The sequence below is a fragment of the Carettochelys insculpta genome, chromosome 10 (assembly GCF_033958435.1).
Source record: "Carettochelys insculpta isolate YL-2023 chromosome 10, ASM3395843v1, whole genome shotgun sequence".
In the NCBI taxonomy this organism is placed as follows: domain Eukaryota; kingdom Metazoa; phylum Chordata; order Testudines; family Carettochelyidae; genus Carettochelys; species Carettochelys insculpta.
In genome coordinates this window covers 45,961,197-46,027,968 of record NC_134146.1, presented here as the reverse complement: position 1 = coordinate 46,027,968, position 66,772 = coordinate 45,961,197, and the positions used below count along the sequence as shown (strand labels likewise).

Genomic DNA, 66,772 nt, shown 5'->3' with positions numbered 1-66,772 from the left:
GGGTGTATGGTGAGGGGCTGGGCTGGGGCAGAGGCCCATGGAAATCTTTGGGACTTGGGTGCCTAAGTCCCTTGGACAATCTGGGCCAGAGACATAGGGAGGTGGGGGAGAGGGTCTTTGCAGCCCCTCTCCCTGCTGCTGGCAGGACTGCCTAGGGCGCCAGGAGTCAGGCTTCTAGCCCAGGCTCTGACACCAGCCCAGCGTGGCCCTGCAAAGCAGGAGAGGCCAGGGCCACCCAGGCTGGGCTCAGGGCCAATGAACCACTGCTGACTGAATTAACCCAGCCACCTTCCACAGATGGGGAAGGCTCAGCCACGAGCCCCAAGCAGCAGCCCCTATGAGGGCGACTCCTTCCTTAGTCAGGGCGGGGCCCCGTGTGCTTTATTCGCACAGGCAGAGCTGCCTTGCCGCAGGAACACCGGTGCACAGCCCTCAGACAGGCCCAGCGCTCCGCAGAACCCGGCCCTGTGCTCCAGTACAGCCCAGTGTGTGGCTGAGATCTGCCACAAGGCCCCAGCTGCAGCACTCCTGGGTCACTGGCATCAAGGTCATCCTGGGGGGGGGGTGGAGCCTGGGGCAACCCCCCGCCTGCTGTGCTGCAGGCCTCACCCCTGCTCCACCTGCCACCAGGATGGGAGGGTTACAGGTGCCTCCCCTTCAGCACAAAGGAAACATGGAGAGCTCCGCCTCACACCTCCTACAGCTGGAAGGGACCTCAGGAGGTCACCCAGTCCAGCCCCCTGCCCTCGCAGCAGGAGCTACCACCATCCCTGGCAGAGATGTTTAATTTAACCTGCCAGAGAACCTTGAAAGGCCCCCTCAAGGATGGAGCTCACAACCCTGGGTTTATAAGGCCAATGCTCTAACCACTGAGCCACCCCCCCACTGGTGCAGGACCCCAGAGGCGCAGTGCCCAGGGTGGATGGGAGAGCTCTGTCTGTCATGTATGGGGCTTACCCTTTGGTTCAGTGACTCTCAGTCCAGCCTCCCACTCCCACTACTCGGCTCCGGGCCCGCTGGGGAACACATCGAATGACCGGCTGTGTCCCCGGAGGCTGGGAACTACGCTGAGCAGGGGCTGCGGGCGGCCACCGGAGGCTCACAGCCCCTCAGTGGCAGCTCGCTTGCTGCTGGGGTGGGGATGAATTTCCTTTCCTAGCGAGGGTGAAATAAAGGATGAGTTAAAGTGAGGAGGGTTGCGAGTTGTGTTTTATACAGCAGTGCCTGGCTCCCGGCTAGCACGTTTCCTCTGTCAATCCAAACCCCGCACAGAGCACAGCAGCCTCCTTACCCTGGTTTCCTGAATGGGGAAACTGAGGCACAGGCAGAGCCGGGCTTAGAAAGCAGCCCAGTTCTCTAACCACTAGGCAACGCTGCTCTCCTCAGCAGCTGTTGCTCCTAAATACCAGTTCTGTCTCTGTTGGCAGTGGCTTTACCCCAGGCTGCAGGCGTGCATAGCTTCTCCTCATGACTTCAGCCGCAGCCAAGGTGAGGGGGGTTTGGAGGGGTGATTTATGGCCAGTTGAATGCAATGCACTTTGCTCAGTGGTACCATGCCAAAAGAAAGGCGCAGACACACAAACATGCCAGCCAGCTGCACCATGTAGCTAGGGGAACGCCACGCAGCCGAGGGAGAGGGGCTTTTCAATAGCAAAGGGATAGCAATGTGTGTGCTGAGGGTGCCGGATTTCTCTCCCCAGGCCCACGGGGGGCGGGGGGAGTGCAAGGCAGTGCCAAATGTACAGGAGGCTGCTGGGGAGAGCACAGAGCAACCAGGAGTTGCGATGGTCCCAGGTCAGGGTGTTACTGGTGAGCACAGAGCAGCCCTGTAGCTGGGCCAGGCCTGTGCCCTGCTGTTACCGGTGAACATGGACCAGTCCAGTAGCTGCGCCAGCCCCGTGCCCTGGTGTTACTGGCGAGCACAGAGCAGCCCTGTAGCTGGGCCAGCCCTGTGCTTTGACTTTAAGTTTCCTCGAGGCTCATTGTTCAATTGTGTGTGAAATAGTCCCACAGACGGCCTGGATCTCCCTCTTGCCCATAGCGCCCCTTGCTTTGTGCTCCTCCCAAGGCAGAGCCCCAGTCCATGGCCCAACCCGGCTCTTTTCCGACTGTCCGGATCCAGGCCCGGGAGGCAGTGAGGTGCTCCCAAAGCCACGCCCCTGCTCTGGCTGGGCTGTGCGCTGAGCATTCCCCCCAGCCCCTGGGGGAACCCCATGCACCTGCCAGGCTGGGCCACCTCTGAATGCCAATGTTGTCTCTGGAGCTGGGGAAGGGGCCCAAGACCTCCCTGTGCTCTTCATGAGCCTGATGTAAAGAGTGTGGAGGTGAGTTGGCGTCTTTCTGCTGGTGTGGTGCTGGCATTGGCCCTGGCCCCACAGAATGGGGCTCTGGGGGACAGGGGAGGGGGACAGGGCTCGACTGCTGGTATATTAGATTGATCAAACTATCAAAACAGCCCAAGCCAAGGCTCTCGAGGCCCTGCTGACACAAAACGAGATGGGCAGTAGGACGCCCCTCCCTGAGCCCACCCAGTGAGTCTAGTCCTGTCTGCATCAGCTACTTTACTGCTCTCACCAGCAGTGGCATATGCGCCCCGACGGCCTTACGTGAAGCAACCTCGCTAACACCTGTCTTGGGTTGTCCTCTCCCTAGGGCAGAGTTGTGTGGTGTCAGCGGTGGGATTGGGCTTTGAATAGCTGCGCCTGCGTGTGCTGCTTGGGCTGTGTGTCGGAGGAGGCAGGCCGCAGGAACGGACCTTGTCTTTGAGGTGTGGGACGGCCCTTAGCTCTGGGGGTGCTCCGTGGGGGCCATCTCAGCAAATAAGGACGAAACATTAAAAGAGAGGGCTCTGGCTCCCACACAGATAAGCTTCACTCCACAGGGCCTGAGGGACGGAGAGGTCGGCCTTGGTCTTCACTGGAACTTCAGGCTTGCGCTTCCCTGGGTTTGGGGGAAGCCGGCGTGGCGGGCAGAGGACAGCCGGGAGGCCAAGTGATGGAGGCTCTGTGTAATCGGTGTCCTGCATGCAGACGGCTTCTCAGCTGAGTCTGCGGCAGAGCTGGGAGCTAGCCCAGCAGTGACCTGGGCGGGTACAAAGCAGGAAGGTCATGCGCTGGCACGGTGGGACAGCGTGTCCTAGCCTGGCAGAATGCAGAGCCTCTGTCTTTCATGCCCACAGAGGTGCCCTTGGCTGTATCCAGCAGCATCCTCTGCTATTTAGCCCTCCCAGAGCATGCTCTGCTCCTGCCCCCTCTCTGTCTGGTGACCGGAAAGCCAGCTCGCACGCCCTGAAGCTCACAACTGGGGCACAGCAGCAGGGGAGGGCGACTGGCTCTCAAGCAGCACGATCCATCTCCCTGAACGCTTCCAAGTTCAAAGCTCCAGCACCTCCCCTGCAGCACCTCCTGAAGCAGCCAGGCCGCAGGTGCAGGTCCCAGCGGCCTGGGGCTGTGCTACCAGACAGAAGCATCGCTGAGCAGGCAGGTAGTCCCGCTGATGTTTCCAAGGTGACCCAAGGGGCGAGCACATTGCAAGAGGGAACAAGGGCCTGGGTCACGCTAGCCCGGTGTGCAGCTGCAAGGAGGGGTTCGTAGGTGCCCCTGCGGTCCAGCTACCAGAGAACCGAGCGTGTCACTGTCTCCGGGCCAGAGCAGGAACAGGGCTCAGCCCACGCGGCCTGGGAGGAAGCTGGGTCCCACGGACTGTGTGCGGAGATCCTGGCCCGCTGCAGGGACCTCACAGAAGCTGGCCCTAGCCAGCACAGCTCATAGGCCAGAAAGCTCACCAAGCAGTGAGCAGTGCACGGGGGGTGGGGAGGAGGCACCAGTTTGCACCGCTGGGACGACTGTGGCTGGGAGTAGAGACAGCTCCATGGCCCATGCTTTAAAACAGGCCAGGGCTGTGTTCGCAGCCCCGCTTGGGTGCCTCCTTCGTGCCCATCGCTGGAGCACAAGAGAGGTGGGTCTTCTGCCCTGTCCATGGTTGCCACCACGTAGGATAGGTGCCAGCGTACGGGTTACAGGCCGCCAATCCTTGCCCTGCGTGCCTGGCCCCAGGGCTGCTCACGCACACGCTGCTCCGCATGCTGCAGAGAGCTGGGGGACCACATTGCTCTATGGCTCCTCGGTGATGGGGGCAGCTGCCCCACAGCGCGGCACCAGGGATGGGGGCTCTGCAGCCTCCTGATGAGGGGAGTGGAGGATGTGGGCTCGACAACCTCCCAGGGAAAGAAGGGGCTGCCCCATGGCTGAGCTCACGGGCAGTAGGGGCTGGTGAGGTGGGGCGGCAGGGAATGGGGCAGCCACCCAGGGGAGGGGGTCCCTGGCAGTGGGGGACTGCTGCCTTGAGACACTTCATGCCAGGGAACAGGAGTCCTGCAAAATACAGGACGATTTGAGAACGCTCGTGAGAGCTTAAACAAGGGACTGTCCTGGGAAAAACGAGATGCACGGTCACTCTGCGGAGAACTCCCCAGGCAAGACAAGCCTGCTGCTAACACTGCAACCACAAAGCCACGGGGCTGCTGGGTACGCGGACCAAAGCTCCCCGCCTCAACGCTGCATTGCTGCGGGCTCCCTCGGCACAGGGGTCAGGGCGTCCTGGTGCTCTCCCGCCGGGGGAGCTCCACTCAGCTCTGCACAGAACTCCAGCTTCTGGGATCCCTGGCTTCTCTCTGGGCCTCTCTGCCTGAACCTGCCAGGAGCACTGCAGGGCAGGGACGGGCCCTCGCGCCAGGATCTGTGCACAGGGAACCGCCCATAAGAGAACTCTGCCTGGCCCGGCTGGCGCTGCCAGCTCCTTGCTGTGCTGTGGGCCGACCCCCTGGCTGGCAAGGAGTTGCCCAAAGCTGCGAGGCCTTTGGAAGATTCAGTTCCAGCTGCTTTGGTGACTCACCGGGGGGCAGGAGAGGGGAGAAAGAGCCAACCTCCCCCAAGCCTTGTGACGACCAGAACGCCTTCCCATGACTAATCCCCCTCGGCAGCCCCTCCAGTGGAGCTGTGCTGGGCTGGCTGCCGGCGCTTCGCTCTGGCTAAGGCCTTTGGGCCCCGGGGAATGACTTTTCGTAATCTGCGGAAAGATCTCATAATTCACGTTAGACACAGGGATTACGAATATTCCGGCATTATTTGCACAACTGGCTCTGGGCGCTCGCCCAGCCGAGCCAGGGGGAAGGGGGGCAGGCTCTCAGGTACAGCCTGGGCCATGCAAGCGGGGAGCAGCTGCCTTTTGTCTCCAACACATGGACTTTATTATTTTCTCATGTCTGCTCTGGAGCAGCCCCGGCTGGCGAGCCGCGCTGGCTTCATGGCTGCTTGTGCGGAACCGAAGGCTGGGGGCCGTTGGACAGAGCCGGCTGCAGGGCTCCCAGGGCTGGGAAGTGGGACGGGGAGCCAGGACGCAGGCATGCCAGGGCGCCCAGAGACACGCTCGGGGCTTGTGTCAAGTCTGAGCAACAGGATGCAGGAGAGGCCAAGAAACCTACTGGCTGTCAGCCTGTCTGGCCTGTGCCAGCAGTAGCCGTGGGCATACAAGGCACATGGAGGTTGTCTCTGTCTGTCTGTCTGTCACGTGTGGATTATGGAGAGAGGGGCGAGTGGGGCTGCCACCCCAGATGTGGGGCGTGGGAGTCCCCAGCTGCTGACCGGAGCCCGTGGGCCGGAGGAGAGTCTGGGCCACAGAGGCATGTTCTGCTCCTGCATCCCAGCCAGGAGGAAGTGGTTTCTGTGATGGGGTTCAGGGGTCCCCCTGCACTGCACCCCGTCCGCTGGCAGGAGTGACTCTCACTCAGCAGGTACAACAGGAGGTTTATTAGGCAACAGATGCCCAGTTTCTCACAGAAGCGTCGGTGCAGCAGTCAGAGACAGTCATTCCAACCCGTCCTGGGGAGAGGAGCCCGAGGGGTGCCCCTCTGGGGTGTAGCTTCCCCCTCCTCAGGCTGGCTGCCTTCCAGCTCCCTCTCCCCCAGCTTCTAACTGCTGCCCCTGATTCAAAACCAGCTTGGCTCCACCCCACTCTTTGTTCAGGGCAAAGGTGTTACCTGCCAGCCTAGGTTATAGCCCCAGGGTCATCCTTAGCTGCTGGGAGCTGCTCTGCTTGTCTCACACACACCCAGCCTGACTCACACATGCACTCCCCCCACTCCATCACATCTCTCCTCCCTTCCAGACTGAACTGAGCGGGGTCACTTAGCCAGTGACCTGGGGAAGTTCGGGGCCCTCCCTGTGTGACAGGGCATCGGCTATGGTGTTGTTGTTCCCCTTGACATGGACCACCTCCATGTCGTAGTCCTGCAGGAGCAGACTCCACCGCAGGAGCTTGGCGTTGGCCCCTTTCGTGTGATGCAGCCAGGTCAGGGGTGAGTGATCGGAGTACATGGTGAAACGCCGTCTAAACAGGTACAGCTGCAGCTTCCCCAGCGCCCACACCATGGCCAGACATTCCTTCTCTATGGCCACGTAGTTCTGCTTCTGGGGCAGCAGCTTCTTACTCACGTACACGATGGGGTGTTTCTCCCCTTTGTCAGTCACCTGCATTAGCACCGCCCCCAGCCCCACGTCTGAGGCATCGGTGAACACCAGGAAGGGCTTGTTGAAGTCTGGATTTGCCAGCACTGGGGCCCTGACCAGAGCCTCCTTCAGCACGCAGAGGGCCTCTTGGCACTGCTCTGTCCAGACCACCTTGTCAGGCTTTCCCTTTTTACACAGCTCCGTGAGGGGGGCTGCGATGGAGCTAAAGTGGGGCACAAACCTCCGGTAGTACCCCGCCATCCCAGTGAAGGCCTCGACCTGTTTCTTAGTCTGGGGTGTGGGCCAATCTCTGACAGCCTCCACTTTAGCTGGCTCTGGCTTTAAGCAGCCGCTGCCCACCTTGTGGCCCAGGTAGGTCACCTCAGTCATCCCCACCTTGCACTTCCCTGCCTTGATAGTCAGCCCGGCCTTCTGGAGTCGGTCCAGCACCTGCTTGACCTGGGACACATGGTCCTCCCACGTCTGGCTGAAGATGCAAACGTCGTCCATGTAAGCCAGGGCAAAGCTCTTCATCCCTTTCAGTGGCTGGTCCACCAGATGCTGGAAGGTAGCGGGTGCCCCCTTGAGGCCGAAGGGCAGGAACAGGAACTCGTAGAGCCCCACAGGGGTGACGAAAGCTGACTTGAGCCGGGCATCTTCGTCTAATGGCACTTGCCAGTACCCCTTGGTGAGGTCTATGGTGGTGAGGTAACGGGCTCCCCCCAGCTTGTCTAAAAGGTCATCAGGCCTGGGCATGGGGTAGGCATCCGATACAGTGATGGCGTTAAGCTTGCGATTGTCCACACAAAACTGGCCAGACCCATCTTTTTTAGGGACTAACACCACGGGAGAGGCCCAGGGGCTGGAGGAGGGTTGGATCACCCCCAGAGCCAGCATGTCTTCAACCTCCCCCTCTATGTCCTGAGCCGTCCTCCCTGTGGCTCTGAATGGCACACACTTGATAGGGGCGTGGGTGCCTGTCTCTATTCGGTGGACAGCCAGGTCAGTGCGTCCGGGTCTGTCAGTGAACAGCTGTTGGTGCGAATGCAGCACCTCCTTGATCTCCGTCTGCTGGGCAGGGGTCAGCTGGTCTGAGAGGGGAATAGACTCCAGCAAGGAGCCGGCTCCAGTCCTTGTGAGTAAATCCACCAAGGGATCATCCCCCTGCCCCTCCCAGTGCCTGCACACGGCCAGCACCAAGTTCTCTCTGTCCTGGTAAGGTTTCACCATGTTCACATGATAGACCCGGTGGCTGTGGGCCCGGTTCGACAGTTCCACCACATAGTTCACCTCATTCAGCTGTTTGACGACCTTGAAGGGCCCATCCCAGGCCGCTTGCAGCTTGTTCTGCCGCACAGGTACAAGAACCATCACTTGGTCCCCGGTGGCATAGGCTCAGGCCCGGGTGTTATGGTCATACCAGACCTTTTGCTTCCTTTGGGCCATGGAGAGGTTCTCCCTGGCCAGGCCCATGAGCTCGGTGAGTTTATCCCGGAAGGTCAGTACTTACTGTACCACTGACTCCCCTTTGGGAGAGGCCGTCCCCTCCCACTCTTCTCTGAGCAAGTCCAAGGGTCCCCGTACCCTCCTTCCATACAGCAGCTCAAACGGGGAGAACCCCGGGGATTCCTGGGGCACCTCCCCGAATGCAAACAGCAGGTGGGGTAAGTACTTGCCCCAGTCATGGGGGTATTGATTCATGAAGGTTCTCAGCATCTGCTTTAGAGTCCCATTGAACCTCTCCACCAGCCCATTGGTCTGTGGGTGGTAGGCTGTGGCCCAGGCGTGCTGGACCCCACACTTGTCCCACAAGCTTTGCAGCAGGGCCGACATGAAGCTGGACCCCTGATCTGTGAGGACCTCCTTGGGGAACCCCACTCTGCTGAAAACGGACAGCAGTGCATCCGCCACGGTGTCAGTGTCGACAGAGGTCAAGGCCACTGCTTCTGGGTATCATGTGGCAAAATCTACCACCACCAAAATATATTTCTTCTCCGAACGCGTTGCCTTGCTGAAGGGTCCCACTATGTCCATAGCCACTTTCTGGAAAGGCTCCTTTACGATGGGCAGTGGCCTCAGGGCAGCTTTCCCCTTGTCTCGGGTCTTCCCCACCCTCTGGCAGGGATCGCAGGACAGGCAATATAGATGGACAGCTGCAAAGATCCCTGGCCAAAAAAAGTTCTGTAACAACCTTTCCCTGGTGCGGTGGATCCCCTGGTGTCCTGCTAGCGGGACATCATGGGCTAGGTACAGCAACCTGCGCCGGTACTTTTGGGGAACCACCAGTTGCCTCTGGACCTTCCATGGCTCCGCTTTGCGTCTGGGAACCCATTCCCGGTACAGGAATCCCTTTTCCCACAGGAATCTCTCCCTGCAGCCCTCCCCCAGCAGTGGAGCTGGGCTGAGACTGGCCAGTTCCCTCAGCTTCTGCAAGGAGGGGTCTCTCTACTGCTCTGCCTGGAACTCTTTGGCTGGGGCAGGGGCGGAAGCCACTTCCCCTTCCCTGTCTGGCTCCAGCACCACTGGCCTATAAGATCTGGTTTTTGGGGGCCCGCTTTCTCTCAGGGTTGGCTCCTGTGGCTTCTGTGGCTTTGGCTGGGCATGTACCCCTGAATCTAGGGAACGCACCCCTCGTTTTCTTTGGCTACTGGTCAAGACCAGGGCACGAGGGCATTTACCTGGCCAGTTCTCCAGGTCACTCCCCATCAGTACATCCGCCAGCAAATGGCTGTGCACGCCCACCTCCTTGGGGCCTTCCTTGTCCCGCCATTTCAGGTGCACTCTCGCCATGGGCACCTTGAAAGGGGTCCCATCAATTCCTGCTACAGTCAGGTGGGAACTGGGTATCATGCGGCCCGGTGCCACCATCCTGGGTCGGGCCAATGTCACGTCAGCACCTGTGTCCCAGAACCCCGTGACCTTTCTCCCGTCTACCTTGAGGGGTGTGAGACACTCGCTCCACAGAGGCATTGCCGCCCCCACTCTGTAAACTGACCTCTGAGCGTTTGGTCCCCCTGAGGAGCTGGTCTGTGGGGCGGACTCGGCCCAATCCGAGTACCCACTGTCAGCACCACCCGCCTTGGCCGCCAGCCCCTCTGGCTTCTGGGACTTCACCCAGTTGACTCCATGACCCCCTGGCCTGCTCAACCTGTCTGGGAGCCTGGGGCACTGGGCTGATCTATGCCCCTTTCGCCCACAGCGATAACAGCCTGGGTCTTGTTGTGTCCCTCGGGCCGGCTGCTCTGTCCAGGCTCTGCTTGGCTCTCTGGGGGGTGGGTGGCTGGCCCCTCTTTCCTGGGCTCGCCCAAGAGGTGGTCCCCTCTGTCATACAGTCAGGAACCGCTCTCTCTGAGATTCTCGGTCTCTCCGGGACTCCCTCTCTTTCCGGGACTCCCTCTCTCTCCAGGACTCCCTCTCTTTGTGGGGCTCACTTTCAAACATGGCCCGGCTGTTTGTGAAGTCATCTGCCAGGTTCCCTGCATTGTGTGAATCCCCAGGCCTCCGGTCCACAAGCCACACCCTCAGGTCAGGTGAGCACATCTCATAGAATCGCTCCACGACCGCCAGCTCCACCAGGTCCTTTACGGACTGGGCTCCCATCCCGAACACCCACTTTTGGTAGTATTGCCTCAGGCGGGAGGCCGCATCTGCATAGGTTTCCTCTGGCCTCTTCTGCGCCTCCTGGAACCTCTTCTTGTACATCTCCGGATTCAGCCCGAACTTATGCAGCAGGGCCTGTTTGACCAGTTCATAGTCCCCAGGCTGCAGCCCCTCCAGCTGGCTGAGCACCGCTGCAGCCTTCTGGCTCAGCAAGGGGGTGTGAGGTGTTGGAGCCATTCGGCTGGGGGAACCTCGTGCAACTCACAGGCTCGCTCAAAGGCGGCAAGGAACTCGTCCATGTCCCCTGGGTCCTGACACTGGGCCAGCACGCGCGTCTCCAAGTGACTGGCCACCCCGAGCTGTCTGGCCCTCTCCCCGCTTATTGCAGCTGGGTCCCCTTGGCGTCTCGCCTCCGCCATGGCCCGCTCATGCTCCCGCTCTCGCTCCCTCTCCTCTCGCGCTCGCTCTCTCTCCTCCCGCTGTCTCTCTTGTAACTGGCGCTCGTGCTCACGCTCTCTTTCCCATTCCTGGTGCTCGTGTTCACACTCTCTGTTCCGTTCCTGGCACTCATGTTCTCTCTGCCGTTCCTGGGCTTCCAGTTCCTTTAATCTCACCTCGAGCTCCAGCCGTCGCAGGTCTGCGGTGGGGGACTCTGCCCGCGATGGACCACCGCTAGCTGAGCGCGACCTGGCGGGCACTGTGTCTGTCTGATGGCGTCGAGCCCCTGCTCCTGTCAGAGAATCCGAAATGCTTCCGGAGGGTGACCGGCCACTTCCTGCTGGGACAGGCTCTGGCCCCCCGGATCGGTCATTCTCTTCCAGCTGGGCAATCAGCTGGGCCTTGGTCGCCTTCCCTGTGGTCAGGCCCCTCTCTCTGCACAGCCCTGCTAGTTCTGCCTTCAGGAGTCGGGTATCATCCATCTCCCTGCTGTCTCCTGGGGTATCCACTCACCAGCAGCAGCTGCAGGAATTGCTCTGTTCCACCTCTGGCTCTTGTGAGGCCCTTTCCTTCTCCTGCGCTCAGTCAGCCACTGCTGGAAGCTCATCCATAGGTGCAGTGCATCCCACTACTGACACCAGTGTGATGGGGTTCAGGGGTCCCCCTGCACTGCACCCCGTCCGCTGGCAGGAGTGACTCTCATTCAGCAGGTACAACAGGAGGTTTATTAGGCAACAGATGCCCAGTTTCTCACAGAAGCGTCAGTACAGCAGTCAGAGACAGTCATTCCAACCCATCCTGGGGAGAGGAGCCCGAGGGGGGCCCCTCTGGGGTGTAGCTTCCCCCTCCTCAGGCTGGCTGCCTTCCAGCTCCCTCTCCCCCTAGCCTCTAGCTGCTGCCCCTGATTCAAAACCAGCTTGGCTCCACCACTCTCTTTGTTCAGGGCTCAGGTGTTACCTGCCAGCCTAGGTTATAGCCCCAGGGTCATCCTTAGCCGCTGGGAGCTGTCTCACACACACCCAGCCTGAGTCTCACACATGCACTCCCCCCACTCCATCACAGTTTCCCCGGCTGTGGGAGCCAGAGCAGAAGGCTCACCCACGTGCAAAAGGAAGAATTGGGCTGGGATGGGGCGGGGGATGCAGGGAGAGACAGCAGCAAGGAGGTTTCCCCATGTAGTGTCGCACCACCAGGTCAGGGGAGGAACCACAAAGGGACCTCAGGGCTTGGCCCCAAACACAGCCTATGACCCTGTCCTGGACGGGGTGTGCCCACCCCGATGGGTGCTGAAAGGGCTGTCTTTTCCCGACACCATGGCAGTGCTTGGTCCGGCTGGGCGTGCCATGGGCTCCTTGCCTGGGCGGGTGGCGGTAGGGCTGTGTGCGCTGTTCTGGGAGCATGGTGGGGGTTGGCAAAGTGGTGGGGGACCACAGGGGAGGGAGAAGTTCTGAGGCCTTTGGTGCTGGAGGGTGCCAAGCCTCTTCCCATTTGTCCTGCTTGGAGGTGCCCCCGGGAGCGTGACCAGGGGAAGGCGCGAATGGCAACACGGCCACTTCGGCCCCGTTTGAGTCGGAACAGTCTCCAAGTTTCTGGGTGCCCTGCCAAGAGCACACAGGTGACAGGTGACAGCTGCCAGGTGGGGCCAGCTCCGTGGTCCCACTCCCCGGCTCCCTAGCCCTGTGCTGCTGGGGAGCTGGCATCACTCTGGACCAGCGTTCATTTGTGCAAAGGCCACAGCGCTTCCAGCTCCCAGGCTGATGGCCCTCAACCACCTTCATCAGAAACGTCATTTCACCCGGCAGCCGGAAAGGTCACCGGATGGGTCCAATTTGGTGCAGAGGGACGTCTCGGCCGCCAGCATTTCCGCGTGTCTCTCCCCAGTCTCACCCAAACCCAGCGTTGGGACCGGCTGGCTGCGTCTGTCACATGGACCCCCACACAGTCCCTGTTCCTGCACAGGCCTCGGTGGAACCCAGGAACAATGGGGAGTGTCAGCTGCTCTCATGGTTAGCGCAAGGCTTCCCTGTGCCCTGCCCAGAGGAGAGCCCCGGGGTGAATGCAGTAACACCTGAGCTTTAGAGAGCTTCTTTCCTTAGCTACACCCCGGGACTGCTGCTTCTGGCACTGGCAGGCAGCCACCTCTGGGGCAGGACGCTGCACCTGTTTCACAGCTCACAGCAATGCTGTCTTCACTCAAATCCCTCCTCAGACAGTTGGGCCCTGCCAATCCTCCGAAGAAAGGAGGCTGACCCACAACACCCACCGCTCCTGACAGCACAGCCCTCTGGTAGAACCCCAGGCTGGTGAAGTGCACCCTGATGGAGTGGCTCGCCCCGTTCTCTGCGGTTGCAGCAGCAGGTCTCCCATGCGGCTCCCTGCTGGGGTGGTGAGGCCGGAGAGATCAAAGCCCGCTGAGTCCCTTTCCTTTCCTGTGCCCAGCAAGGGGCATTCTCCCTGCAGGGGAGGGGCTGGCTCTTGTTTGGAGTCAGGATTAGCAGCATTAGAAAGGGAGGACTTAATGACACCAGTTGTGCTGGGAATTGCATTTGCAGGGGCTGGACAGTGCTGAGTTTCCCCCCCCCCCCGCCCCCCAGCCCTGCCACACAAGTTGAGCCAGGCCGCACAGGCAAATATTTGTGCCCAGACTTCACAGGCTAGTGAGAAGGAATTTCATCCCGCACCCACCTGCTCCTCCCACCGGGCGCCATTAACCCTTAGCAGCCACGCAGGCCAGGCAGGCTTGGCCTAACGCCCACCAGCTCAAGGAGGAGGTCCGGCCTTGCTCCGACTCACAGACAAGGGAGACCCTGGAGTTCCTGCCCTGCAAAGCTCCGGCCTGTAGTCCGGGGCAGGGCTAGGCCAGGGTGCTGGGTGTCCCCCGGCACAGCAAGGCTGGGGGCACAACATGGCTCATTGCAGCCCAGCCTGGTGGTGACGGGTGCCTCTTGCAGGGAGGGGGCAGGTGCCAGCCCAGGAAACATAAGAGGAGCAGAACCCCTCAAAGCACAAGGGCCTCAGCCAAGCTGCCGTGCGGCTGATGGGGCTTGGGCCAGGAGCTGGGCAGCACTTGCGGAACTGCCTCCGAGCCCACCTGACAGTCAGCTCCCGCACCTTCAGTACCAGACGACAGGATGGCGCAGCCGGAGCAAAGGGTGAGACTTGTCAGCAAGTCTAGCCTGGGAGCAGCAGGGCAGGGCCGAGGCGGCTCAGAGAACCCAGCCTGGGCAGGAATATATACACCGCAGGGGCACACCCTTCCCAGCACACACACACTCCTGCACACCCCTCCCCAGGCATTCCTGCTCTGCCCCGGGTAGCTGAGCTGGCCAGGGACCAGGCCAGCCAACGCATCTCTCTATATTAACCACCTCTCCGGCCCACAGCAGCCTCAGCACATCCAGATCCCAGCACTGGACACATTTCCCCAGCTGGCTCCGGCCTGGAAGCCGGGCTGTGATTTCATCTGTGCTTTAAACCGCAGCTTGGTGCCAATCACAGGCACATGGCTGTGCTCAAGAGGCTGCTGGGTGGTGGGGGCTGGACACAACATGACGGACAGCAGAGATCTGCCAGGACGTGGGTTCACGGCAGCTGAGACAGGGAGGAGGCGTCCCAGGCTTGGTTGCCCCACTTATAGTTCTGGGGTCCGGATGGGCATGTTCTAAACAGCAAGAGCCAGAGGTACATTGCCATGGGGCGGGCAAGGGACACAATGCCAGTGAGAGATGGCCCATGGGCTCAGAGCCACGAGCAGAGCCAAACAGGGGAGGCAATGCCCTGTAATCCATTTTGGCCTCCTCCAATGTCCCTCCCAGCCACCCCGTGGTGTAACATTGCCATTCACTAGAGAGCAGGCGCGCTTCATCACAGTCCAACAGAACCAGGGTGGGACGGAGGGCCCTGGCACAGCTGGTGGTGTGACAGAACCGGGGGGGGGACAGAGAGCCCTGGCACAGCTCGTGGTGTGACAGAACCGGGGGGGGGGACAGAGAGCCCTGGCACAGCTCGTGGTGTGACAGAACCGGCGGGGGGATAGAGAGCCCTGGCACAGCTCGTGGTGTGACAGAACCGGGGGGGGGATAGAGAGCCCTGGCACAGCTGGTGGTGTGACAGAACTGGGGGGGGGATAGAGAGCCCTGGCACAGCTGGTGGTGTGACAGAACCGGGGGGGGGGACAGAGAGCCCTGGCACAGCTCGTGGTGTGACAGAACCGGGGGGGGGGACAGAGAGCCCTGGCACAGCTCGTGGTGTGACAGAACTGGGGGGGACAGAGAGCCCTGGCACAGCTGGTGGTGTGACAGAACCGGGGGGGGGATAGAGAGCCCTGGCACAGCTGGTGGTGTGACAGAACCGGGGGGGGGACACAGAGCCCTGGCACAGCTGGTGGTGTGACAGAACCGGGGGAGGAGACAGAGAGCCCTGGCACAGCTGGTGGTGTGACAGAACCGGGGGGGGGGACAGAGAGCCCTGGCACAGCTGGTGGTGTGACAGAACCGGGGGGGGGACAGAGAGCCCTGGCACAGCTGGTGGTGTGACAGAACCCGGGGGGGGACAGAGAGCCCTGGCACAGCTGGTGGTGTGACAGAACCGGGGGGGGGGGGGACAGAGAGCCCTGGCACAGCTGGTGGTGTGACAGAACCGGGGGGGGGACACAGAGCCCTGGCACAGCTGGTGGTGTGACAGAACCGGGGGGGGGGACAGAGAGCCCTGGCACAGCTGGTGGTGTGACAGAACCGGGGGGGGGGACAGAGAGCCCTGGCACAGCTCGTGGTGTGACAGAACTGGGGGGGACAGAGAGCCCTGGCACAGCTGGTGGTGTGACAGAACCGGGGGGGGGACAGAGAGCCCTGGCACAGCTGGTGGTGTGACAGAACCGGGGGGGACAGAGAGCCCTGGCACAGCTGGTGGTGTGACAGACCCGGGGGGGGGACAGAGAGCCCTGGCACAGCTGGTGGTGTGACAGAACTGGGGGGGGGGGGACAGAGAGCCCTGGCACAGCTGGTGGTGTGACAGACCCGGGGGGGGGACAGAGAGCCCTGGCACAGCTGGTGGTGTGACAGAACCGGGGGGGACAGAGAGCCCTGGCACAGCTGGTGGTGTGACAGAACCGGGGGGGGGGATAGAGAGCCCTGGCACAGCTGGTGGTGTGACAGAACCGGGGGGGACAGAGAGCCCTGGCACAGCTCGTGGTGTGACAGAACCGGGGGGGGGATAGAGAGCCCTGGCACAGCTGGTGGTGTGACAGACCTGGGGGGGGGATAGAGAGCCCTGGCACAGCTGGTGGTGTGACAGAACTGGGCGGGGGGGACAGAGAGCCCTGGCACAGCTGGTGGTGTGACAGAACTGGGGGGGGACAGAGAGCCCTGGCACAGCTGGTGGTGTGACAGAACCGGGGGGGACAGAGAGCCCTGGCACAGCTGGTGGTGTGACAGAACTGGGGGGGACAGAGAGCCCTGGCACAGCTGGTGGTGTGACAGAACCGGGGGGGGGATAGAGAGCCCTGGCACAGCTGGTGGTGTGACAGAACCGGGGGGGACAGAGAGCCCTGGCACAGCTGGTGGTGTGACAGAACCGGGGGGGGGATAGAGAGCCCTGGCACAGCTGGTGGTGTGACAGAACCGGGGGGGACAGAGAGCCCTGGCACAGCTCGTGGTGTGACAGAACCGGGGGGGGGATAGAGAGCCCTGGCACAGCTGGTGGTGTGACAGAACCGGGGGGGACAGAGAGCCCTGGCACAGCTCGTGGTGTGACAGAACCGGGGGGGGGATAGAGAGCCCTGGCACAGCTGGTGGTGTGACAGAACCGGGGGGGGGATAGAGAGCCCTGGCACAGCTCGTGGTGTGACAGAACTGGGGGGGGACAGAGAGCCCTGGCACAGCTCGTGGTGTGACAGAACCGGGGGGGGGACAGAGAGCCCTGGCACAGCTGGTGGTGTGACAGAACTGGGGGGGGGATAGAGAGCCCTGGCACAGCTGGTGGTGTGACAGAACCGCGGGGGGGGGACAGAGAGCCCTGGCACAGCTGGTGGTGTGACAGAACCCGGGGGGGGGGGACAGAGAGCCCTGGCACAGCTGGTGGTGTGACAGAACCGCGGGGGGGGGACAGAGAGCCCTGGCACAGCTGGTGGTGTGACAGAACCGGGGGTGGGGGACAGAGAGCCCTGGCACAGCTGGTGGTGTGACAGAACTGGGGGGGGGATAGAGAGCCCTGGCACAGCTGGTAGTGTGACAGAACCGCGGGGGGGGGGACAGAGATCCCTGGCACAGCTGGTGGTGTGACAGAACCGGGGCGGGGGGGACAGAGAGCCCTGGCACAGCTGGTGGTGTGACAGAACTGGGGGGGACAGAGAGCCCTGGCACAGCTGGTGGTGTGACAGAACCGGGGGGGGGACAGAGAGCCCTGGCACAGCTGGTGGTGTGACAGAACCGGGGGGGACAGAGAGCCCTGGCACAGCTGGTGGTGTGACAGAACCGGGGGGGACAGAGAGCCCTGGCACAGCTGGTGGTGTGACAGACCCGGGGGGGGGACAGAGAGCCCTGGCACAGCTGGTGGTGTGACAGAACCGGGGGGGACAGAGAACTCTTCCCCACACAGCAACGAGCAGGCGTAAGCTGTGTCGCTCTCAGTTTCTCCCAGTCAGGCTGGGGAATCCAGCTGCTCCAGTTTTGTTGCTCTGGAGCTGACCTGAGGTCCGCCTGTGGGAGCCAGCTGGGTCCGTGTGGATCAATGTGAGGATGCTTCCACCCAGCCCCAGTTCTGGAGGCAGGGGTTGGGGTGCGAGCTGCCCCAGTGGAGCCAGAATTGCCCTGTGCTCTTTATTCCTTCTCCTTTCCCCGTGCCACGCCGTCCTTCAGCCTTGGCTAACCGCTGGGGAGTCACCCACAGGGCAACAGGTGGGGTACAGCAGTGGCCGACTCAAACCACTTGCCTGGTTGCCTGGTCTCCCTCTAACAGCCCTTGTTTGCTCCGGGCACGGGCAGGAGGTGCTGGAGGCCGTTATAAACCCTGGGGAGCCTGCCCGGTGCAGCCCACCCTGCACTTCCCCCAGTCGCTAGCAGCTAGGGGCTTCCCCTGTGGGACCATGGGTGTGGCCAAGGGGCCCCTAGCTCCTCAACTGCCATGTTGCATGGGCCTGGCCTGCCCCACACAGAGCAGCAGTCCAAGCCCTGAGCACCAGGCCTGGCTCCAGGGAAGCTGTGCTCCGGGTCCTCTCCTGGTAGGAGGTTGCTTTGGAATTTCCCTCCTCCTCCCGCACCCTGGGGGGCTGAGGTTGCTGAGGGGTGTGGGAAGAGGCGTTTGGATGCAAGGGTTGAGGGGGCTAGAGCTGGTCCCCCGGGGAGCCTGTGAGCAGGGGGCAGCTGTGGAGGTCGGGGGGGATGAAGGTCCACAGGAGACTCGAGCTCAGGCCGGGTCCTGGGAGAAGGGAAACAGGGGCAGCTGGCAGGGGCATGTGTGGGGAGGGAGAAGGCAGGAGGGGATTGGAGCTGTGCCCCCTGTGTTGCCTGAGAGAGGCACAGGGACGGGACTGAGGTGCCAGCGGCTGTGTTTATCCTCCAAATGAGTGTTTATTATCAATTTGCAAATGTAAAATGCATGTGAGGAGGTGGCTGCAGCTCATCAGGGCGAGAGCTTGCAGGACCAACGAGGTGCTGATGGGCTTTGGGGCTGTCACCAGCCACAGGGTCCAGCTGAGCTCCCTGCCCAGCTGGGTTCCCCAGGAAGGACGGACCCCCTAGCGGCCCCACTTACAGCACAAGGGCTGCGGAGCTGGAGCAATCGTTTCTCTCCATCGCTTGGCAGAACCGTGTGATGGGAAAGCCAGGCAGCAAGGCCATTACAGGGGTGCCCAGAGTGGCGGTGTCTGCACCCCCTCCCCAGGTTCAAAGGCCTGCCAGCCGCACCCCCGTGTGAACGGCCCCCCAGAGGCACGAAGGAGGAGTGCACCCTGTGCTGGACTCTGCGCCCCGGTGCTCTGAACTCCCTGCCAGCCTCCCGCTGCACGCCTCCCCCACAGCCAGAAGCCCCTTCGCCCAGTTCCCATGCCACCCCCACCCAGCTTCCTCACACTGCCCTCCACCCCGCCCGAGCACAGCTGGCCCAGGAGCAAACAGAGCTGTTTGCTTTGCTGCCAGATTAGCAGCCCCCAGTCAATCCCCTTTGTCTGCTTGACTTTCTCTTTTATGGTGGGATCTTTATGGCTGCAGGGGCTTCAAAGGGCCTGGGGGCTTCCTCTCAACTGCCGCCCCCAGGCACCTGGAAGTGGCCTGGAGTGTCCCAGCTCCCCCTGCAGCTAGTGCTAACATCCTGGCCCTAATGCCAGTGTGGGAATGCACCAGGGCCACAGCCATGGGTGGCCTTCCAGCTGCCTCTGGCAGGGGAGGATGGGGAAGGGCCCAGGGGACATGGCACTTCACTGCATCGGAAGGGGCTTGACTGGCTCTAGAGCCAGCTTTGCACCTCCCTGGGACTGCCAGCCACACCTGTGCAAACTGCGTGCAAATGGCCCCCACGGGGGGGGGGGGGGGGACGTGGAGCATCCCAGCCCGGGAGCAATTGTCACCCACTCTGCCCAGGTGTAAATGACAATATCAGGGGCCAGAGGATGGTGCCCATCCCTATCTCAATGCAGCAGCTGTGCAGCCTGACCCTTCAGCCCACTGCCCCTGGCATTCCATAGGGCCTCTGTTTGCCCTGCTCCCAGCCGCTGGCTCCCCACGCTCCCCGCAGGAGTTCTCCAAGTTCTCTCTGCCACTCACCCAAGGCTTGCTCTGAGCACTCCCCTTGCCTGCAACAATTGGTCCCCATATTCCAGCAGCTGTGACAAGGCAAGTGCTGGGAGGGCTGGGCCTTGGAGCACAAGGATACCCTGAGCTCCATCTTGACAGTAGCTGGGAACTCAGGTTCCAACTGAGAGGCACTCGCCCAGCCCAGGGGTAAGGGGTCCCCAGAGCCCATTTGCTTTTAGGCCTCCGCTAAAGCTTCCAATACCAAGCAGACCATACGTCACTTGTCACCAATGTTCCCTGCAAACTGAGCACTTGCCTGGGCAACCAGCAGAGATTCAGGTGCCGCCCAGCTGGTTAGCAGAGCACCCACAGCTGGCATCATGTTTTTCTACTGGTGGTGCACATCCACCCATGCATTGGTGCACATAACAAAATTTATTCCACCCAATGGATGGGAAAAGTTAGCGGGAACACTGCTTGTCAACCCAGCAAATGGGCAGAGCCCCACTTAACCTATTCATGCAGGTACACCAAAGGGAAGAGTCCTGTTGCAATGCCTACCCAAGAGCTCTTGGTGAGAGATCCCATTCCCTGCCCGCCCTCCAAGCCAGCACTCCCCAGAATGGAAGCAGACTGCAGCATTGGCACCAAGTGAGTTGCTCCTGGAAAAGAACATACAAGTTAACAAGAAGAGGGCCTTTAAATACATTAGGAGCAAGAGATGGAGGAAGGAAAACATGAGTCCTCTACTTAGCGGGGAAAGAGAGCAAATAACCGGTGACATCAAGAAGGCTGTGGTGTTTAATGCCTATTTTACTTCAGTCTTTGTTATAAAGGTTAATGGTGTCCAGACACTCAGCCCAAGAATACCAGCAAGGGGGAAAGAGCACCAGCCAGAAGAGGGGAAGAACAAGTTCAAAAATGTTTTGCTAAGTTAAATGCATTCAAGTCAGGAGGGTCTGATGAAATTCATGGGAGGATACTTAAGGAGCTATCTGGAGTCATCCCAGCTCTGTTAGCAATTATCTTGGAGAAGGCCTGGAGAAGGGCAAATGGAGGCCTGTCATTAACAAGGAGGACCTGGGGAATTCCAGCCCAGCCCAGCCAGCCTCACTTCAAGACCTGGAAAGATACACACTCAATTTGTGAGTACCTTGCGGGTGTCAGGGCGGTAAGCAGGAGCAAACAAGGATGTGTCAAGAACAAGCCAGGCCAATGCAACCTCATTTCCTTCTTCTCCAGGGCTGATGATCCAGCGGCTGGTGAGAAAGCAGCTGACGAGACAGATCTTGATTTGAGCTCCACTTTTCACACGGGCCCACTTGACAGTCTCAGAAACAAGCTAGGCAGCCTGGGAGGAGAAGGGAGCAGAGAGGGAGGTGTGGGAGCCTGAGGTGGAGAGTTGGCAGCATAGATGAGGTCACCCAAGTAAAAGCCGAGAGCTGGGGACTGAGCCCAGTGTCCTCAGGGGCCTGGCAGGGGAGAGATGATGCTGAAAGGGGAGGGGAAGGCTAGAAAGAGCATGGACCCTCAGAGCTCTGAGAGAGGGAGTGCAGAGCAAAGGGCCTTCCTGGGGGAGGAAGTCACTCAGAGCAGGGTGACAAGCCCCAGTCCCCAGTATATAACTCTCTGTTAGGGGCCATGTGATCAGCCACTCCCTGGTGGCTCAGATCTCAATAGAACCCTGAAGTCCCAAAGCAGCCAAGGCACTTTGCCACCCACTCATTTGGACAGCAATTCACCTGCCACTGAGCTGCAGCCTCTCTGAGGGGCACCCCAGCAGCTGCATATTAGCAGCCCAGGCATTGCTTTGGGATAGGCAGGGAAGAACAGTCCCTTTGTAAGGGGGCTGAGCCCTGGGATCAGAAGGGTCTCAGAGAGCTGGAGTTTAGCCAAGATATGGGAGTTAAGTCCCCTTATTCTCAGAAAAGGGGCCCAGAATCATGAAGCACGTTCTGGGAGTACGGGACAGCTTGGTTAATAGGAATCAGTAATTTGGCCTGTCCTGAAAACAGCTCTGGCCTACCACACCTAAGATTAATGCAGCTGTGGGCATGGCCTTTATTTAAATGATCTCACATGCTAATTTGATTGTCTTAATTGGCTTCATTTTATAGTCAATATGCAGTAGCATGGGCAGGAAATGGAGCTGCAAAACGGGCAGCTGTGGCTGGGCAGGAGTGCATCTAGGAGAGGGGTTCTCATACTCTCTGGCCTGTGGCTCACCCTACTCACTGCAAACCTTTCCACAGACCACCACCCATGATGCCAAAATGCCTCTGCTTATCTCAGAATACATTAGCTTTAGCAAAGCTTTTGAAATGGTCTCCCACAATATTCTTGCCCATATGTTCAGGAGGTATGGATTGGATACAAGGACTGTAAGATGGATAGGAAATTGGCTAGATGGTCAGGCTCAACGGGTAGTGATCAATGGCTCAATGTCTGGTTGGTGGTCGGTTTCAGGTGCAGTGCCCCAAGGATTGGTTCTAGGGCTGATATTTTTCAACATCTTTATTAATGATCTGGATGAGAGGGTGGATTGCACCCTCAGCAAGTTTGCGGATGATGCTAAGCTAGAGGGACAGGTTGATACTTTGGAGGGGAGGGATAGGGTCCTGAGTGACCTAGACAAATTGGAGGATTAGGCCAAAGGAAATTTGTTGAGGTTCAACAAGGAGAAGTGCAGAGTCCTGTACTTGGGACGGAAGAACCCCAAGCCTTGTTATAGGCTGGGGACTGGCTGGCTGAGTAGCTGTGCAGCAGAAAAGGACCTGGGGATTACAGTGGCTGAGAGGCTGGAGATGAGTCAGCAGTGTGCCTTTGTGCCAAGGAGGCTAACATCATATTGGGGAGCCTTAGGAGAAGCATTTCCAGCAGATCTAGAGAAGTTATTATTCCCCTGTGTTCGGCACTGGTGAGGCCTCATCTAGAGTGTTGTGTCCAGTTCTGGGCCCCCCAGTATAGAAAGGATGTGGATGTGCTGGAGCAGGTTCAGCAGAAGGCAACAAAAACGATTAGGGGGCTGGAGCACATGACCTATGAGGAGCGGCTGAGGGATCTGGGCTTGTTTAGTTTGCAGAAGAGAAAATAGCAGCCTTCATCTTCCTGAAGGGACATCCTAAAGAGGAGGGAGAGAGGCTGTTCTCGGTGGTGGCAGAACAAAGAGCGATGGTCTGAAGTTGCAGAGGGAGAGGTGTAGGTTGGATATTAGGAAAAACTATTTCACCAGGAGTGTGGTGAAGCTCTGGAATGTGTTACCTGGAGAGGTTGTGGATTCTCCATCCCTAGAAGTTTTTAAGTCCCATCTTGACAAGGTCCTGACTGGGATGACTTAGTTGAGGTTGATCCTGCTTTAGGAAGGGGGCTGGATTAGATGACCTCCTGAGGTCCCTTCCAGCCCTGGGATTCTCTGATTCTAAAAACTAAATTATCCATAGTAGTCCAGTGGAGCAGAAGAAGAGGAGCTGTAACATCAGGATCGGGGCACAGAGCTGGAGGGCCAGGGCAAGAGCCCTGTTACAGGAGGAGGGGCAAGTCCTGAGTCTGTAGCACACCTGCAAGATGGTTGCAGAGCAGAGTTTGAGAGCCCCTGATCTAGGGTGAGTGGAAGCTGGGAAGCCAGGAGCTCTTGGCCGCGTCTACACGTGCACGCTACTTCGAAGTAGCGGTGCCAGCTTCGAAATAGCGCCCGTCACGGCTACACGTGTTGGGCGCTATTTCGAAGTTGAAATCGACGTTAGGCGGCGAGACGTCGAAGTCGCTAACCCCATGAGGGGATGGGAATAGCGCCCTACTTTGAAGTTGAACATCGAAGTAGGGCACGTGTAGACGATCTGCTTCCCGCACCATCGAAATAGCGGGGTCCTCCATGGCGGCCATCAGCTGAGGGGTTGAGAGACGCTCTCTCTCCAGCCCCTGCGGGGCTCTATGGTCATCGTGTGCAGCAGCCCTTAGCCCAGGGCTTCTGGCTGCTGCTGCAGCAGCTGGGGATCCATGCTGCATGCACAGGGTCTGCAACCAGTTGTTGGCTCTGTGGATCTTGTGCTGTTTAGTGCAACTGTGTCTGGGAGGGGCCCTTTAAGGGAGCGGCTTGCTGTTGAGTCCGCCCTGTGACTCTGTCTGCAGCTGTTCCTGCCACCCTTATTTCGATGTGTGCTACTTTGGCGTGTAGATGTTCCCTCGCAGCGCCTATTTCGATGTGGTGCCGCGCAACGTCGAAGTTGAACATCGACGTTGCCAGCCCTGGAGGACGTGTAGACGTTATTCATCGAAATAGACTATTTCGATGTCGCTACATCGAAATAAGCTATTTCGATGTAGCGTGCACGTGTAGACGTAGTCATGGGGTGCTAGTTGGGATCTACCCTCCCACTGCAGGATCCAGCAGGGGAAGCTGCTGGAAGGGAAAGGAAGAACCACCAGGTGCACATCAGGTGATCCCAGCAGCCAGGGGGTGGCAATTATACCTGTGCCAGACATGCACCTCTGCAGCTAATACATTGCTCCCAGCAGGCCTACACACAAGCTGGGGCAGAAAGAACAAGTTTTATAGGTGCATCGGATTCCCATCAGGCCTAGCTTTCTTAAAGAGAGACACACACTAACAGCGTTCTCCTCCAAGTGACAACCCCTGCCTGGTGTGCTTGGCTCATGCTCTCTGAAAGCCCCTCCTTGGCTGGGTCTGGCCATAAGTGAGCAAACCCCTCTGGCTGCCTCTGCCTATGACAGCGTAATGGCACCCCCACGTGCTCTCACTGGCCACCTTGGAGAGCAGGAGGGAAAAGAAGGCAGAAGAAGAAGCGTGCAAGGGTGGGGAGAGACAACCAGAGACGTCCTCCATACCAGCCAGCTCTTCGCCCACTGCCAAGCTCACCCAGCGCCCTATCCTCCCTTGGCTTCCCAGCTCCTTCCCTTCGGGCAGCTCTAGCCACCCCGTGTGGGAAGAATCGGCTCTCCGGGACCCATGAAACGCAGCCCCCCAGCCTAGCAGGGACACGTCAGCACCCAGCCCGCCTGTTTTGATGGGCTTACTGGCTACACGAGTGAGGGAAACGGGCTGCAGCAGAGCGCCCTGGCCCCAGAGCACTCTGCTTTCTGCCGCAGAGGAGAAGCAGGGAGGGGCAGGGCAGAGGGTTTCATGTCTCCATCAACAGGCAGCACCGGCAGCCCCCAGGGCTGTGCTGGGGCATTGGGAGGACTACTCCTGCCGGCTCCCTCGCTCAGCTCCCCAGGGCACTGCCACTGGGAGGGGAGTGCCCTCTCCATGCTGCCGCTCTTGCCAGGGGGCTAGGGCTTTCCTGCGGCTCAGAGGTGGCAGTGCCTGGATGTGCCCCCCTCTTGCAGGGTCGAGGAGGTGGGGCTGGTCGAGCTCCGTCTCCCTCCAGCTGAGGCTGCAGCAGGACACGTATTTCAAGCAGCCGGTCGCTGTGATGGGGAGCCAGGGTTATGCACGGCGGGACTCCAGGCTGGCAGACAGGCCAAGGGGATGCCTAGAACCAGGAGGGATACCCCACCGCCCTGCCTAACCCCTGTCCGTGGTCTCAAGGGAGGCTGCCTACTGCCACCTGGTGGCAAGCTCGTGACACTGCTGGCATAGGTCCTCCCTTTCCTGCCTGGCACAGGGTGGGATGGGCAGGATGATCCCTGGCCTGGGATCTGTGCTGCTTTTGCTGCAAATGCTCCTGCATCAGCCAGGGCCTCCTGCATCGCCCTGTGTGAGCACTTCCCCAACGCCGGGCTAGAGCCAGGCAGGGCACTGCTTGCCGAATGCCGAGTCTGTCCCGCAAGGCTGCACGCCGGGGGTTGGTTTGGGTGCCCCCCGCTGAGTCCAGGCCCTGGGGAGAGGCCTGCGCTGGGCTGGCGTCAGCCCGCAGAGCTGAGACGCGCGCCGAGTGCAGTTTGCTCCCAGTTAAGCGGACGCGGGAGGTGGCAGTGGGGTTCTGACGTCGCATTCTGCAGGAGGTGGCGTGACGGCCCTGGCAGCCGGACAGCCTAACCACCGCTACTCCTGAAGAGCTGCGAACCGCTGTGATGGAGTGGGGGATACCTGTGTGTGTGTGTGGCTCACAGAGGGTGTGGGGCTCCTGCTGAGGGTAACCCTGACGACCAGGTAACACCTTTGTACTGCAGACAAAGGAGGAGGTGGAGCCTGAGGGGTTTGAATTGGAACTGGGATTTGGGAAGCAGTTAGTCGGGGCTGGGAGAGAGAGAGAGACAAAGGAGGGGGCCAGGCCCCAGCTCTGGGGGCCCCTCGGGGCCTCCTCTCCCCAACATGGATTGGACTGGCTGTCTCTGCCTGCTGTACTGACTCCTCTGTACGATGCTGTGTCCTGTCGGCTAATAAACCTGCTGTTTTCCTGCTGAGTGAGAGACTCTCCTGCCTGCGGACAGGGTGCAGAGCTTGGGGGACCCCAGAACCCCATCACAACCGCCGGGCTTCCCGAAGCAGCTCGAGGTGCCAGTTCCCCGAGAGACTCCGCTCAGCCAACACACGCCGGGCGCTGACCCCACCCGGCAGGTGGGAGTCCTCACGTCTGAGTCACAGGCTGGGGCCTCCGCATGGTGCATCCTCACGAACCTCGCTGCTGAGCCCAAGGCGTGGGCTGTTAAGTTGCTCTGGGGCTGCTCAGGAGCCCTGTGTGATGTTACCAGATTTTTACAGTCCATATGAAACCACCGCACTAAGTTTGCACCCAATCTTGTGCCAGGTGGGCCAAGTGAAGGATCCAATGACAGCTGGTGAGTCACTGAATCTGTTTATGCTGCTGGTATATTTGTGCCGTTTTTGTATGTGAGGTTATGGCTATTGGCGCTATACCTGTATCAGAAATGTTTCAGCGCTAGGGATCTCCCCCTGTTGCTCCGATGTGGTCTGTGCTGGTGGGCCCTTGGGACCCTGGCTGCCCCCCATGTCAGCCAGAGCCATACAGCCAACCTCTGCTCCTGGCACTTCACTTTGTCCTTTCAAAGCTTAATTTCTTCTAACGTGCCTTAGCCCTGATTCCCTGTGAGAACCTGCGGCAGGCGTCACCAAGGCCAGCTACAGTTCAGAAATAACGCCCGTGCTCCGCTAACCTCTCCATAAATCTTCAAGGAGTTACTGCACTGAGACGCTATCTCTGCAGCCCTGTCTCCACTCTGCCATCACCAGGTGGCCACCTGCATGCTCTGTGACTGACCATATGGGCAGGCAGATCTTGGAGAAATGCTTACAGTCGGCTGGGATGCAGTTTGTTTTCGACTTGCCGCTAGTGCCTGGTTGTTGTAAGGGCCCAGCCACATAGATCCCATTATGGGACCAGGCACTTGAATCACCTGTTTGGGGCAGAACTCCTGTCTAGAACCTACACCCACAAAACCACAAAAACCCCATAGCGTGGTACTGGAATATTTCCCCGGCTCCCTGAAGGCACTTACCAGATCTTTGAGCAGGGCCTGTGTCGTATTCATGTAGGCAGGCACTCAGCGCACTGTGGGGCGTGGTATAGTAACAGAGAGGGAGCCGTGCTAGTCTATATACTATCAAAACAAAAAAGCAGTCCAGTAGCACTTTAAAGACTAACTTCTTCTTGGTCTGAAGAAGTGGGTCTGTCCCACGAAAGCTCACCTAATAAACTATTTTGTTAGTCTTTAAAGTGGGGCGCTGTGTCAGCCCTCACTGCTGGTGCTGCTGTTCTGGGGAGGGCTCTAAGTGTACCCTCATTTAGTTTCCCTAATTAGAAAGGGAAATGCCACCCTCATGCAAAGTGTCCGCGCTCCACCCTGTGGTGGTCTCAGAAGATTTGGTCCCGGCAGCATGTTGAAAGCTACCTCTTCTGTCCAGTCTCTGCTGGGGCTTTATTCCTTGCTGGCAGCCCAGGGCCAAGTAAGGGGGCAGGAGGGCAGAGGGCAGATGTGTGACCTGCTGCTAAAATCATAAGAACATAAGAAGCTCCAGCTAGTCCAGTGTCCTGTTGTCCAATGGTGGCTGATGCTGGATGCCCCTGAGACAGGGAATAGAACAGGGAATCATTGAGTGATTCCTCTCCTGTCATCCATTTCCAGCCTCTGACACCCAGGCGAGAGACACCGTTCCTGGCCATTAATGGACCTACCCTCCAGGAAGGAACCTTCTTCCTTTTTGAACCCTGATAAAGTCCTGATCTCACGACATCCCCTGGCGAGGAGTTCCACAGGTTGCCCGTGCACTGTGTGAAAAAAGACTTTCCCTTGTTCATTTTAAACCTGCGACCCATTCATTTCATTTGGTGACCCCAAGCGCTTCTCCTATGGCTTGTCCTTATTTATTTTCTCAGCACCAGTCGTGATTTTACAGACCTCTGTCATATCCCCCTTCAGGCTCCTCTTTTCTGAGATGAAAAGCCCCAGTCTTTTTAATGTCTCCTCATATGGCTCCTATGCCAAATCCCTAAACATTTTTGTTGTTCTTTTCTGAACTGTCTGGCTAACTCGCTGTGCAGCAGAAAATGACTTGGGGATTCCAGTGGCTGAGAGGCTGGATATGAATCAGCAGTGTGCCCTTGTAGCCATGAAGGCTAACGGCATATTGGGGTGCATTTGGAGGAGCATTTCCAGCAGAGCTAGAGAAGTTATTAGTCCCCTCTGCTCAGCACTGGTGAAGCCGAATCTGGAGTATTGTGTCCAGTTCTGGGTCCCCCAGTATAGAAAGGATGTGGATGAATTGGGGAGGATTCAGCAGAGGGCAAAGAAAACGGTTAGGGAGCTGGAACACGTGAACCCCAAGGAGGGGCTGAGGGATTTGGGCTTATTTAGTTTGCAGAAGAGAAGACTGAGGGGCGACTTGATAGCAGCCTTCAACTTCCTGACGGGGGCTCTAAAGAGGATGGAGAGAGGCTGTTTTCTGTGGTGACGGGTGGCAGAACGAGGAGCAACGGTCTGAAAACAGCAAGAAGTCTTGGGGCACCTTGTTGTTCTTGAAGCTACAGACTAACGTGGCACCCTCTCTGATACGTGTCACCGTGCAACGGTCTGAAGTCACAGAGTGGGAGGTGTAGGTTGGATATTAGGAAAGTTTTTTGAGCAGGAGGGTGGTGAGGCACTGGAATGTGTTGCCTACAGAGGTGGTGAGATCTCCATCCCTAGAGGTTTCTAAGTCCCGGCTTGACAAGGTCCTGGCTGGGATGATTTAGTTGGGTTGATGCTGCTTTGGGCAGGGGGCTGGACGAGATGACCTCCTGAGGCCCCTTCCAGCCCTAGCATTCTAGGATGCTTTTCCACTGCTGAGATTTTTTTTATGTTGAGATGAGGTGATTCCAGTTTTAACGACGTGGCACTTTGGCATGAAAGCAAGAGAGGAGAAGGCTGGCTCAAGGGTGAGGTCAGACCCTCCCCGTGGTATCTGTGTGCCCTTGGAGGTGGGGTCCAAGGATCTGTGCCCACTTGCAGTTGGCGTGATGGAAATCCAGGGTACAGCCAGCTTTGGGCTGGGGCCCTGTTTCTGTGACCTGCAGAGACCTGGTACTGCTGGTCTTGGCTCAGACTCCCTAATGCCAGGGCACCTGCAGCCTGTCACGTCCACAGCAGGCAAGGAGGCCAGGCCAAGACTCCCACTGCAGCTGTGCTAACATTTGCATTGGGCAAAGCCAGGTGTGTGGGGTGAAGGGGGTGTTTGACCCCGGGGCTCTTCGCTCGCCTGCCGGCCCACTGCAGCAGCTGCTCAGGCCCAGGCTCGAGCTCCTAGTAGCCTGCTCCCAGCCCTCCCACTTCCCCTGCAGACCCCAAACCACCAGCCCAGATCCTCTGCGCCTCTCCAGGTTGGCAGGGCAGGGCCTGAGCTCGGGGAGGGAGGGAAGTTGTGGGAGGGAGGTCATGGGAGAGGAAAGGTGTTTGCTTTTGCCTGGTTGGTCTCACGTGCAACTTCCCAGGGCAGGGTGGGGCGGGGGACTCTGCTGGGAACTATTGTGGCGTAGGCGAGTGAGCATGTGCAGTTGTGTAAGGCCGGGTGTGCGTGACCATGTGTTTGTTGTGTGCATGCGTGGGACGGACTGAGAAGAGAGGAAGGGGAGCTGCCGGACACAGCCCGTGGCTTCCCAGAGCCTTCCAGATGCAGGGCAGCCGGGGCACAGCGGACGTGAGTCAGTGGTTGGGTGCCAGGCCCTTAGCAGATGGTTGTAGCGCTGGCTGCTGCCGTTGGGTGCTTGCCTGGCAAACATCTTCCTGTAGCTCTGAGCACCCGGGGAGGAGCCAGTGTGCACTCACGGCGAAACCCCAAGTGGATGCGTGCCTGGGACTCAGCGTTCCAGCCCAGGGATGGCCTAGCAGGTGCTGGCACCTGTGGGGAGAGGGATGTGCCTGCGGGCAGAGACTTCCAGGTGCGTTTCACCTGAGCCCCTTGGACCGCAGAGTCCGTCGTGTTCTCTGGGGGACAGGCACCCAGCACGATGGGCCCAGACCACGCTCGGGCACCCCCAACGCCAGCACAAGAGGTGGTCCCGGGGAATCTCTGGCAGCTTCCCCCCCTGCAGGGAGCTCCTGAGCAGAGGAAGGCCCGGTGCCCACTCAGAGGGGCGCGGACAGGGTACAGCCAAGGGGTACCAGGCCTGGCAGCACAGCTGTGGGGAGGTTGTTTTCCAGCTGGCTCTACACAATCCTTACCCAGCAGGCAGCTCCCCAGGACAAGTGCAGACCTACAATGGGCTGGGACGCGTGGGCATCGGGGAAGCACCTGGCTAGACATCCCAGCATGAAGGCGTCTTTATGGAGCTGTGAATGCAGAACCTGACCCCATCCCGAGAGGCCCCGGCAGCCTCCAGCAGGCTGGAGTGCGCACCAGGGCCCTTCTGGGGGACTTAGGCGCACGGCTAGTTTGCCCACGCAGGTGCAGCTCCTGCCTGGGGTCGACGTGCTGTGGAGTCTGCTCACCCCTTGCTGCGCTGGCGCCTTGGCACTCACCAGTCAGAACTTTGGGGGGTGGGGGTTACTGGACCCCAACCTGCGCAGGGCAGCCTGCCTCTTTCAGAGCTGTCCGGCTTGGGGCTTCCACAGCTAAACACCCCCCCACCTCCACCCATGTTCATTAACAATTAACACTGAGCAAATAGCTCCAGAGTCCCTTCCCTGCAGAGCTCCTGCCTGACTCCAAGGGCTGTCCCTTTCCCAGGCCTAGGCCCCTGCCTGCGCTCCCTGGGCTGCCCCTTCCCTGCAGAGCCTCTGGCTGGCTGCCCAGCTGCCCCTTCCCCAAGCCTGGGTCCCTGCCCAGTTCCCACAGCTGCAGCTCACGGATGGGACTCCTGCTCTGCCCCCACAGATGGGCCTTCCTGGGAGCCATGAGGATTCCACCAGCTGCCCCTTGGGCCTGGGACCCTGTACCTGTTCCACTTCTTCTCCCACCCCTGACCAGCAACCTGCTCTGCGCTCCCAGCCCCAGATCCTGCACCCAAATCTCACACTCCCAGCCCAGCCTCAGGGCCCCACCCCAACCCCCCACTTGGCTGTGGCTTGGCTGGAGGAGAATTTTCCGGTGACCACTTGCAAAGGGGGGTCCTCAGGGACTGGCTAGTGTGGGCAGGGCACAGGGTCATGCAGTATCAGCTGGGTTCTCTGGCTGGCTGAGCACAGAGCTCCGGCATCTAGAATTAGATTCCTTCCCATGAACCTTCTCAGCTCTGCCCCTCCCCGCATTGGGGCAGATGACAGCCCCCAGGGTGCCGCTGGCCCCAGTGCAGAGGCCAGCTTGGAGGCGTGTGATGGTGCTCAGGGCAGGGCTACGGGGACAGGAGGAGCTGGCTGGGTGATGGAGTGCAGGGACGAGGCTGAGGGTAGCTCTGGACGTGCTTAGAAGTCGAGCTGCCCATCCTTTGCTTTAGTGTGACCTCGAGGTTGCTGGCTCAGCTGACACAGGGACAGGAAGGTAACAGGCCCCTTACAAACTTCCAGGGCAGATGCATGCATGTTCCTCTGGATGGGGGATGCTGCAGGGCCTGGACCGTGATCATCTGTCTCTCAGGATCTGGGGGGAGCACAGGGGGAGCCGGGAGCTGGAATTTCCCTCCCGCGCTCACTAGCTGCACCGTCTCCATTCCAGGTCGTGCCAAGAGCAGCCCCTGAGCCCTGACTTCCTGACTGGTGCACTGGGGCTTTCTGGGGGCCCCACCAGCTGAGCAGCCCAGCGCAGACCACCGTCCAGGCCTCCAGCTGTGGGGAGCCAGTGCCAGGCCCCCCCAGCTTGCATGGTTTGGAGCACTGAAGTTTCCAGCTTTCCTGCTGCCCCTGAGCTAGAGACACAGCCCCAGCCAGAACTGGGGCTTGCCTGGCCCCTGGTCCAGCTGGTGAGGGGGTTGCCTAGCACCAGCCGTATCGTACCCCAGTGGGTGAGCGCAGCAAAGCGACTGTCTCCAAGATCGCCGCCAGCGTGCGTGGCTCCGGTGCTGCAGGCCAAGGAGGAAGCAGGAAACGTCCCGCGGGCTGTCGCTCTGCCCCAGGGCTGCTCCTCCAAGGTCAAGCAGCACAACAGGAAGCCTGGCTCTGGTCACTCGGCAGCGGGCCCGAGCCTAAGAGCCGCACGGCGTCACTCAGGGGCTCTCCTGTCTCCTGCTGTGCGGTCTGGTCCTTGTGCCCTGCCAGGAGCCTGGGCTAACGTTGCCCTCAATGGAAGCCGGTCAGGAGCAGGGGAGCAGCCACGGGCCCCAGGGCAGAAGATGCAGTTCAGAGACGGCCAGCTTAGCATGGAGCTGAACAGTGAGTGCTGGGCCTGGGGGGACGTGTGTCGGGGGGAGAGATGGAGTCTCAGTCCTGGGCAGGGAGCCGGGTAGAGACCCAGCTCTGGGGGTGGGAGGGCTGCTGGGTCGAGGGCAGGACTGGTCCCAGCAGCCTCACCTCCTGGGCAGCGTCCGTGGCTGCTAGGACGAGGCAGAGCCCTGGCTCCTCTCTCCCCTTTGGGGACCCGGGGCTCTGAGCTGGCCAAGCCCCTCCCTGGCCTATCATGTCAGTGACTTTGCTGGCACAAGATGTCGCAAGTTCTCCCGGTCTCAGAGCACAACCCATGGGGCAGGGCGTTAAGCAGCATGCCCCCGGGTGCCAGCCTGTCCCCAGCCCCAGCCTCATCCCCTCCTCTCACGGCCTGGCACCTGGGGGGATGCTCAGTCCTTCAGGGGAGGGAACCCCAGGCCCACCCGCCCACGCCCAAAACAAGGCCAGCACCTGCGCAGGCCCTGCTCAGTTCCCGGCACATGGACCAGCCGTGAGGCCAGTGGGATCGACCTGTCCATGTGGCAGAGGGTTTCGTGCTCCGGGGAGCTGGGGATGGAGGCCGGGACTGGCAGGGCTGACGGGGACAGGGGAAGAGGCCTGGGCTGATCGGCTGGAGGGGCAGGGACCATGTGGAGCTGGTGGCAATGGAGGGGCAGTGGCCAGGTGGGGATGACGGGGGCAGAGGGGCAAGTCAGGGCTGGATGGGGGGATGCGGTGGGGGGTAGGGCTGGCAGGGGTGAAGGGGGCTGAGAGGCAGGGCAGCGCCAGTGGGGATCAGAAACTGGAGTGGTGCCAACTCCCCCACAGGCCCGCTGGAATGAGTACGTCTCTGGTAGAGACCCAGGGCTCCGAGTGCGAGAAACCGGCTGCCAGCAGAGCAGTGCCAGTGGCATCGCTGTAAGGAAAGGTGCTGCCTCAGGGGGTGTGCAGGGCACTGGGCCTGCCTGGGTGAACCCTGCAGTAGGAGCTGCCTGAGGTGGGGCGAGAATTACCAGGAGGCTGTGCACTCCCCATGATGTGCTCAGCTGCATGGGTCACCACCCTCCCCACAGAGCCCAGCAGCACCGGCCCAGAGGCCACTCAAGAGGAGCCTGAATCCTGAGTCACTTCTGGTACAAACAGCCGGACGTGAGGGTGACGCACATGGCCAGCAAAGGAAGCTGTCTGTCCTCCCCTGTTGCTGCCCCACGTCCGGGGGACGGAGCCCAGCAGGAAGCGCAGCGGTGCTAGAAGGCAGCCACCTGAGAACGCCATCTCCCATCCCAGAGTCAGCAGGAGCCCAGGCGTACCGCTGCTTGAATGCCAATGCGCAGGGATACCTGCGGTCCTAGCCCTGAGAGAGGCAGGGTCTCACCCCCAGCCCACCCCCCTGCTCAGCACTCTCTGGTGCCACAGGCCTCCCTCCATCTGCGCCCCTCCCTGCGGAGTGGGGCATTCAGCTCCTGGCCCCATTTCACCTCTGCAGCGTACACCCGCCGTTCTCCAGCCAGGGCTCTGCCAAGTAGCTTGCGTCCAACGTTTGCAGGTGTAGATCCCCTCCCACTAGCAGGAGCCGGCAGCCAATAATTGCAGGAAGGCCTTGTCTGCCATGCTTTAACTATTCCTGAGGAAAGTTGCCATGCTTGGGGTCTGCCTGAGGCTGCATCTTTTGGGAAAGTTTCAGTTCAAATGATGCACCTTTAGCTTAGGGGAAATACATCGCACCTGTTAAAGAAATGCACACAATGATTTGCTCCAAAGCTGCAGCGCCCCCAGGCGTTGGAGAAAGGCCTTGAGCTTTGGCAGAGGGGTTGCCCTGGTGGGACTGACGTGCCTTTTGCTAACCAACCAAATGTGGCCGAGTTATAAGCCTCTGAACAGCTCAGTGAGAATTGGTAGAGGTTGGATGCTGAAATCCCCCAAAGATTTCGGCTACTCTGAGCATGCTCCAGCCCTGTGCTGCCTCCTCCAGAGCGCTCACGCTGCAGCCAGCCACCATGCCCAGAGGGCAAATGAACATCCTCTGGTCTGCAGCCGGCCTTTCCCTGCAAACATTGCTCCAGACATGAGTGGCTGCCGGGCCCCCAAGCTCTGAGCTATGCTGGGGGTGTGCGTGTCAGAGTTCAGGCCTGAGTGTGAACAGGAGCGGTTTTCACACCTATCAGACCACTAGGCAGGAGGCCGGGGGTCTACACTCCCTGTGGAGCAGGACGTCGGGCACTTGCCCAGCAGCGTCTGGCTTGGTTCTGGAGCTCAGCTGGGTTTGACTTAACGGGCTGGCCTGAGTTCTGCCAAGGACATGAACGTCCTGCCTGGGCGGTGGCGGGTGGGCCGTGCAGCTGCAAGGAAGGAAGAGACGGCAGAAGAAATACGCTTCCCGCCAGGGTGAGATGGGGTGAGTGGAGCTGCAGAGGGGGCAGGTGAGCCATGGTTTCCGAGCCACCTGCCTGAGCACCAACCAACCACAGGTGCAAACAACAGAAGGGGAAGGCAACAGGGACAGGGCAGGACCAGTCACTGGGTACAAGCCTGGGGAGCCTAGAGACATGACAGCAGCCCTGTGCTGGATCTGGAGAATGGCTCAAGAACTGACCACGGGGGCGAGTGGGGGACCAGCTCTCCCTGGGCCACGTCTGGGCGGGGCAGAGGCACTCAGGGCTCTCGCCCAGGGAGCAGCCTGCAGCTCTCTGCCCTCCGGGAGGTCTGGCCCATGCGCTCTTTCCCTTTGGTTGCTCTCAGGGCTGCTGCTCCTCGCAGCCTTCCTCCTCCACATCAAGCTGTCCAGGATGAGCCCGGCCCGCCTGGTCTGCGACAACCGACTGATCCAGAAATACATCAGCGAAGCCAAAGGCCTGGAGAAGAGAGTGGTAAGCAGCTGCCTGCAACCCAGCTAACCAGGCGCTTCCCCCCACCCGATAGCCAGGGCTCCTGTGCTGCTCCAGACAGCGCCCCTGCTGGGAGAGGCTGGGACAGGCAGGTGGGAGCCCCCCTAGAGCCAGCCCTCCTGCTGTGTCTGTTGGGGACCACACAGACTTAGAGGAAGCAAGCCTGGGAAATACCTGCTCTGCTCCTCCTAAATGAGCCTGTGCGAATTCCTTCTCCTGCCTCACGGGCTGGGCTGTCCTCCTCCCGCCGGCCTCTCACTCGGTGCTCTCTGCCTCCTCTCTGTAGAGCCAGTGCCAGGAGCTCCTCTTGCTAACCCAGCCCCTTCCACTGCCCAGGGTGGACTTCAGCCTCCGGGAATGGAAGATGAAGACAGTGAGTAAGACCCGGGCTGGGGGATAGGCACAGGATGGGGAGCATCTCTTAAAGCTGCAGCCAGGAGTTCCAGCTCTTCCCCAGCCAGGACAGGGAAGATGATCCTTCAGCAGAGACGGAGACAGGCCCTGCCTCCAGCTGCAGCAGCGTCCCTGGGGTGGGGAGGGCTGTTTGTCCCACTCCCACATGCCATTTCCTGGCTGTTCCCCAGGGATCCCACCTGCAGGGGTGAGCCTCTGAGGCCAGCAGCCACCTTCCCATCATGATGCTGGTTTAGGAGAGCTGGGAAGTGCTGGGGGGGTCCCACTCCTTAGTGTCTGCCTGCAGCTAGGGAGGCCCAGCCCCTGCCACGCTGGGATCAGACACTCACCACCCAATCTGTCTCCTTCAGAATGAGATGAAAAGGCAGGAAATCCTCTGTGACCTGGCGCTGCTGGTGGATGCGGTGATGGCTGCCCAGGGCCAAGTGAGGCAGGAATGTGCGGCCGCCCTGCTGGGGCAGCTGTACCAGAAAGCCAACTCCTTCCTCCTGCTCCTGCAGACCTTCAGCTGGCAGGTGAGACCCCCTTCTGCCATTCCCTGCACTGCCCCCAGCCCTCCTCCATCAGCCCTGCCTCCATCCCCCACACAGCAAGGGGAAAGACTCCCCCTGCTCCGCTCCAAGCCTGGCGTCCCAGCTGCAGATCTGGCCCTGAGTGGCCACGCGAACCAGCGCCTCCGAGCACCCGTTCTTTGTCTTGGGACAGGTCCCCGCCTGCGCCTCCCAGACTAGCCTGCAGAGCCATCCCAGCGTGCTCTTCCTGGTCTACAAGCAGCTTGTGCAAGGCAAGCTGCACTTTCTCTTCTACGACCTGGCAAAGGATTTGTGCTGGGAAGGAAGCCAAGGGGGTCCCCGAGCCTCCCCCCACACTGTGTCACCAGCTGCCTCAAGGGGGCAGTGAAAGCCATCTGCCGCTGGGGGCACCCACCAGGCCACAGGTGGAGAGGGAGAGGAAACCAGCCCTGCGCCCCATTCTCCAGAGATGGGGGAAGAGCAGGGAAGAGAGGGCTGTGCTGGAGCAGAGGAGAGGCCACAGTAACCGATGGCAGAGCAGGAGAAAGGAGGCTCCTTCAGCCACAGAGAGGCCCCCACTGCTGGGCTGGTCAAGGACAACCTACTGTGAAGACCTGAATGCTGAGCCAGAAGGGGCCCAGACCCCATGAGACTGAAGGGGTCTGAGGATGTGGTTCTCAGCTCTGCCCAGCTCAGGAACAGAGGACTCTGCCTGCTGGAAAGGAGCATCATTGGGCACACAGCAAGGCAGTGCTCTTTGGCAGGGGGACTCTGAATGCAGCACAGCCTGAGGACCGTCTACCATTCCAGGGCAAGCGTGAGAACTGGCTCCCCAGGCAGCCAGACCACTGCATTGGCTAGTGAAGCACCGCAGGGTGGGGGGCTGACAGTCCCAGGGGAGCAGCCGGGGCCTACTGCCTGCAGGCACACAACCCTGCAGTCCCAAGGCTAACGCCCTGGGGCCTCCATGCATCGCCCCCACCTCCAGCCTGAAGGGCGCAGATGCACTGGCTGCTTCTCACAGCTGTGGAAGTGGAAAGGAGAGGGAGTCAGGCTGCTCGCGAGAGTCAAGGGGAAGGGAAGGGCTGGCTCTGGTACCAAGAAAGCATCGTACAATTAAAGAGCTTATTTTTCTAAAGTGCTCTTGGATGGTGGGCCGGGCTGAGCGCAGCTGGGGAACGTGATCTCAGTCCGCGGAGGGAAGCTGCAGGATCTGGGGCTAGCAGTGGGCTGCAGACCTGCATGCTGGGGCGGGGCAGCTTTTTAATCCTGAGAACCAGCTCCCTCGCCCTTGAGAGCAAGGCATCCAGCGCCACCCTGTGGCCACCGCCGGAATAGCAGGCTGACAGGTGCCTCTGCCAGAGCAACTGGCTTTCTCTCCTAGCCTGGCTCCCTTCCCAGGCACCTCCCCGGCCACACCACACTTTCTAGGCTGAATTACACAAAGAGGGACAGAATTAAGGAGCCTGAGGCCAGCTCTGTGTGACAGAGGCATTGTTACAGCTCCAACCTGCTGCATCCTTCTCTCCTCCTGCTGCTTCAAAAACCCACCCCTGCCACCCACCGCTCCAGGTCTTGGCTCTCTCAGGCACTGGGGCCGCTCACACAGCCAAGCACCCTGGTATTCTCATTAAGGAAGTGCCAGGCAGCAGCTCAGGTTGCAGAGAGGAATCTAAGGGCCAGACCCCAATCACCGGCTCTGCCTCTAGCTTTCAGGCCTTCCCTCCGCCAGCATGGGCGAAAGTTCCTTGCCTGGCAGAGCTGGTCCCAGTCCCCCACGCAAAAGAAACTCTACAGCCAAAAGCTCTTTTTTTGCTAGTGGTGAGGACTTTTATCGTCATTGGCAAAACTCTACCCATGGCTGGTCACCAAGGTCCACCCCATGCGTTGGAGGCCTGGGATCACACATTCTCCAGCCCAAGGGTACGAGCTCCCGCCCCTTTCTGCTGAGGCTGGACATGCAGCAAGTCCTAAAACTTTTACTGTCATAATCCCGGGTCACTGTATCACCACGGCCAGAAATGAGCAGCTCGGCTCACGGAGAGACAACGACAGCGTCAACCAGGAGACAAAAAAAGGTATTTTACAATTGCAAAGGAAACCTTCTGCTTTATTTATCTAGTGCAGCAATGCCGGAAACCAGCGACCCCGCACTCATGCCCGCTGCTCCCAGGAGGTAGAGGGGTAGACGCCCCTCCAAAACACCAGCTTTTTTAGGCACTTTATCGTGGAAGCAGGAAGCTGGGCTGGGAGCTCCTGGTTGCCGTGATCTGCAGAGCCAGCAATCTGCCAAGGCTGAAGTGTTCGATTGAACTTCTGTATTCCCAGTCCCAGCCAGTCTCCCGCTCATCCCACCCCCATCTCACACTTGCTCGAGTGACAGAAGCAGAGACCAATCCGAAGCACTCGTTTCAAGAGAGCCACGCGGAGCAGTTTCAATGATGCCCCATGTCCTGCTCCCACCAGACATACAGGCCCCCAAACACAGGGGCTGCTAGAAGTGGTGCTGGCAGTGGAGGGCGAAGGAAGGAAGCCTGCAGCACATGCCCTACGCAGCAGCCCCTCAACCATTGCCTTGAGCCAGGGACCTGCCCAGAGCTGTCAGCCGTCTCACAAGGGGCAGACCACTGGTCTGGAACCAGAGGAGGCTGCAGAGCTCAGCACAGGGGCATTAGTGGTGCAGGGGTCCAGACGGGCAGGGGGTACACCAGCCTAGCGGCTCCCTTTCTGCATCACTCCAGAAGGCCCCGATTAGACAGAGGAGCTGGAATCCTGTAGCCGTTGAATACAAGGGCTAACCCAGGCCAGCAAATCCACATCTATCCGCATGGTAGGGTGAGGTAGGGTCCTGGCAGTGGGCTGGCCCCTGCAGTTAGAAGGCCAGCTTCTTCATCAGGAGGTAAACCCTGGAATCCACTTCAAAGCCATGCAAGTTGTTGGCGTCTCCTTGCAGTCTCATGAGCAATCCCCCGTAGGACACATAGGCCGAACTAGGGCAGGAGAGGGACAGAGGTGAGACCAGGAATCCACAGATCAGGGAGGATGCCTCACGCTCAGGCTCCAGAGGCGTTAGTGGCTGAGAGGCAGCCAGAGTTGCTCATTCCTCCAACGTGGAAGGGCTGCCAGAGCCCTGCCTGCGGCCTCCACCCATCACCTCTAGGAATCAGCAAGCTGTGCTCAGAGCCCCAGCGTCCCCTTCTGGGCCCGCTAGTGACTGTGCGAGACCATGCTGCCCCCTCCCTCAGCCACCCAAGCTCATGGCACTGCACCCTGCAGGGGCATAGAACCACACCCGCTTCTTGCTTCGGCAAGGCAGCGGGAAGCAGCACGGGGATGGGGAAAGCACTACACTTACAGGCGCGTGGCGGCCTCCGTGGACGTTTCATCGCCCTCAATCCGGTACACCTTGCCATACATCACATACTCAAACTGGTCAGCCCTGCGTGTGAGGAGACACGGGTGGAGTGAGGCACCTGCGGATGTGACCCTCCTGCCCAACACCGGGGTAAAGAACCAAATGAGCCCTAGAAACCCTCTGCTCCCCCGTGATGGCCCTGCATGCAGCCAGCCGCATAAGCCCAGCCTGTTCTCTGCCCCCACAGCACACAGGGACGCTAAGGGCATGTGCAATCCAACACTGTGCAGTCACCAATGGCCACGTCTGGTGAATACGAGAGCCGCAGAAGCAGGGCCACCAAGAGCAAGCAGAGGTTGGGCACATCCAACAGCCACGAGGACAGCCTAAATATGGAGACGAGAGAATCTCCACACCAAAAGCTACACAGAAGAGGGACAAAGGGAAAGATGAGAAGAAAAAGAGAGAGAGAAAACAAGCAGGGCGGACGAGAGAGCAGAGAGCCAGCCCAAATGGCAAATGAGAGAGCAGAGACCTTGGTGCCTATTTGCCAACTGCTCACAAGGGCACAGGAGGTGGAAACCAAGGGCTCCTCTGTGATACTGACCCCAGCCCCATGCTTTGCCCACTGCCCTCAGCCGGTCCTGATCCCCAGGAGATGTGACCCCCATGACACGAGGGGGGCGCATTCAGAGGCCTGCACACGACACTACTGAATTCTTTGCTACTCTCGTCCCTTTACCTGGACGGCCTGTCATCGGTGGGGTTATACTCCCCATCATCCAGGGTCCCGTCTTCATACAAGGTGCTGGCAATAACCAGACGGAATTTGTCACCTGAAACACAATAGAGAGCAGGGGGTTAGTAGCACACTCCCTGGGACACCAGCTGGGCACAGCCACGCCTGCCATGGGCCTCATGATCCCATGCACACAGGGACTAACACCAAAACCAGAGCACACCAGGTGTACGAGCGATACGTTCATGCAAAGGGGCCGGAAGGCAGAGGTGAGCAAGCCACCTTTGACCTGGCTTCGTGCCCTGATCTGCACAGTCATTCAGAAACCCGATATTTAGGGCTTCCAGCTCCAGGCAATCAGGGATACCCAGCAGCACTGCCAGGTGATGGGCTCTGAGTAGCATGGCCCCAAAGGCCAGGAAGCTGCTTGGCATACGTTGTCAGGTAGATTCCTCACAGCACAACTGCACATGGTCACTAGATCTAATTAATTAAAGGTACAGAATGCCCCCTTTCAAGGCAGGCTAAACCGAAAGTCTCTTTCTGTCAGAATGGCAGCAGGCGCACACGAGCACTTACTGCACTTTAAATCACCCATTTGAGGTGCACACCGTTCCTTAATTAGACTGCATACCCTGGGCAGATAGGCCCTCTGGGTTAGGGGCACTTCTACCAGCGACTGGATTGAGCTCAGCAGGTGCTGCCCATTACAGATTATCAGTGGCCAACCCGCGGAAACCCTACTTACGTACCCAGGTCCACAGGGTAGATCTGTATGTTCACATCTAGGATTAGGTCCATCTTGAAAGACTCACTTTCACAATGCAGGCGGGAAACTGGAAGAGAAGGAGCAGAATCCAGGAGACAAGACATACGGGGCTTTGCACCTCTTTAGTCTGGAATCAGACTCAGCTCCTGGGAGGGGGCGGTTCACTCTAAGGCCTTGGTCCCAATCCAAAAGCAGATCCGGGGAAGGGGGTTATGGAGCCTGTCCTGCCTAGGGCCTGCAGCTGATGAGCTCCAGAACACCGGTTAGGCTATCAGGTACCACAGGTCGTCGTCTTGCTTTTGCAGATACGGAGTAACAGGGCTACCCCTCTGGCACCCGCCGAGGCCTCCGTCCCCACACAGCCCGTGACCCAGGGGAAAGAGGATTATGGACCCCGCCCCCCCGGGCCTGTGTCCCAAACCGGGCCTGTACCTGGGGGGGGGGGGGGGGGTTTATGGGACACGTTCCTCAGTACCTGGGTCTTGCTGCAGCTGCAGCCCCAGACCCGGGGGGGCCGATGGGGCCCGTCCCGAGCCGGCCCCACAGCGGGGTGGGGCGAGGCCGGGCGGGAGGGGCCCTGACTCACCCCTGTCGAATTTCTTGCCCTCGGGGTCGATGTCCTTCACGTCGAAGATGTCCTCGAAGAGGATCCCGGCCATGGCGGGCGGAGGGGGGAGGGCCGGGGGCCGGCGCAGCCCCACTTCCGGCCAGGCGCCCGCTCGAGCCCACGCGGCTGCCCCGACACCTCCGTGCGGGGCGGAAGCACTTCCCCGGCCCGCTCGCTCGACCGCCGCGCATGCGCGAAGACGTCCTCGCGGCTTGCCCCGCCCCTCCGCCCGCCGTCGCCCGGGAGACGCGCTCGCAGCCCCGCCCTGCCCCGCGTCCCGGACGCCTGGGTTCTCTGCCTGCCCCCCTCCACCTGCAGGCAGCGCCCATGGGTGTCACTCAGCCCCCGCTTCAGGTGCGCGAGAGCCAGGCGCAGGCCGGGTCCGCGACCCTACACGAACTCGGCGGGCAGCGGCCGTCCCCATCTCCTGGGAGCGGGCGGGTGACGGGGGAGGGGGTCTCCCGTCGGCCCGGGACGCCCCGGGGGCGGGGGGTGAGGTGGGGGGAGGGGGTCTCCCGTCGGCCCGGGCTGCCCCGGCGGAGGGGGGTGAGGTGGGGGGAGGGGGTCTCCCGTCGGCCCAGGACGCCCCGGGGGCGGGGGGTGAGGTCTCCCGTCGGCCCGGGCCGCCCCGGGTGAGGTGGGGGAGGGGGGTCTCCGGTCGGCCCGGGCCGCCCCGGGGGAGGGGGGTGAGGTGGGGGAGGGGTCTCCCGTCGGCCCGGGGGAGGGGGGCCGCCCTTCGGACTCCGGCCGGGCGGGGGCCATTGAAACGCCCTTCGCTCCCCAGCCAGGTGGGGCGGGGGCTTGCGGGCCCCCCGGGGGCGGAGCAGGTGCTGCCCCAGGGCCTGGGCGTGGCCTTCCCAGATTGCGATCCCGCCTGTGATCGGCTGCGGCGCCCCGCGCTGGGCACAGCCCGGGCTGCTGCCAGCGGGTCCCCGGGACTGGCCCCGCTCCGGCCCGGCGGGGGGCAGGGGCGGTGCTTTGCCCGGGCGGCTCGTCGCTGGGCTCTCCGGACCCTTGCGAAAGCGGCGTGGGTAGCCGGGGGCCGGGGCAGGCGGGGAGCCCAGCGAAGTGCACCGGAAGGGCTGGCGGGAGGCCGGGGCTGCCCGCCTCGGCACCGAGGCGGTGTGCAGAGCCCGGATCCAGAGGCGCCGCAGCCGGGAGCTGCGTCCTGGAGGGAGCCGCCGCCTCCGCAGGCAGGGGAGCCAGCCGGGTCTATGGAGTATCAGAGGAAGAAGAAACTGACCAACTTCACCATTGGGCTCCTCTTCCTCTCGGGAGGGATCGAGTACGGTGAGTGATGCGGGGGGGAGGGCAGGGATGCCGGTAGGGTTGCCAAGTTTCCAGGACTAGCCTGGAGTCGCCAGGAATTAAGGCATAAGGAGAGGTTATGGCACTCTCCAGGAAGATGCCCCACCAAGACGGGCAGCCCTACCCCGGCTGGGCACTGAGCCGCAGAGTCAGCACTGTGGGGGGACTCCAGACACCGCTGCTCCTTTCGGGGTCCCCCAGGGCCTGCTCCCGTGGGTGCTGTCCAGCTGCTGTGCCAATGGGGAGCGAGTGCCTCCTCCCGTTTTGTGCACAAACGATGCACCTCCTGGTCTGTGCCCCGTTGAGGGGGTGTGTGTCTGTGTGTGGATTGTCTCTGGCCCTGCTGCTGTAGTGTCAGAGCCTTGTGACTGTTAATGGACCTGTTGGAGTCTGTTGATCTCTGTCTCATGTCTCTCATGTGGGGAAACTGAGGACGGGGTGGGGAGTTCAATGACTTGCCTGCAGCCAGACAGCATGTTGGCAGCAGAGCTGGGCTCTGGGTCTGGATTGTGGTCTGGCCCCTGTTTGTTACAGTGAGGTCCGCCCAGGCAGGTACCCCCGTGGCACAGCGAGGGTCTGTGGGTGGGGCTGTCCCACTCAGCGCTGCAGCTCGTTTAGACAGTCCTAAGTTGGAGTGATAGCTGTTAAGCCCAGAAGAGGCCATAATGCATAATTCCAGGCGCTGGATTTCACCCACTTTGAGCAAGCCCCAGGCTGGGTCAAGCATGGGGGAGGTGGCAAGCTGGCTCCGAACTGGGGCCCAGCAATAATTGGGCCAGGCTAACGTGAGAGGAAAGAAGAGCTTCCCCCCCTCCCCCCGCCGCACACGTGTCTCTGGCGTGCCACCCTGCAGTGGCTCTGCTTCTGTCGCTTGCCAGCACACCGGAACAGCCTGTGCCCTGCCACGGCATGGAGGCTGCTGCTGCCTTGGTTGGCTGGCTGGGCTGTGCAATCCCACGCGGGAGCAGCCCAGAGCGGCGAGCCTCCCTGAAACCCTAGGGCTAGAGAGTGTTTTAACAGCAGCGCCGTAGGCCAAGCCCTTGTGGTTCTCCTCTCCCCACCAGCTGGTGGGGTAGCAAAGGGGCTGGAACGTTGCAGTAGCTGGTTAGGAGGCACCCGCACGTTTCGTCAGTTGCGGGGAGTCTCCTGCCACTCTGCTGGCCATGACTGGGGCTGGAGCGATGGTGGATGGGAGCCGTGGAGGGGCCTGGGGAGAAGATGGATTTCTAGATACATTGTTCTTCCCTCACTAGGGCTTGTTCCCCTTGGCAGGAAGTTCCCCAAACTGCTGGGAAGTGCTAGGTCTGGAACTGTCTCTCAGACCCCCAGCTCCTCCCACAGCCAGGTGGTGTGGGGGGTGGCAGAGGGCTTCTGAAGTGACCTGTCCTCCTGGTTTCCTCTGTTAATATTTTACAAGCTGAGAGCTGAGTCTGTAACTCATCCTCCAGGGTCAGCTGAAGGGTGGGCCTGGAGGAGGCGGCTGGATTACAACTGTAACAACCTGGCTGGCGTGCCTACCAGAGGATGCGGGGGGGAGCGGGGCAGGGGCGCTGGCTGGAGGGGGCTTTGTTGCTCCCATCACTCTTCCTTTCAAGAGGAGGGGCTGTTTTGGCTGCAGAGGGTCTTCAGGATTGATGCATTTTTGAGTCTTGGAGCAGGTCTTCGGGTCCTTAGCTCCACTTCTCCCCTCTCTGGCTACTGCTGTTTGGCTTTTCCCTGTCCTGAGAGCCCCTGGGGATCAGCGATTTTAATGCAGGGAGGGACCAGGGATGCATACAGAGCCTGGGGAGCCGTGTGTCAATACTGTGCCCTTTCTCCCAGCCGCTATTTCACTGGCTAGGATAAGACTGAAAGTGCCGCGGCTCCTTCTGAAACAGGGAATAAACCGATCTGAGCATCTCCCACTCCTTCCCTGGCTTGGTACTGCATAAGCAGAGCCCTGGGGTGGGGCAGCAGGTGTTCTTGCAGGGAAGATGCCAGACGGGATGAGCTGTTACAATGCAGAATGCTGCTGGACTGGAGGGACTGGCACCGGCGGGGGATTATACGTGGAGCGGGTTTCCTTAATATTCTGCGTGATGCAAGGGCGTGGGCGACTGGCATCCCGAAATGTCTGTGATGAAACGCTTGTGTTGACAGTGAAGATTTGGTTGAGGTCCGCTAGCTGCTGTGCGTATACCTGGCTCTTGTGCACCTCCAGCATCCGTCCCCTCCTGTGTCACATTGAGGGGTGTGGCGTCATGGGAGAAAACACATTGTTCCAACCACTCTTGTATGTTTGCACCCAAGCTTGGGCCAGGCGAGGTGACCCTTGGAAGCTCACGATTCACTGGTGCTGCCTTTACTGCTCCTAGGCCTGTGTCGTTTTGTGTTTGAAGTTATAAGTGTCGGCTCTGTGCTTGTATTTGGAATTAGCGTCTGGGAGACCTCAGCAGAGGCGTGAGAGGGTGACCGGTCGGGTGAGGCAGTACCTGACTGACGCGGGGTCTATCAGGTGCCCATCCCCAGCGGAGGAGCTTGGCTGTGACGGTGCACTCCAGCAGACAGGCAGTGGCTGGTTGTCTAGGAAGGACTTGGAAGGGGACGTGCTTGCGGGACAGGCTCATCTCCGCCATGCTCACGCAGCAAGGCCCCTGGCATTCCCTCCACGTGGGCAAGGGTGCGAAGGGGGCCCTGAGAGCTCCCCCATTTGTCATCACTCCAGCTCACCGCTTCGGAAATGAACTTGAGCCTGGAAGGGTTGAGGAGCCGTCCTAACGAAGGGCGTTTTCCAGGTCTGCATCCCAGGGGAAGGTTGGGTTCACAGCTTCAGCTACCTTAGTCACGTTGCTAAAGTCGAGATACCTTAATTCAGGTTTCTGCGCTCTCTCCACGCAGGGAGGTCAACAGGACCCTGCGCTCCGGTCAACTTCCCTTACTCCTACCGGCAGGGAGGGGAGGGGCAGCAGCTGCACAGTCCACAGGGGCACCCTGTGAATTTGATTTAGTGCACCTAGGTGGGAATGCACAAAATTAAACTCCTGACGATTGACTGTGGGAGGGTCCATTTTCCCTGTAGCATACACGTGCCCTCAGATAGCAGCCTGCTCGCCTCTGTTGTAAGCCTGCACCAAGAACTTTGTGACTGGTGTACGTAATTCGATTGCTCTAGCGCTTTTCTGCTCGGCTTTCTTTCGTTCATCCCTCCCTCCAGATTTTAGGAATCGATCTTTTAGGTGACATTGGAGGTCTAGATTGACCTGGGGATGGGGCTGGGCCTTTGGCAGCGGACGAACCTGTTCGGATTGGGTGAGATTGGTTTACGTGGCTTCCCACCTGTGGAAGGAGGGGCCTGCTTGTGGCACAAGAGAAGCCGGAGTGTGTTGTGTGACCTCTTGCCGGTCAGCATGGCAACACAGGAGCTCTCTGTGTGACAGGTTTGGTGTCTTATAGTGGAGGGACCCCGAGGCTTGGGCTGTAAGTAGCCCTGTTTTAGGCAACAAGAAGTCCTGTGGCACCTTATAGACTGACAGATGTTTTGGAGCATAAGCTTTCGCGGGCAAAGACCTGCTTTGTCAGATGCATGAGACCGGTCTTTGCCCATGAAAGCTTATGCTCCAAAATATCTGTTAGTCTATAAGGAGCCACAGGACTTCTCGCTGTTTTTGAAGATACAGACTAACTCAGCTGCCTCTCTGATACCTGTTTTAAGCAAAACAAAAAAGCCATCAAGTAGCACTTTAAAGACTAACAAAATAATTTATTAGCTTTTGTGGGACAGACCCACTTCTTCAGACCATAGCCACAGCAGAACAGACTCAATATTTTAGGCACAGAGAACCAAAAATAGTAATCAAGGTGGACAAATCAGAAAAAAAAATTACCAAGGTGAACAAATCAGAGAGTGGGGGGGGTGGGGATCAAGAATTAGATAAAGCCAAGTGTGCAAATGAGACCCTATAATGACCCAGAAAATTCCCATCCCGGTTCAAACCACGTGTTAATGTGTCGAATTTGAATGTAAAAGCGAGTTCAGCAGCCTCTCTGTCAAGAGTGTTGTGAAAATTCATCTTCAGTAAGATGCAACCTTTTGAGTCATTAACAGAACGGCCCACTCCATTAAAATGCTGGCTGGCAGGTTTGTGGCTCAGGAGTGTTTTGATGTCTGTTTTGTGCCCATTAACTCTTTGTCTAGGGGAGTTAGAAGTCTGTCCAATGTACAAAGCATCTGGGCATTGCGGGCACATGATGTTAGTTGAGGAACATGAGAATGTGCCCGTGGTTCTGTAACTAACCTGCTTCGGTCCAGTGATGGTATCTCCAGAAGAGAGATGTGGGCAGAGCTGGCAGCTTGTTAGCCTTTGAAGTGCTACTGGAGGGCTCTTTTGTTTGGATAGTACATAGACGAGCACGGCTCCCTCTCTGGTGCTGGTTTGAGCAGTTTGCCCTGATTTGGCAGGGCTGGGTTGGGATGGGGCGGGAGCGTGCGGAATTGGCTCTGGCCCCTGTTGAGCTGCACGGCGTCTCTGCTTCCCTCCCGCGATACCTAGTGAGCGCTGTGGAGCGCAGCCGTGACCGTGACACGTGAGCCCACTCCTGGCCCTGCCGAGGGGCTCGGCTGGTGCTGTGTAAGCACCTCGAGGGGGCCCTGACTTGAGGGAAGGAGGCTCTGCTGGGCTGAGAGAGGAACAGCTCTGGGCATTGCTCTCTAAGCAAGGCAGGCAGGAACTGAGGTCCTGGGGGTGCTTGTGGGGTCCACCTGCATCTGAGGCAGTGGGAGCCGTTGTGTGGTTGGCATCTCCCCTCCCTGAGAAACGCCTCAGCAACGTGAGCCGGCTACGTGACCAGCAGTTGCAGGGGTGGTGGGTCTGGGGCCCGGTGGCAGGTTTGGGGACATGCTTTGTCGAAGGCTGGCTAGGCCCAGCCAGGGGGCTCTTGTGCTGCCCCACAAGCTGGGCTGTCAGTTTGTCCTGGGAGACAGGAGCCTGGATTTGGGCGAGGTTGAGCAGCAGCTTGGGTTGGCCTGGCAGGGCCTGTTTCAGTCCAGTGGCAGGGGGGCCTCTGACTGTCTGTCCGTCTGTCCCTTCTATCCCCATTAGCAGTGATCCTGCCCACGATCTGGGCCTACCTGCAGACGCTCCATGCTCAGCCGTACTTCCTGGGCCTGGGCATCTCGGCCTTCAGCCTCAGCGGCCTGCTGGTGGCACCTCTCTTCGGGCACTGGTCTGATCGGAGCCGGCGCACCAAAGCCATCATCCTCTTTGCCAACCTGTTTGAGATAGCGGGTGAGTGAGCAAGCGCAGGCTGGGCTGCTCTGCCAGGAGCAGGCCAGAGTGACTGGGAGCTCTGGAGGTGGGTGAGTGGGTGAGAGGGCAGGGTTAACCCCGCTTATCTCAAGGCTGTAAGTGGGCAGGCGTCTGTGGCCGTGATAGTCAGAGATCCTGAGCACCTGCTCTGACTCCTAGCAGCCCTGCAGAGCCAGCCCAGCTAACACCAGAGCTGGGTTCTCTGGCTCAGGCATTGGCTGAATTAACTGTTAGCCAGGGTCCAGCGGCAGGGCCCGCGCTTGGCCAGGGACTGCCGTGGGGACCCCAGGGTGGCAGAATTCAGCCTCCAGCACTACGGCTGCTGACCCAGATGGAGCCCAGCTCTGTTCCAGCAGCGCAGCAGGAGCCTGCCGTGCCGGCAGCTGGTGAAGTCCCCATTGATGCAGCACATGCTCAGCCACGCTGGTGGCGAGAGTGGGCCCTGCCAGGCTGTTACAACACAGGGACCCTTTCCAGAGCAGGATCATAACTACCACTCCTGCCCGCAGCACAAGGGCGCAGAAGCCAGGCTCTTTGTTCCCGCCTGCCCGGGGCTGGCGTTCTGGAGGACTCCCTGCTCCAGCCCCATGGGACGAGACCCCCGCAGGTGTACAGGGGCCCCAGCTGTGAGGCTTGCCCCTCGATGAGCTCAGCTGGCTCCCACCCATTCCTGGCTGGGACTTCGCGCATTCCTGCTGCGTCACCTGTTGCTTTTTGTCCCCCGCTTGCAGGGAATTTCATGTACTTTATGGGTGTCTCCAAGTGGCTCCTGCTGGGCAGCCGGCTGGTGGCAGGTGAGAGTGGCAGTGGGGAAGGCTGAGGGCTGTGGGGATCTAGGCTGGGGGGGGTCCCAGACCTGGGGGCTTTTGGAGTGAGCCCCATCTCTTGCCCTGTCTTTGTCTCTGGTAGGTGTCGGGACAGGAGTGGGGGCCTCCATCTTTGGCTATCTCACGCGCACCACCACCTCCCAGGAGCGCGCCACGGTGTTTGCTGCGGTCATGGCATGCCGGCAGGTCGGGCTGCTGATCGGTAAGGTGTCTGGGAGCCCATGCCTTGCCTGCTCACCCGGAGGGGCTGGGGTAGCCAGCACTGCGTTTGCGGCTGGGGCTCTGCAGTTCAGACGTGCTCTGTGGTCCGGAGGCTCCTGGCCCATGCACCAGGGTCTGCCCCACTGTTGTCCCCTTGGCTGTGCAGGGAGCTGGCTCTGCTTTGGCTTCCTGGTGCCCCTTAAACCAGTGGTGGTAACGGAGGGGTGCCAGAGAGTGGCTGGGGCGTCTGTGGTTGGGAAGGGGGTGCGGACCCCGCCTCTCTGGGGCAGATGTAAGAAGGGCTCTCCAGCCCTATGGCAGAAAGGCCGTTGCCAGAGGCAGTGGGGTGGCTGTCAGAGCCTGGCCAGGGCGTGAGGGTCCCAGCTGCCTTGATGGCACCTGTCCATGCCCCTCCCACTGCAGAGGGCAGGGCCTGTTGGCAGGGCAGGGCACGCCAGTGGCACCCTCTTTCCCTCTGGCTTTCCTCCCAGTGCCCTGGTCTGACCCGCTGTCTCTTTGTGCAGGGCCGGCCTGTAACCTCTTCCTGCGGCTCTGCAACTTCCGCCTGGGGCCCTTTGAGGTCAACAAGTTCACCTCCCCCGGGGTGAGTGCTCCAGCAGGGCCAGGCCCGTGCGCGCAGCTGGGGAGAGCTGGTGGCGGGAGTCGGGCCTGAGTCCCCTGGCTAGGGTCTGCGGTTCCAGGTGCTCAGTTGTCCGTCTGTCTGTCTGTGCAGCTCTTCATGTGCCTGCTCTGGATCCTGCTGCAGCTTGTCGTGGTGGTGATGTACTACGACCTGCAGCCTCTGCCTCACCCGCCGCGAGCGGCGCTGGTGGCTGGGGAGGAGGAGGAGGAGCCATTGGTGCAGCCCGAGGCTGACCGAGAGGAGACAGCCAAGCACCGCAGCTACGGCAGTGCTGGCACTGCCCAGCGGGCGCCCGCCGAGCCCCCCGAGGGTGACGAGTCCCGCTACGTGCCCAATGGGCACTTGGCTGAGGAGGAGGGCGGAGGAAAGGAGATGAGCCGCTTCCACAAGTTCAGGACCGTGCGAGGTGAGCGCCCCCTCGCGGCTCAGCCTCGGGGGGGGATCCTGCTGGAAGGCGGCCCTGGCTCACCCCGGCGTGCTCAGCACCACGCTGGGCAGTCCCGGGGTCCGTGCTCTGCAAGTAATCTCCCAGCTCGCGGGAGGGGTGCCCACCGCAGCGTCTGTGCAGCAGTGTGCTGGTGGGGGAAGGCCTGAGTGGTGGACCCCACCCTGGTCCCAGCCAAGGCATGGCAGGCCCCCGGACTGGGCAGGCGCTTCTGAAGGTTTGGCCCAGGAGTCCAAAGTAGAGACGTAGTTCGTTGCTATTTAGCGCGGTAGGCCCCGGGGAAACCAGCCAAGATCGTGGCCTTCCTCCGGGGAGACCGTCCCTGCCCCAAGAAGCACAGAACAAGGCGCACACAAAGCGTGCGGCAGGGAAGATCACCCCGACGGCGTAGGTGGGACCAGGGTGCAGAGAGACAATGGGGGCGGCGGCGCCAGGAGAGGGTGGATTTGTCAAAAGCTTTGGTCGCACTAAGATCCTCCCTGCAGAGTCCGTCCCACTCCTGGGATGCCCCAAGGCCAGCTGTGCGACCAGGGTGTCCGAGCGTGTAGGGGAAAGATGAAGGATGCCGTCCACAGCCCTGCACAGAAGCTGCTCTGAGCGGTGCCGATGAGCTCTGTGCCCCATCGTGCCAGCTGGGCAGCTGCCTAAGCCCCCAGGCTGTGGTTGGCTTCTGGCCCCTCTGCACAGCCAGGCAGGAACCGCCAAGCTGTCTGAGTGTTGAGCGCTGAGCTCTCCCCGTGTCACCTCGGCCTTTCCCTGTCGCCTCCTCAGCCCAGTGACCTGTGTGGGTGGGCAGCAGCTGGGGACGGGGGCTTGGACGTGCTCCCTCCCTGTGGGGGCGGTGGCCCCGGGCCCTGGTCCCAGCCCGGCAGCCTCGGTGTCGTTGCAGAGTACCTGCGGGAGGAGGTGGTGGTTCTGCTGACTGCCCAGTTCATCACCCTCTTCAACCAGACGGCCCTGGAGGTGAGTAGCTGGGCTTCACGGGTTCCTTTACATTCCCACCCAGCTGGCGTGAGGGTCTTCTCCGTGTCGGGTGGGATGGGTGTCTTCTCCGGCCCCTCCCGTGACCAGATGACTCTGGGGGTGTCTCTTGCTCAGTCCTTCCCTGGCTCTGAATCTCTTTGGAGCAGGAAGGTCGTCTCCACTCTCCATGTGGTGCTCCAGCCTCTCGCAGGCCCCAGCTAGGGTTCTTGTCTCGCCTGTGCCCAGCACCCCGAGGGTGGTGGACGTCTCTCCTTGTGGAGCAGGAGAAGGGGAAGCCCAGAATTTGGTGAACATTGGGCATGAGCCAGAGTTACCTCTAGCTTAGGGAAGACAGGTGGGAGCAGAGACCCACCATGCTGGTCAGGAGAGCCCTCTCCAGGGGCTATCATTTGGGGGCAGAGCAGGAGAGGGTTTGCACCTGCCCATCCCAGCCAGAGGGCTGCTTACAGCTGTGAGTGGAGGCTGGACCCTGCCTGTGCAGGCGGCAGGCGTGTGACTGGAGGTTGTATCCATCTCCAGACCCTGGTGACCCCCATCACCCAGCGGTACCTGAGCTTTGGGGAGCTCGAGAACAGCATCATGTACTTCCTGTGCGGCATCGAGGTAGGCGAGTCCCCAGCCCTGGGGTCTGCAAAGGGCGGGGTCCTGGCCAAGACCTCCCACCCACACGGCCTCAGCAGGTGACTGGCTTCCGTCCCACGGCAGGTGTGCTCAGGAGTGATCCAGGCCCCGCCCCGGGCGCTCGCGGCCTAGGAACGTCTGACACTCCCCTCCTCGCTTTCCCCCCGGCTTTCCTGGCGCCCTGCCCCTCCCCTCCTAGGCACCCTGCAGATATTTGCAGATGCTGCTTGTGCTCTGCCCTGGGCTTTAGACCTGTGTGTTGGTGGGGTGGGGAGGGGTCTAGAGCCGGATTTGGGGTCCCCCGATCCAGCATCGCTAAAGAAGCCCTCTGATGAGTCCACCCTCCAGCCCAGCAGCGTGGGAGGCTGGTACCGCTGGCATTGTGGCTGGCCGGCCTGCGTGCCCCATGGCTCTAGCCCCCTTGCAGCTCCTCTGGGAGCGTTAGCGTGTACAGGTCTTATGCTCCCCCCGGCCTGGCTGGGGCTACAATGCCCTTGCCCTGGCTAGCCTGGCGCACTCACTGTTCCCACGGGTGCGCTGGCTTGGTGCTAGAGTGCAGGCAGGGGCGGTGCCCGTGTGGAGGTGCCTGGAGCCTCAGACGTAACTCGTGGGGACGTGGGCTCTGCCCTTGCTCCAGCAGCATGGGGCATACTGGTCCTGTGGTTGCAGCCAGGGCAGGGTGGGCAGCTGGCTGGGGAACCTTCCAGCCCCTGTGCCCTGGCCCTGCTGAGCTCTCTGGGTCTGCTTGGCGCAGGCCATTCCCTGGAGCCTGGCTGTGCTGGCTGGTCTCTGTTCCCGGGCCTGGCCTGCCTGTTAGAGGGGGCAGGTCGTGTGGCGGTGCTGAGGCTGTGGGGGAAGGCAGACGGCCGAGCCCCGGTGAGCAGTGACGTGCGCTTGTGCGCCTGTGGCTGGGCCTGGTGGTTCTAGCCTGTCAGAGGCCCTGTGTGGGGCTCCCTCGGCCCTGCAGGCTCCCACCCTGGTTCACTCCCCTGCCAGAGGAGGGGCCCCATTCCTGGCTGGTCTGTGCAGCCTGCCCGAGGCCTGAGGCAGTGTAATAACCCAGCGCCTCCCTCCCTGCAGGTGATCTGTGGCTTCTTCCTGGTGCGTTGTCTCAGCAGCCGCCTCCCTGACCGTGTGATCCTGGTGCTGGGGCTGGTCATCTGCAACGTGGCTTGTGTCTGGTGCCTGCTGTTCCTGGCACAGCCCCGAGGTAACTGGCTGTCCCTGCTGGATTCGCTCCTCCTGGGCAGACAGAGCCCTGCTGCCACCTCAGGGCCTTGCTTGCTACCGGTTGGGTTCCCTGTCTAGGGACAGGGACGGGGGCGGGACCTCTGGGCTGCAGGGAGCCTCGCACGGCTCAAGCTGGGTGCGGGAGGGGAGACCCCTCTCCCAGAGGGTGGGGGCACCAGGCCCTGCAACACCCCCCTCCGCAGGCAGCTGTGACTCTCGCTGGGCGGGGAGAGCAGGAGGTGAGCAGGCGACAGGGACCCAGCATGGAACAGACATCAGCACACACCCCAGAAGCCATCGGTACCATCCATCCTGGGGGGAGGGGCCCAGAGGGGTCCCCAAGCCAGGATCCTGCCTCCCCTCTCCTGCCGGACCAGACTGCCCCCATGGCAAACTGCTTGGTTGCAATTGAAAGCAGCTAGGCCCCTCCTCCTGCCTTTGTCCTGTTACCCAGGGAAGAAGGGTGTCACCAGGCTGCTTAGGTTACCAAAAGCAGCAGCCCCATTGTCTTTGAGTGAGAAGACATGACCCCAAAACTCCCCTCACCACTATGCACTGAGGCTGTCCGGGGGGGAAACTGAGGCACGACAGGGCATACCGTATCCGGATGGAGTGGTGACGCTCAGCAGTCGTAGGTGCCAGGGGCTCCTGGACAGGCCTGGTGCTGCTGTTCCCCATCCTGTTCCCTGCTCAGTGCCCAGCAGAGGGAGCAGGGGGCTCATGGGGGTACCCAGACCCCAGGAAGTCTGGTCTCTGCTAGCAATGGTGCCCTGGCAGTGGGCAGAGCGTGCTGGGGGCTTGCCCACCTCTGGGGTGAGAACGCGCAGCGGCACTGATGGGAGCTGCCCGCGTCTGGGGCTCTGCACGCCAGGCCCCTCCTCCCCCGCTATGTCTGCTTTGCTGCCCGCAGGAAGCTTCCCCGTCCTGCTGACGGAGCTGGTGGTGGGCGTGTTCCTGCAGGTGCTGGGGCTGCCCTTCGTGGCTGTCTCCCAGGTCTCTCTCTTCTCCAAGGTCACAGCAGAGGGAACGCAAGGTGAGCCTCAGGGAGGGGCCGGTGCCCAGAGCTGGGCCGGGGGACCTGCTTCCTCCCCACCCTGAGAGAGCACAGGGAACTCAGAGCCCCGTCCACCCCTTCAGAGCACAGCCCCTGCCAGCGTCCCCTCTGGGACTGGCTGCGTCGGGTCCAAAGCAGAGCTACCACCCTGCCCCGGCTGGCTCCCAGCCCAGACGCCACGGTGAAGGGCATCTTAATAGACGCATACCACGGAGCCCACACATGACCGCGGTGTGGTCGTCCTCTCCCGCCCCTCCTGCATGGCGAGATCCGGGCAGCTGGGATGTGGAGTGGCGCTGTTCACCGAGCGCACGGAACTGTTCGTTTCACTCGCACAAGCTGGGCCTGACTGCTGCCTGGTTGTGGCGGAGCTGAGTTCCCAGGGGTGAGTCTCATGGGAGGTCGCTCCCATTCCCAGACAGGGTTTTCCATTTCATGTGGCTGTGTGGAGGTTCTGATCACATGTGGGTCCTAAGCTGTGACTTCTGCCCCCAGGTAGCCCTGCCCGGATGCTGAGTCCTGCATCCCCTGGATGTTGGCAGATGGGCCAGGTCCCTTTGGCTCGATGGCTGGCTGGCTGAGTGGTCAGAGCTGCTCCCACATGCGAGAAACAGGGACCCCCTTCTCAGCAGGCTCCCTGAGTGACTCCTTGAGATGGAAGCTCGGTGGGATTCTTTGTGAGACCTCACTGCTGCCTGCTACCTAACCAGGGGATGAATGTACAGGGACAGGTGGTAGAGCCGGGCTGGCCGGATGAAGCCTGGCTCAGGGAGAGCAGCCGGGGAGCCCAGCTGGGGTCTGCCTCGTCCTGTGACTGGGGGCTACCGGCCTGTCTTCTCCCACAGAAATGTAGAGCTGAGAGGACCCCAAGAGGTCACTGAGTTGCAGCCCCTGGTGCGGAGACAGGGCCAAACTTACCTCGACCGCCCCAGCAGGCATTTGGCCAAGCTGTTCTTTAAAGCCTGGTGGGGATTTCACAGCCTCTCTGGGAAGCCTGGTCCAGAGCTGGACTTACCTTCAGGGTGCCCTGGGCTCTCTCCGAAGCCTCCCTTGCTGCAGAATGGCCTCCTTTCTCCTTCTCCTGCCTCCAGGGGACCCGGAGAGCAACTGCTCTTCACCGTCTTAATGCCAGCCCGGAACATAGCCGGAGTCCTGTTGCCGGGTTCTCCCCTATTTCTCTAAATTAAACACGCCCAGTTTTTCACCTTGCCTCATCCATCAGGTTGCCCGACTGGTTTCTTTCCGGTCCCGCGCCACGGGGGTGTGGAGCTGGGAAGGGGGCGGCTGCGACCCAGGCCCACCGGAGAACACCGTCTGGTGGCAGGAGCAGGCGAAGGGACGGGGCATAGCTCAGGGCAGGAGCGCTCTTGGAAGCAGCCGGTGCCATTGACGGCCCGGCACTCTGATCCAGTGTGAAGGGGAGACAGGAACGCCGGACTCCAGGGACCACTGCTGTCTTAGGCCAGTGCAGGAAAGCGCCTGGACCATGCATCCAGAGGGACTTTGTTTTCAGGGGCAGGGGGCGGCTCCTTGTCTCCCTGGCTTACCTTCCCCGTCCACCGTGCTGTTGTCCTCTGCAGTATTGCTGGCCTGGCGGTGGGGTGGTGGTGTTCCCTTCGCCCCTTCGACTGGGGGTATGGGCCAACACCCCAGCAGTCTCCTTGGGTCCCAGACAGCCACTCTCTGTTTCTGGGGCAGCGCCCTGGCACTCAGGCAATGGAAAGGCACAGCCCCCAGCTGCAGAGAGGCTGCCCGTGTGAACGGAGCTGCCTTCCTCTGGCTCCACTCCATTCAGGCTGGGGCTCAGCCCGGCTCCCTCTGTGGCTTGGTGCCCCGCCCAATGTTCGGCCGTGGGGATGGCAGGCAGGCAGGCTCTGTTAACCTTGTGTGTCCTTCCTGTGCCGTAGGGTTCAGCCAAGGCCTGCGGCGATCGGTGGGGGGAGTTGCCACCATTCTGGGGCCCCTGTGGGCTGGAGGTCTGACCGAAAACCTCTACGTCATGCTGGGGGTGATGATGGGCCTGCTGAGCCTGCTGATGGTGAGCACCTTGGGATGTCTCCTGCCCCCTCCCCAGCTTGCCCCGGGGGAGCCCCCGGGCTGCACGCTGATGGCTCTTCTGCTGCTGTAGGTTATGGTCGGGCTCTCCTACTCTTACCTGGTGGAGCCGCCCAGGGGCTACGTGCCAGGAACATCCCAGGAGGAGCAGCGCTCGTGAGCGCCCATCTCTCCTTGGCGCACCCCAATGGACTGCATGGGACGCAGCCCCCAAGGTGAGAGCGTCAGAGCCCCTAAGCTCAGGGCAGCTCCTCTGCCCTGGAGGTGTGAGCACTCCGACATGCCTGGAGGAGCTGGGCAAGGCCAACAGCTTGTGCCTGAGGACCATGCAGCCCTGCTGGGGCCACTCGGCGCTGTTCAACCCCCGGGGAGTCTGCGCAGGGTGTTCTACCGGCGGGCACGCTGCAGAGAAGCGTGCGATGCTCAGAGAGCAGCTGAACTGCAGTGAGATACCAGGGAGCCTGGGGAAGAGCATTCGACCCTCCCAGCTCGGGCGCTCGTCGTTGTTGCACAGAGGAGACCGGCACCTTCCCAGGGAGTCACATGTCATTTAAAACATCTCTTGGTGGACCCAGGAAATGTCCCAATAAAAGCTCAGTGTGAAAGGGGGCTGGTGGCTCTTAGGCGCCTGGGTGCTGGACGTTGATGTCCTCAGGTGGAAAAAACCAAAAATTTCATTGTCGTCGTCATCAGTAACCGTGGGCTCAGCGCCCATTGGGGTCTGATGCCTCCCCACAATTTCCTTCCATCTTTCCCTGGCCAGGGCAGAGCGGCTTAGTTTCTGTAGACGAGCTCCACACCAGTTATTTGAGTAAAAATGCAGTTTCTGGATACTTGAGTACCATCTAGATGTGACGTGTGCACTTTTTATCAAGTAGTTTTTCACCAATAACTTGTACTTAAGTACACGCCCCCCCCCCCCCAGCAGCTGCATTTTTACTCAAGTAACTTTTAAGTACTTTCCCCACCTCTGGATATTCTTGCCCCAAACACCCTTAACTCTGCCCTTCCCAGTCCATCCCGTGCCTCTGTCTGAGAGACCCCTTCCCTACATGTCCCCACTTCCACTGGGCTCTCTGTCCTTAACCTGCAAACCACCCAGCCACTAGCGAGGAGCTGCAGCACGCCTTCCCCTCCCAGGCCCTGTAAACACAGCATGTGCATCTGCTGCTGCTAAAGGCGCTCCGATAATAAGTGGCTGAGCTGTGAGTAGGGCGGGCAGGGGCTGCTGCTCCGATATATAGTAATGGCTCTAGGGAGTGTGTGAGGAACTACGGCCCCTGGGAGAAGATTGCCAGCTGACCCAGCTGGAAGTTTGCCATCTGAGAGCGTCCAGTCGGCACTGACCCTGCGGTGAAATGGGGGGGCTGGCTAATCTATTCACGAACTAGCAGCCAAAGGAGAGCCGCCCGCCACAATGCTTTGAGACTTCCAAGAGGCCGTTGAGGGCCTGTCCCCTGGGCTATGGCCTCGGAAGGTGTGTGCTCCGGTGCTGTCGTGGCTCAGAACAGCCTTAGCGCCAGAGCTCAAACAACAGGACTAGAGGGGGCGTTTGCCTCCCGGCACAAGGGCCCAGGTCCCCAGAGGCAGGGAGGGGCCCATTGAAATCAGCAGGAGTGAGCTGCCCGGATCGAAGCTAGGCCAGGGAGGCGATGGGTGCCCCAGGGTTCGACCCTGCCGCAGCATCGGGCTGGTCATTAGCTGTTGGCAAAGGGCTGGCTCGCCCGCTAGCCGGTGTGTCAGTGAGTCGAGTCCGGTGGGGCTTTAGGGGCCCTATCCCAGGCGCAGGAAAGGGGCACTGGAGTGATTAAATGCCAGGTAATGCGCCCTGGAGCGGACAAAGGTACCACCTGGCAGCTCTCTGCTTCTCCCTGAGCCGCATCTGCTCAGGGAAGGGGCCTGGGCGTGACCGGGGCCGCCGGCTCTGCTCGACATGCAGCACTCGCAGAAAAACCAGCCATAGCCGGTAACCCGGAGAGTGTTGTCGTATTACCGAGCGGCGTGGCCCAGCCTCTGGCTTGCAGCCTGGCCCCCCGTCTCAGAAAGGAAAGCGAGCGCGAACTCTCGGCAGTGGGGAGAGTGGAAAAGGTGGGCTGGTTCCCTTAGACGAGAGCGAGGGAGGGCGCCGTGAGGGGGGCCGAGCGAGTGCCCGGGGGAGATTGGATGGGACGCTGGAACTCCCTGCCACTGGACGTTGGTGAGGCCAAGCACTTAGCGAGCTTCAGAGGGAGCCCAGGAGTCTGATGCTAACAAGGAGCATTAGTGCTGGGTGGGTAATAGCAGCCTGGGGAGCCCGGCTTGAGTCAGTTGCTGGGCGGGGGGTGAGTTATCCCATATCTGCTACTGCAGGGCTCTGCCGCCTGCCTCTGCAGCAGCTGGCAGGGCCAGGATGCCAGCCCTGGGGCACAGTCTGCCCTGCCACTTGCCTGTGCCCTCCAGGTACAGACAAGACTCCCCTCCCCTGGGGAGGCCATCAGCACGCTGCTCCTCTGGGAGCCTGGACAGCATCTCCAGTGACTCCCCACCTCCAGCGCTGGCCTGTGCTGGTAGATGGTCACCTCTGCCCTCCACCAGCCTCTCCCTACGGCTCAGGGCCAGGGCAGTGGGGCCCCTCCTGCCGGGTCTGCTGGGAGGAAGGCCCTGTTGGGTCCATCTGCCCTGTGGCTGGTCCCCCTGTGCCCCCGGCTGAGTCTGTCTGCCCCTTGGGCTGGTCCCCCAGTGCCCCTGTCTGGGTCCGTCTGCCCCTAGGGCCAGTCCCCCTCTCCCCCGGCTGGATCTGTCTGTTCCTGGGGCCAGTTTCCCTCCCCCAGCTGGGTACATCTGCCCCTGGGGCTGGTCCCCCTGTGCCCCTGGCTGAGTCCGTCTGCCCCTGAGGCTGGTCCCCCTCTCCCCCGTCTGGGTCCCTCTGCCGCTGGGGCTGGTCCCCCTCCCCCCGCTCAGTCCGTCTGCCGCTTGGGCTGGTCCCCCAGTGCCCCTGGCTGGGTCCGTCTTTCCCGGGGCTGGTCACCCTGTGCTCCCAGCTGTGTCTGTCTGCCCCTGGGCCGGTCCCCCTGTACCCCTGGCTGAGTCCGTCTTCCCCGGGGCCTGTGCCCCTGGCCGGGTCCGTCTGCCCCTGGGGCTCGTCCCCCTGTGCCCCTGGCCGGGTCCATCTGCCCTGAGTTGCTGTGACCAGCTTTCCCTAGTGCCTGCTGCTGTGAGCCAGGCTGGGGCAGCCCCCTGTGGAGCTTGCTGAGGCCCTGGTGCCTGTGGTGTTCTTTGGGGACCTACCCTAACCCTAACCCTAACCCTAACCCTTGTCCTGGCTGCTGAGCTTCAGGTCAGCTAGGCACCCCCTGGCCCTTCCTGGCCCTTGCCCAAGGAGCGCCAGGCTGCCTCTGGGCTGGGTACCAGGGAGCAGGGCCCCTCGGTAGGCAGCAGGGTGATGCTGGGGCTGGCCTGCCTAGCCCCCTAACGGCAGGCTGTACCCCCAGCCATGTGCTGCTCAGGGCCTGGGTACGCAGCGCAATGATGGGGGGCTGGTCTGGGGACTCCAGTCTAGCAATATCGTGCAGGGAGGAGCAGGCGCTGCTGGAGGTGTGGGCCAACGCGCTGCCCAGGCTGCAGCCTGACGGGCTGTGCCAAGTGCAGCCCCTTTCCTGCGCGGGTGAGCCCAGCGGGGGCGGGGAGCTGGGCTCTCCTGCACCATGTGGGGCACAGGAGGTGGTCGGGGGGGCAGGTGAGCCCGCCAGCTGCACAGGGGCACCAAGGTTCCCCGGCCCCCCGCCTCCGCGCCCTGCTGCTCGCACGACACTGAGCCTCAGACCTCGCAGCCAACCGGGCGTTGCTAAAAATAGCCCTGACTCCGGGGGGCACACAGCAAGTGCCAGGTCGAGTCACCCGGTGGCTGGGCAGTGAACCGGAAGGCTGCAGATCGGGGGGGGGGGGGGGGGGGGCTCTGCTCTGCTCTGCTCAGCTCAGGGCCGGCTGGCAGGGCTGTGGGGCACCAAGCACTTGGCATCTGGTTGGGGGTCAGAAGTTCAGCCATGGTGCAAGCTCCTGCCCCCCCCAACTCCCAAATAGGGCATGAGCTGGTTTAACCCCTTCCTCCCCGACTGGCTGGTTGGAGCCCCCCACTGGCTCCGGGCCCTGGGCGAGACCCCCACAGCTACAGCTGCAGGCGTGAAAGAAGGGGCTGGAGGAGCAGCCGACCCAGCTGGGGAACCAGCTCCCTTGTGGGGGTGGGATGGGGCGCTGCATATTCCCTGCCATGGTCCATGGTGCTCCTAGCTGCCCCTGGGGCCGGTCGCCCTCTCCCCCCACTCAGTGTCTGGAGCTCAGAGCTGGGCATCCCATGCGGGGAGGGGGTTGGTGTCTGGTGCTCAGAGCCGGGCATCCCACGCGGGGGGATTGGTGGCTGGTGCTCAGAGCTGGGTGTCCCATGCAGGGGGTGTGTGTCAGTGGCTGGTGCTCAGAGCCGGGCGTCGCATGTGGGGGGTCGGTGTCTGGTGCTCAGAGCCGGGCGTCCCATGCGGGGGGATCGGTGTCTGGTGCTCAGAGCCGGGCGTCCCACGTGGGGGATCGGTGTCTGGTGCTCAGAGCCGGGTGTCCCACACGGGGGGGGTCAGTGTCTGGTGCTCAGAGCCTGGTGTCCCACGTGGGGGATCGGTGTCTGGTGCTCAGAGCCGGGCGTCCCATGCAGGGGGATCGGTGTCTGGTGCTCAGAGCCGGGCGTCCCATGCGGGGGGATCGGTGTCTGGTGCTCAGAGCTGGGCGTCCCACGCGGGGGGATCGGTGTCTGGTGCTCAGAGCTGGGCGTCCCACGCGGGGGGATCGGTGTCTGGCGCTCAGAGCTGGGCGTCCCACGCGGGGGGATCGGTGTCTGGTGCTCAGAGCTGGGCGTCCCATGTGGGGGGTCGGTGTCTGGCGCTCAGAGCCGGGCGTCCCACGCGGGGGGGATCAGCATCTGGTGCTCAGAGCTGGGTGTCCCATGCGGGGGGGTCGGTGTCTGGTGCTCAGAGCCGGGCGTCCCGCGCGGGGGGGTCGGTGTCTGGTGCTGAGAGCCGGGCGTCCCACGCGGGGGGGTTGGTGTCTGGTGCTCAGAGCTGGGCGTCTCACACGGGGGGGATCAGTGTCTGGTGCTCAGAGCTGGGCGTCCCACGCGGGGGGGTTGGTGTCTGGTGCTCAGAGCCGGGCGTCCCATGGAGGGGGTCGGTGTCTGGTGCTCAGAGCTGGGCATCCCATGCTGGGAAAGGAAAGGCCAGTGGCACAGGAAGAGGCTGGATGTTGTGGGGGGATTCGAGTGCTGGAGTGAGGGTCACAGCGCGGTCACCCCACGGCACGGCTGCCAAGCGCAGCAATGGCTCGGCCCAGCCCCCCTCCACTCCCACTTAATTCATTCGGACGCAGCCTGCGCTTTCTGTTCATTTCAATCACCATCTCTGTGCTCAGACCAGCCCCCGCAGAGCCCCCTCCCCTGGAGCCCTCTCTGCTGGCGGGGGCCTGCTTGCTGAGAGCCCTGATGGGGGGAGTCTCTGGGCTTCATTCTCAAACCGCACTGCCTGGGTGTTAGGGGCTGTCCTTAGTCTAGGGCTTGCGGGTTAGGAGGAGCATTGCTGTGAGCCCCGACGTGCAGGCAGCCGACAGGACCCCCCACCCCAGCGCTGTGTCCCCAGTGAACAAGCCTGCCTTGGTCCCCTGGTGCAGAACCACAGCCCAGCCTGGCCCCAGCTGGTGCCCGGCTCCAGCCCAGCCTGGAGGTTCTCTCTCGCCGTCGCTGGGCTGGCTCCCTGGCCTGCACCCCAGCCGACTCCGTCACTGAGTGCCTGGTGATGGGGAGCTCCATATGGGCCAGCAGCACCCACCCCTCCTTACAGCGCCCTGGGAGCCCTGCCCCCAGCCCCCGCCCTGCCCCCCGGCTCGCTGGCAGGCGCTGTGTGGGAGCCAGGCCCTGTCCCGTGCCCGGCACGCTAGCCCCCGCAGCGCCAGGCATGCTTGCAGACCGCAGATGGGCTGGCCTGGCTGCACCGGAGCGGCTGCCAGTGGGGACAGAGCTGCTGGGTCAGTTTCCCCGGCTCGCCAGTGTCTCTGGGCGGGAGAGAGGAGGTCGTGGGTTCCCCGGAGCCCCTTCAGAGAACAGCCGGGGCCTGTCGCCCCCAGGAAGGCCCTGTCTGTCTGCGTCAGCATCCCCACCCACCTCAGCAGGGGTATCTGGGGAGCAGCTGGCAGCTGAGGCCACGCCCCTTCCTGGAGCCAGCTCTGTCCCCCCCCCCGGCACAGGCTGCACCTAAGGGGCAGTTGCTGTTTGGTGCCAGTGGCTGAGGGGTGGGGCCTGTAGGGATGGGGAGCAGCAGGGGCCTGGCTCTCTGAATGAGCTCAGAGACCACGACCCTGTGAATGGTAAAGAGGGGGGCACAGGAGGGGAGGAGCCAAGCGCCAGGCTGGTGGCATCCAGGCTAGCGACCATGGTGGGGGAGGGTGCGTGGGGGGCATGCAGGAGATGGGGTGCACTGGGGCAATGGAGGAGAAAGGGGCACATGGGGCAGTGCAGTGCATGGGATGTGTTGAGCCATGCAGGGGATGCAGTTTAGGGGCAGTGCAGTGCATGGGGCAGTGTGGGGAGAAGGGTGCATGGGGGCAGTGCAGTGCATGGGGCAGTGTGGGGAGAAGGGCACATGGGGCAGTGCAGTGCATGGGATGTGTTCAGCCGTGCAGGGGATGCAGTTTAGGGGCAGTGCAGTGCATGGGGCAGTGTGGGGAGAAGGGTGCATGGGGGCAGTGCAGTGCATGGGGCAGTGTGGGGAGAAGGGTGCATGGGGGCAGTGCAGTGCATGGGGCAGTGTGGGGAGAAGGGTGCATGGCGGCAGTGCAGGGGATGCAGTTTAGGGGCAGTACAGGGGGAGGGGCGCATGGGGGCAATGCAGGGGATGCAGTTTAGGGGGAGTGCAGTGCATGGGGGCAGTGCAGAGGTGCAGTTTAGGGGCGGTGCAGTGCATGGGGCGCATGGGGGCAGTGCAGAGGTGCAGTTTAGGGGCGGTGCAGTGCATGGGGGCAGTGCAGTGCATGGGGTGCACGGGGGCAGTGCAGAGGTGCAGTTTAGGGGTGGTACAGTGCATGGGGCGCATGGGGGCAGTGCATGGGTGCAGTTTAGGGGCGGTGCAGTGCATGGGGCAGTGTGGGGAGAAGGGTGCATGGGGGCAGTGCAGGGGATGCAGTTTAGGGGCAGTACAGGGGGAGGGGCGCATGGGGGCAATGCAGGGGATGCAGTTTAGGGGGAGTGCAGTGCATGGGGGCAGTGCATGGGTGCAGTTTAGGGGCGGTGCAGTGCATGGGGTGCACGGGGGCAGTGCAGAGGTGCAGTTTAGGGGCGGTGCAGTGCATGGGGGCAGTGCAGGGGATGCAGTTTAGGGGGAGTGCAGTGCATGGGGCGCATGGGGGCAGTGCATGGGGGCAGTGCAGTGCATGGGGCGCATGGGGGCAGTGCATGGGTGCAGTTTAGGGGCGGTGCAGTGCATGGGGCGCATGGGGCAGCACAGGGTGTACACAGGGTGTCCCTATGTCACCCCAGGTCCTGGCAGAGGCCGGGTCGGCGTCGGGGCCCCGCAGACTGCGGGATCCGATCGCCTGGAACATCCCCAGCAGGTGGCAGCGTTGCACCAAGAACGGTCCCTCGGCCGGGCCCGGGAGCTGGGGCTGCCCGCGGGGGGAGCGGACCCTGCTGGGGGTGCTGCCCCCCCACGAGGCAGGGCCATCCCAGGCTGCACTGGTGGCAGTGGCAGGGGCACGCGCCCGCAGCGAGTGGCTCCCCAGTGGGATCTGGGCCCCGGGCCCCCCTGGCCAGCTCCCCCGGCAGCCCCAGCCCTGCCCCTGGCCTTGCCCCAGAGCGGTGGGCCATGGGGCCTCCCTCCCCACGGGAGCTGGCGGGCAGAGCTGGCACTGCCCTGGCTCCCCCCCGGTGGGCAGCTGCCGCCCGCCACTCGCTGCACTGGTTCCCGGGCGCCTTCCACGACGGGGCGGGATGACCCAGCGCCCTCCACGCCCTCGGCAGCCCAGGCCCCGTCCCTGGTGCGCAGCAGCCGGTAGCGCCCTTCCTGAGCGAACCCCGGGCTGGCACCGGTGCCCACTGCCCCGGCTGCCCAGCACCTGGGCACGGGGAGGACGGAGCTGCCAGGCTGGACCCCCCCGCCGCTTGGCGCTGTTATGGCTGCTGTGTTGCTGCGGCCAGGAAGCACCTTGAAGGGCTGGGGGGTGGGCGGGGCGGGTGAGCCCAGACCCTTGTTTAGACACTAATGGGTTTGTGCCAGTCTTGGGCCCAGTGCTGGGCTCTGCCAGGGGTCAGCTGGCCCCACAAGACAGCCTGGGCCCCCTATGTTCATCCCTGGGTACCCGACCCACTCTCTGCCAGCCCCTCCCTGGGTATCCATCCCTGTCTTTGCCAGCCCACCACTGGGTACTTGTCCCTGTCTTTGCCAGCCCATCCCTGGGTACCTGTCCCTGTCTCTGCCAGCCCACCACTGGGTACCCTGTCTGTCTGCCAGCCCATCCCTGGGTACTCGTCCCTGTCTCTCTGCCAGCCCACCGCTGGGTACCCGTCCCTGTCTCTCTGCCAGCCCATCCCTGGGTACCTGTCCCTGTCCCTCTGCCAGCCCACCCCCGTGTACCCATCCCTGTCTCTCTGCCAGCCCACCCCTGTGTACCCCTCCTTGTCTCTGCCAGCCCATCCCTTGGTACCCGTCCCTGTCTCTCTGCCAGCCCATCCCGAGTACCCGTCCCTGTCTCTCTGCCAGCCCCTCCCTGGGTACCCGTCCCTGTCTCTCTGCCAGCCCATCCCTTGGTACCCGTCCCTGTCTCTCTGCCAGCCCATCCCGAGTACCTGTCCCTGTCTCTCTGCCAGCCCATCCCTTGGTACCCGTCCCTGTCTCTCTGCCAGCCCCTCCCTGGGTACCTGTCCCTGTCTCTCTGCCAGCCCATCCCTGGGTACCTGTCCCTGTCCCTCTGCCAGCCCACCCCTGTGTACCCGTCCCTGTCTCTCTGCCAGCCCACCCCTGTGTACCCCTCCTTGTCTCTGCCAGCCCATCCCTGGGTTCCCGTCCCTGTCTCTGCCAGCCCATCCCTTGGTACCCGTCCCTGTCTCTCTGCCAGCCCACCCCTGTGTACCCGTCCCTGTCTCTCTGCCAGCCCACCCCTGTGTACCCCTCCTTGTCTCTGCCAGCCCATCCCTGGGTACCCGTCCCTGTCTCTGCCAGCCCATCCCGAGTACCTGTCCCTGTCTCTCTGCCAGCCCACCCCTGGGTACCCGTCCCTGTCTCTGCCAGCCCACCCCGGGGTACCCGTCCCTGTCTCTCTGCCAGCACAGCCACTGCCATGGTGCCCGGTGAGCAGCTGTATCTTGGTCTCACCCTGGTGCTGATTGAATAAGGAGCTCAGACCCCCCATGACAGCTGCAGCCAGCTCATCCCGTTCCTCGCAGCCACGGCTGGCAAGTTACGGGAAGGGAATCCCCTGGGGGGAGCCGGTCCTGGGGCCAGAGAGTGAATTCTGACAGACGAGGAGGGGAGGGGGTAGCACAGAGGCCATGGGGGTCAGCTGGCCCTGGGGACAGTCCAAGTGGCAGGTTGAGCACCACTGCCAGGCCTGGCATCCCCTGCAAGGCCCCCTCATCTCACCTGGGGGAGGCTGGCCCTGCCCACCCTGAACGGTTGAGCCTCCTCTGCAGGGCTGTGTCAGGGAGCCTGGGACCCCACCTGGCAAGGCCTGGCCCCCCACTGCTGGCCTTTGGGCAGGTGTCTCCTTGGGGTGCAGACAGAGTCCCCCCACCTCCCCTGGGGCGGTGCTTCGCTGGGGTGCAGGGGAGAGCTGGCAGATTCCCAGGGTCTCTGGCCCCCCTTATGTGCCAGAGCCCAGCCCCACCCCCCCGTGCCCAGCATGCCAGCCCTTTGGCTCCTCTGGGCAAGGGCTGGCTGGGCTCGGAGTGGCCCCTGTGCTGGGGCATGTCCAGGCAGGGCTGAGAGGCCCGAGCAGCCAGCCCCGGCCTGGCAGGCAGTCACAGGGGCCAGAAGTGGCATGGCCTGGGGCTGGGCAGGGCAGGGCAGGGAGTCAGAGTCGCAGGGGAGTGAGGGCCGGGCGGGCGGAGGAGCTGGGGTACCAGGAACAGATGCCTGAGAGCAGTGGCGGGGCAGGCTCATTATGTGCACACAACAGCCCAGGCGCCCTGGCAGGGGGCACTGCCAGCCCCACACCCACCCCAAGCGGAGACCCACAGAGCAGGCTGAGAGGGGCCCAGCTCGGCGTGCCCGCGGGCCCTGGCTAGGCAGCCCTCCCGGGGTGGGGATGGTGTGCCGGAGGGGGACACTGAGCAGAGAGCCCAGCTGGGTGCCCTCTGCTTCAGGTGATGCCCAAGGAGAGCCTGGCATGGCTCTCAGCCGCCCAGCAGAGCGCTGCCTGGCTGCCGGGGTCAGTCTCAGAGCAGCTGCCAGTCGGGGCTGCTGGGTCTCTGGGCTCCAGGGGCCAGCAATGGGCGGCTGGGCTGATCCAGGGAGGGGAGACAGACCCTCTGTGACTGGCCGTGAGACAGGGCAGCCTGGGCTCTGGCCTCCCTCCCTCCTTTGTTCCGTTTCCCGAGGAAGAAAGGTGCCACCGGGTTGCTAGGTTAGGCTGGGCAGGGAGGCCCATTGTCTGCACGTGAGAAGGTGTCGCACCGACACTCCCATCTCTAGCTACACACTCAGACTGTGCCCAGGGAAACTGAGGCACACACCTCGAGTTGCTACAGGACAGCGGGAAGCACATGCAGCCCAGCCGGGGAATAAAACCCTCCCACCCCACTTGGTCAAAGGGGCCCCTGGGGAGGGGTTGCCAGCCTGGCCCTGTTCTTACAGTGAGCGGGGAGGGGGAGAATCCAGC

The 66,772-nt window shown here is 61.5% G+C and overlaps 3 protein-coding genes across 8 annotated transcripts; 2 read left to right on the top strand and 1 right to left on the bottom strand.

Moving 5' to 3' along the window:
• Window positions 1-31,719: 31,719 nt before the first annotated feature.
• THPO (thrombopoietin) lies at window positions 31,720-36,853 on the top strand. 3 transcript variants are annotated; one of them, XM_075004405.1, is made up of 5 exons: window positions 31,720-31,969; window positions 34,700-34,827; window positions 35,132-35,218; window positions 35,610-35,774; window positions 35,965-36,853. In XM_075004405.1, exons 1-5 carry the CDS (start codon window positions 31,930-31,932, stop codon window positions 36,157-36,159), a joined length of 615 nt encoding a protein of 204 aa, XP_074860506.1. In that variant the 5' UTR covers window positions 31,720-31,929; the 3' UTR covers window positions 36,160-36,853. The 3 variants fall into 3 exon arrangements, with proteins under 3 accessions (XP_074860506.1, XP_074860505.1, XP_074860507.1); XM_075004404.1 differs by having other exon boundaries at window positions 35,610-36,133; XM_075004406.1 differs by lacking the exon at window positions 35,132-35,218 and having other exon boundaries at window positions 35,610-36,133.
• Window positions 36,854-37,860: 1,007 nt separating this feature from the next.
• Window positions 37,861-41,420, bottom strand: POLR2H (RNA polymerase II, I and III subunit H). The gene is made up of 5 exons (XM_075004077.1): window positions 41,221-41,420; window positions 40,618-40,701; window positions 39,869-39,962; window positions 39,127-39,210; window positions 37,861-38,761 (listed from the first exon to the last, which is right to left on the bottom strand). The coding sequence occupies exons 1-5, from the start codon at window positions 41,291-41,293 to the stop codon at window positions 38,644-38,646; spliced, it is 453 nt and encodes a 150-aa protein (XP_074860178.1). The 5' UTR covers window positions 41,294-41,420; the 3' UTR covers window positions 37,861-38,643.
• Window positions 41,421-41,974: 554 nt separating this feature from the next.
• On the top strand, window positions 41,975-56,498 carry LOC142018284 (major facilitator superfamily domain-containing protein 8-like). 4 transcript variants are annotated; one of them, XR_012646776.1, is made up of 12 exons: window positions 41,975-42,531; window positions 47,628-47,813; window positions 48,566-48,628; window positions 48,744-48,863; window positions 49,387-49,466; window positions 49,596-49,911; window positions 50,840-50,913; window positions 51,454-51,537; window positions 52,636-52,765; window positions 53,696-53,818; window positions 54,335-54,516; window positions 55,747-55,877. XR_012646776.1 is itself a non-coding variant. In XM_075003950.1 (12 exons), exons 1-12 carry the CDS (start codon window positions 42,456-42,458, stop codon window positions 56,052-56,054), a joined length of 1,470 nt encoding a protein of 489 aa, XP_074860051.1. In that variant the 5' UTR covers window positions 41,983-42,455; the 3' UTR covers window positions 56,055-56,498. The 4 variants fall into 4 exon arrangements, 2 of the variants coding, with proteins under 2 accessions (XP_074860053.1, XP_074860051.1); XR_012646777.1 differs by having other exon boundaries at window positions 54,335-54,504; window positions 55,747-55,867; XM_075003950.1 differs by lacking the exon at window positions 54,335-54,516 and adding an exon at window positions 55,968-56,498 and having other exon boundaries at window positions 41,983-42,531.
• Window positions 56,499-66,772: the final 10,274 nt, after the last annotated feature.

Bases quoted from the DNA above. Each gene is read 5' to 3' on its own strand.
- POLR2H (XM_075004077.1), bottom strand. From the start codon at position 41,293: ATGGCCGGGATCCTCTTCGAGGACATCTTCGACGTGAAGGACATCGAC. The intron at 39,211-39,868 runs GTAAAGGGACGA...CCTCACACGCAG, and splicing joins ACCGATGACAGGCCGTCCAG to GGCTGACCAGTTTGAGTATG. The intron at 38,762-39,126 runs GTAAGTGTAGTG...CTCCTGCCCTAG, and splicing joins ACGGAGGCCGCCACGCGCCT to TTCGGCCTATGTGTCCTACG.
- THPO (XM_075004404.1), top strand. From the start codon at position 31,930: ATGCAGTTCAGAGACGGCCAGCTTAGCATGGAGCTGAACA. The intron at 31,970-34,699 runs GTGAGTGCTGGG...GGTTGCTCTCAG, and splicing joins GCTTAGCATGGAGCTGAACA to GGCTGCTGCTCCTCGCAGCC. The intron at 34,828-35,131 runs GTAAGCAGCTGC...TCCTCTCTGTAG, and splicing joins AAGGCCTGGAGAAGAGAGTG to AGCCAGTGCCAGGAGCTCCT.
- LOC142018284 (XM_075003950.1), top strand. From the start codon at position 42,456: ATGGAGTATCAGAGGAAGAAGAAACTGACCAACTTCACCATTGGGCTC. The intron at 52,766-53,695 runs GTAACTGGCTGT...TGCTGCCCGCAG, and splicing joins GTTCCTGGCACAGCCCCGAG to GAAGCTTCCCCGTCCTGCTG. The intron at 55,878-55,967 runs GTGAGCACCTTG...CTGCTGCTGTAG, and splicing joins GCCTGCTGAGCCTGCTGATG to GTTATGGTCGGGCTCTCCTA.